Source organism: Bubalus kerabau, chromosome 18 (assembly GCF_029407905.1).
Source record: "Bubalus kerabau isolate K-KA32 ecotype Philippines breed swamp buffalo chromosome 18, PCC_UOA_SB_1v2, whole genome shotgun sequence".
NCBI classification, from domain to species: Eukaryota; Metazoa; Chordata; class Mammalia; order Artiodactyla; family Bovidae; genus Bubalus; species Bubalus kerabau.
In genome coordinates, this window is record NC_073641.1 from 73,019,779 (window position 1) to 73,080,726 (window position 60,948).

General features: G+C 59.5%; 1 protein-coding gene across 1 annotated transcript; it reads left to right on the plus strand.

Moving 5' to 3' along the window:
• Positions 1–21,101: 21,101 nt before the first annotated feature.
• Positions 21,102–60,709, plus strand: LPCAT1 (lysophosphatidylcholine acyltransferase 1). The gene is made up of 14 exons (XM_055554905.1): positions 21,102–21,236; positions 38,032–38,174; positions 41,778–41,992; positions 44,340–44,452; positions 45,685–45,745; positions 46,017–46,075; positions 46,736–46,770; positions 47,561–47,615; positions 49,807–49,889; positions 52,705–52,830; positions 53,347–53,500; positions 53,784–53,882; positions 57,434–57,572; positions 58,662–60,709. The coding sequence occupies exons 1-14, from the start codon at positions 21,102–21,104 to the stop codon at positions 58,844–58,846; spliced, it is 1,602 nt and encodes a 533-aa protein (XP_055410880.1). The 3' UTR covers positions 58,847–60,709.
• Positions 60,710–60,948: the final 239 nt, after the last annotated feature.

The window sequence follows — 60,948 nt, forward strand, 5'->3', positions numbered from 1 at the left end:
GTGTGAATTCCTCACGGTCCTCAGTCACCGGCCCTGACCTCGTCCTCACAGGTACATGACCCCCAGGTGACTCATTCCATCGAGAACACACGGGAAGGTGGCGACCTCACAGCCGTAGACACGGATGCGGTGGCTGCGTGCCCTTTGCCCCTCTAGTGGTCCTGGTTCAACACAGACCCTGCAGGGGCCTCCCTGCTCCCCCTCCTACACCCAAAAGCCCACCCTGTCCTGGGTGCCCCAGGAGCAGAATCACAGACAGGCAACTCCGGGAGGAATGACAAGAAGGATCACTCTGGGAGCAGGTGAAACCTCGTGGGAAACCGGAGCTGCCTCTGTGGACGGAGTCGGGGGGCATCGTATCTTGACATGTCCTCCTGCACGGAACATCTGAGAGCTGTTTTCAGGAGTGAACCTCGGATTCCATGGCTCAGAGCACGGAGGAACACTCTGAGCGCCCGATTCAGAGCTGGAGCTGGTTCTGCCAAGATCAGCCCAGGCGGGGTTGGGGCAAAGGGGGTACTGTGAGCTTACAGTGATTCTCCGAACTCTGCGCCCCCCCAGTGCTCCCATCACATGGACACACCCAGCCCTCCCACCCCACCCCGCTGCACACGCCCCGTCCACTCCGGCCGGTGCCCTGGTGAGCGGAGAAAGGATGCTCTCGGCCCCAGAACACTGCCCCTTCGTCCCATCCCGAGGTGTGAAACCAAAACTACAGAAGCTGTTCAGGAGGAAACGGGAGACCACAGCGTGCTTCCCATGAGCAGTGGGGAGGGCCTGGCTGTCGGCAGCACTGGTCTGTTTTATGAAAAATAGGAAACTCTACGGAGTCGTTACTGCGCGGTTTATAATCCTTGTTTTGACAGAAAGGATAGCTTCCAAACTAACGTCGTATTTAACTGAAAGCCTCCCACGCTGGACCATCCCGGAGAAAGTCACAGCCACGTGGATGCCACACGGCCCCGCTGGGCCACCCCGGAGAGAGTCACAGCCACATGGATGTCACACGGGGCAATCAGAAAGGAGTGGCCGGTAGGAAAATCAGCCGCTGTGGGGCCCCGAGCCCATGGGGTGTTCTCACCAGCCCCTGGGGCGTTGTCTTCTGGGGAGCCTTGAAAACACGGTGAAAATCCGCACAGGTGTCAGGGTGGGGGGCCCAGCCCAGTCACCCCACAGAGGAGGACTCCGAGGGGTGGGTCCCCAGCCTGGGGCAGGGGCACGCAGGGACCCCGCCTGGCCTGCGCCCACGTCCCGAGGCTGGGTCTGCAGAGCTGCTGCTTGGCTCGTGGACCGCACATCCATCACCCGCCTCCACAGGCTCCTGTCCTCCCCCCGAGCCCAGGTGGCCACGTTCAGGACACACCCACCTGCCTCCTGAACGCCCACCTGAAAACACCTGAAAACCACGCAGAGCCGTCCTGCACCCGCCCACCCCTCAGAGAGGCGGGAAGGGGTGAAAGTAACTTCCCTGAAACCTGGGATGGAAAGAGAAGAGGGAAGGGGAGGGGAGAGGCTGGCAGACAGCCTCAGCACCGCCCCAGCCCTGGCTGACCGACCGCAGATAGCTCTGCAGACGCGCCCACCGGGCATCGCTCTGAGGACAGGGAGCCAGCAGAGCAAAGGAAGCGCGCCCTCTCTTCTTGCTGCCCCGCCGAGCGGACAAGGGGGCCCAGCAGCCTCCACTGAGAGGAGCGCTGGTCCCTCCTGGGAGCCAAGCTGCCTTGACTGGACACCCGGACAGCCCAGAAAGGCCGGATGGTGGCCGACAAGACCCTCATGTTCCATGGCCAGACATAGCAGGACCCCCTCCGGGAGCCAGCCACACCCAACCCGCTCAGCCCATGTGTCCGCCGCAGGTGCCCTCCCGGCTCTGGACCCCTCCAGACACGCCCACCTAGTCCCATGGGGAACGACAGAGCTTCCTCCGCAGCCTTTGTGGTGGGCTGTGCCTGGGACCCATCACCATCACGGCGGCCAGTCTCACCTGCCCGGGGGCAGGGGTGGGGGTGGGGACGGGGGCGGGGGCGGGTTCCTCCCCTCCCTCCTGGCGCGGTGAGGAGCAGGAGGCCCGAACTCACTCAGCAGGTGGCTGAGGTCCACGCGCCCCTGGACATGCTCTCCTCTCAGGGTCAGCGGATCCCCACTTCCCTCCAGGCACCATCCAAACGGCTCAGGTTTCGAAGACAAAAGAGGACTGAGAACGGAATGCAGCAGTCACACAAAACCCGCAGGGCTGGGGGTCTGCCCAGGCTTCGCCCCGGTCCCGAGTCTGGGGGCCTCTCACAGCCGGCACACAAGTACTGGTCTGACTCAGTGCCGCCTCCCCAAAAACTCCGCACTGACGGAGCACCTCAGGAAGGAAAGGAAAGGTGGTCATGAATTCCTAGGTGCTGGAGACAGTCATGGGGCAGGGTCTCCTCCTCGGGTTCAGCCACTGAACCAGAAGAGGGTGCCCCCCCACTCCACCCCCGGGCTGACCTAATTACAGAGCTTTCTCTCAGGTCCATCTGCGAATCCGTCCCGCAGCCCAGGCCAGCCGGGACCCTCTCTGTGCAAAGACCGTTGCGAGGGCAACAGAGGCTTTTTGTTGAGCCGCGGTTTCCAGGGCTGAGCCAGGCTCCCGCACTGAGGGTCTTGCTCCGCAGACCGTGGCCGCCTGGCGGGCGTCCAGCGGGGGACAGAGGGATCTGTGTGCCGCGCTGGGTCAGCGTCACAGCCCAGCCTTGGCGGGAAGGCGGGGCGCCCGTTCCCAGAGCCCTGGCTTGTGTGAATGAGGCTCCTTTTCCCAAAGTCGCCAAAACGCCAGCCCACCCTGAAAGGTCACTGCTGGCCAGCCAGGGTCACCGCAGTTCCATCTAAAACCAAAATACTGCAGAACCAGGAGCTGGCTTTCTTCCTTTCCTTCAACAAAGCCGCATGGAATAACCGAGACCAAACCCTCCCCACTGGAATCACATTTGGCTGAGAACCGTCTGTGCCAAGCGTCAGCCTGAAATAATCCATCTGCTGACGCTACAAGCCCGTGGAGGCCGGGGACCACAGAGGTGCTGACGCCACCGGAAGCACAGCTCGGGGCAATGAGATGCGCGTTCTCTTCAGCTTTAGTCTGGAAGGGGAAGGGCCTGGCCACGGAGCTGCATGCAGATGCCGCGGGCCGTCAGACAGCCTGCCGTCAGCATCTTACCTTCCGACAGAAAATGAAATCTAAGGGCGGAGATTAAAACTACAAGACACCATAGTTTCAGTATCAAAAGAGTAGAGCTCCGTGCCTGAAGTTCACATTCCCAGTTCCATACGGACCACGGGTGTTCTCAGCACCGGTCCTGGGCCAGCCCGCCTGCTCCCCTGTGCCCGGGGCCCAGCCTCATGCTGCCCACCCCCACCTCCCATCCACCTCTGTCCCCACTCTCGGCGCACCCCCCCTCCACCCCGGGGTCATTTATGTCCCTTCAACTTTCCAAACGGTGTCTCAGCACCTCCTGTGTCTACTGGTCAGGACCCACTCCGTGTCTTACAAGGACCCTGAGTCCCACCCAAAGACCTGTTAGAACTCTTGGCACCCTGCCCCTCTTCATCAGTCCCAACTCTGTGACTGTTTCGGTGCTTCTAGAAAAGAGGAGCAGCCCCGCTCAGCTGTGGCTCCCAGGCTCTGCCCCGCGGGCCCGGCACCAGCGCTCCGGGTTCCCTGCCTGACGGCTCAGGGCTCCTTGCCAGCGTCTTCCCTCACCACCGCCCTCCTCCACGGACTCTCACATCTCACAGTTCCCAAACCAGACGCTTCTCTGCCAAGGGCGCCTCTGTGTGTTCCTGGATCGCAGGGCAGTGCATCTCCACCGACTGGGTGTCTACATGCTCGCTCCCGAGGGGCCTTCCTCCCGCTGAGCTCCACGGCCCGGCCAGCCAGTCAGTCCCCAGCACCGCCCATCAGCCCCTCTCACACCACGTCCTGGGGTGCGTCTCCCGCGTGTCCATGAGCTCCAGCATCTCCTCATCCCTCCTGCCCTGTGGGTTCCCCCTCCAGGCAGGGCCTGTGCTGGGCTCCCCCAGCTCACTTTTCTTTCCCAGAGCCACGTAGACAGTCTGTAGGCTATCAAAGAGCGCGGACATTTTCCCATGATGCTCACTGTAACTTTTTTTTTTTTTTTTGCCGAGTTGTGGCTTTTATTTTCAGCCAGTTTACAGTGAAACTTTTAATGTGCTGTCTTTTTTAATAGTTTGCTTCTATTCATTCATTTGGCTGTGCCAGGTCTCAGCTGTGGCGTGTGGCGTCTCGTTCCCCAGCGGGGCCTGAACTCAGGCCCCCTGTGCTGAGAGCAAGAGCCTTAACCGCTGGGCCCGCAGGGAAGTGCCCACCGCGTACAACGCTGTCTCAGTGTGCTGGGGTCACTTTGGCTGCTGCTTCTGGTGGACTTACTCAGAAATCCTCACCTACTCAAAAGTCACGCAGGCAATCCCCAGCTTTTCAACTTCAAGGTCAGTAGTGAAGTAGTGTTAGACGCTCAGTCTTGCCTGACTCTTTGCAGCAGCCTGTGGACTGCAGCCCAGCAGGCTCCTCTGTCCATGGGATTTTCCAGGCGAGGACACCAGAGTGGGTGCCATTCCTTCTCTGGTGGATCTTCGCAACCCAGGGATCGAACCTGGGTCTCCTGCGCTGCAGGCAGATTCTTTACTGACTGAGCCACCAGGGTCACACTTGCCACAATTGGTCACTAATTCGCTTGTGGGTTTTTTTCAATTTCGGTAAAATAACCATAAACTAAAGTTCAGCATTTTAACCATTGTGAAGTGGACCGTTCCGGGGCGTTTGTGTGTTCTCAGCGCGGGACTACCATCACAGGCTCTCTCTTCACCCCGCTCACGCGTCCTCTAATCCATTTCTTCAACGCACCTGGCCGAGCGTCTCCCGAAGGCCTGGCAGACGCCGGAACAGCCAGTGAAGGACACACACGCCTCCCTGTCCTCAGGGGCCCGCCCCCGAGGGCCCCCCTCAGCGATGAGATGCGGACCGCACCCGAGGGCGGAGATTTGTCCCCCCACAGCTGTGAGGTGGGCCGCGGGGCCACCCCCCGCACGTGGGGAGTCCTGTCAGCCGCCGTCATCTCGAGGAGCCTCCCCCGGAGGAAAGCCGCTCAGAGCCGCTGGTGACAAAATCCGCTGCCGGCCATCGGCAGCATCCAGTGCACGTTCCTGATTTCCTGGAGCAGAGACGAGAAGTGGGTGAGCTGGTGAGGAGGCCCTGGGCAGGCAGGGATGGCCACCGTGCCAGCGCTGAAAGACGCACCCCGAGGGGGCAGGTGGGCAGTGACGGTCCGCTGGCCGGCGCTGAAGGACTCACCTCGAGGGGCAGACGGCTGGTCGGTTGGAGAGTGGCTTCCAGGGTGTGGACGGCACCCTGGCAGGAGGGCCAGCTGCCAGGACAGCCCGGCCCTGGGGTCCCAGGGTGGAGACCATGGGGCTGGGGGCAGACGCCCCGGGCAGCCTCTCCCCCTGCAGCAGGCACATCCCACGGCACAGCCTCAGGGACATGTCGAGCGGGCAGAGGCTGACTCAGCCTCTGGTGAGGCCGCCCGGCTCAGGACGCGCGCTGGGCAGAAGTGCGGGGTCAGGGGACGACTCAGGACTAGCTCAGGCAGCCAAGGAAGAGCCCATGCCGGCCAGCCCCCTCGCCCACATCCAGCCCGATTTCCACGTCACTCCGGCCGCCCCCAGGCACCGCTGTTTTTAACGCATCTTCTACGCAGCAACGAGACCCGTTTGATGTTGGAGACAAAGCTAGGGAGAAGATGTCCCCGCAGCAGTGGAGGCCTCGCACAGCCCGTCCCACCAGGAGAGGCTGTCCAGGGTCCCAGGGGCCCCTTCACATGCCCGCTCTCAGGCCTGGGGAGAGGTGGCCGCCCCGTGTCTCATGGGGCCTGGCATTCATACAACTGTAGGCACTTTCTTAGAGATTCCCAGCTTGTGGTAGTGCTGAAAAGACATGCCTGCCAACACAGGAGACACAAGAGACGCAGGTTCCATACCTGAGTAGGGGAGATCCCCTGGAGAAGGGAATGGCAACCCACTCCAGTATTCTTGCCTGGAGAATCCCATGGACGGAGGGGCCTGAGTCCTTTGGACTGCAAGGAGATCCAACCAGTCCATCCTAAAGGAAATCAGTCCTGAGTGTTCATTGGAAGGACTGATGCTGAAGCTGAAGCTCCAATCCTTTGGCCACCTGATGGGAAGAGCGGACTCATTGGAAAAGACCCTGATGCTGGGAAAGATTGCAGGCGGGAGAAGAAGGGAACGACAGAGGATGAGATGTTTAGATGGCATCACCGACTCAATGGACATGAGTTTGAATAAACTCCAGGAGATTGTGAAGGACAGGGAGGCCTGGCGTGCTGCAGTCCGTGGGGTCGCAAAGAGTCAGAGACAACTGAGTGACTGAACAACAACGCGCTTTCTTTAAGGGAAAAAGTATAAAATTACAACAATAGATTAGGGATGACACTGAACATTTGTTGGAAATGAGCAAAGGAAAAAAGCAAACATCACGAACGTTTTAAAGCCTCAGGACAAGGTCTGAATGAAGGAGGAGCCACCCAGCCCAGGCCACAGAGGCCCCAAGCCCGGGCCACAGGGGCCCCAAGCCCGGCCAGGGAAGCTCCCTTCTGCTTCGCATGTCCTGGGGAAGGGCTTCCCTCTGACCTCAGCTGTGCGACCTTCTCACCTGGCCTCACATTCCAGCTCGGCCAGGTCCTGGGTGCCCGCGGGCAGCAGAGAGTGCTTGCTTGGATCTTCCTCTTTCGGGGGGCATCACAGAGGCCCACGTGGGTCTGGGGTCTGGGAGTGAGGAGGTCCTGCAGCAACTGGAGCCTCACCCGGGGAGGGGCCCACCCCCCAGCTCCCCCATACTGCAGAGGACGCTCTGGAAGAGGAGGGGAGAGGGGCCCTGAGGCTTGAGGGTGATTGTGCCGGGCATCCTGGGCGAGGACGCTGTCCCTGGCCGATGGACACGAGCTCCTCCCGGGGAGGCTGTGCCAGCGGGGTTGGCACAGGCCAGAGGCCGCAGCCTCGGGGCCAGTGCCACGGCTTCCGGGCTGAAGGCGGAGGAAGAAGGCTTGCTTCTCCGACTGGGGCACGTTCTCAGCACGTGGACAGTTAACACACGGCTGTTGGTGCAGGACGGCAGCGGCCTCACGGCGGGGAAGACCTCTGACCCTCTGCAGCCCCCTCACATGCTCCAAGGCCCACTCCCCTCTGCTCACCGAGGACCCCAGCCCCTATGGGGCCATCAGGTCCTTCCTCTCGATCTCCTCAAGCTCAGTCCCAAGGGACGGATCGACCCCGACCCCTGGGTCCAGTGCCAGCAGCCTGCTTGGGGGTGACCCTGTGTCCCCAACATCTGCCCCCTCCATCTTCCTCTCCGGGGCTGTGTCTCCTCTGTGAACGCCGTCATCTGCCCTGTATCATTCCATCCGTGTCCTGCAGCCAGACCAGACCTGCGAGCATCCCTTTCAGGCCTGGCAGAGAGGAAGCTCGCTGGCTCTGAGGATCTGAAAGGAACCAGAGGCAACCTGAGCGTCCCTGACGGTAAGGAAGTGGTCATGTGCTGATGCAGAGGGTGAGATTCTGGCGGAAGCGTGCGGATCCGAGACTCTGGGGGCTGTTGCACAGCCGATTGAATCAGAACCTGCAACGCTGATGAAATGGCAACATGTCCACAGACTTCATTTCCGATGGAATCTCTTGTCGCTAGAAACTTTCGTTACTGCTGAGCTAATAGAGTTTTTTTAAGGATTAAGAAACAGATTTAGGTTGGAGCCTAAGAAACGTGTCATATAGAGCACGGCGGGGCTGACAAGCAAAGAAGAGGGACTGGCAAGGGTGTCACAAGGGTGGACACACAGGACGGCCCCTCTCACAGGGCCTCTACGTTTGGACTTTGGAGACACCACAGGACACTCTGTCTAATGTCCCCTGCAGCCCCAAGGATCCCGTCACAGGCCCGTCAGCTGACGACAGGCTCCCTTCAGGAAGCCCTCAGGCCCGGGACTGGTGGCCACTCTCCAAGCCCTGAGCCTGAAGACGTAATTGCTTAGACAACAGGCCCAGCAAGCCCCTGCTCTACATCCTTGGAATTCAGACTCACTGGGCCCCCTCTGGGGGCATGGGGAGACCCACTGCATTTCCCAGCATGGGAACCCCGTTTTCGCGCTTCACACCCATGAGGCTCGGTGGTGACTGCAGAAACGCCTGGGGGAGCAGACCGGCGCTGCACGGGGCTCCCACGCTTCCGAGGCTGGGCTCGTCGCCACGGCCCCACCGGGATCCTGCAGGGGTTCTTCATGGACGCCGCCGTCATGGACGCCGCCGTCTCTTCACAGCAGAGAACGTTAACGCCTGTGACTAAAAACGACGGGACTCGTGTCAACTTGTTCCCACGGTGGTTATAAGAGTGTTTCCGGGATAACCTTTAGTTCTGAACCTGGTGGGGCGTGGGGAGGGGTGACTTGCTGAGACCGATGCCAGAGGACGGCCTTGCCCACACTGGGAGGTCCCCCCTGGCCGAGCAGGCGGGCATGGCCGGCTGGCGAGGAAGCTTTCTGTGCAGCCTGAGGACGGCGGCAGCAGAAGGAACGGGCGCTCGGCACGTTCCAGATGGAGGCCACTCTCAAGTCGCAAGATGACATGGAGTACGTGCGGCTTCAACGCCGGCTCAACGCACTTCTCGGCACATCAGCTGCTCGCCTGGGCACACGCTCCAAGTCCTGGCTCAGAAGTCCTTCCGCAAACACGGGAGTCACTTTCCACCTCTTGTCTCAGGAGCCACACCCCCTTAATGAGTCTTGACGATCAAGAGGCTCATAGAAGCCCTCTGCTCCAGGTCAAGTTCCCAGCTTAGCAATTTAAGCGCTGAGAATGGGAACCCAGATCCTGTTGTGACTGAGAGCCTGATGTCAAGGAGCCAGCTCGGGAGGTGCTCTGAGACCAAGCGCTTCCACTCAGCAGGACACCCTGTTTGCTGAAGCAAGAGCCTCTTACACAAAGTGAACCCAGGGCCACCGTGGGTGCCAGGGCCCTGGAGCGGGGAGTGAAGAGGGCGGAGTGTGCAGGTACGGGTGTGCACAGGCCCAGGTTGTGAGCAGCACGAGCGGGGTGCACAGCTGCTGCGCCCACTCCTCCAGGCTGAGCAGGGAATATGGCTCCACCCCTCCCCCACCTCCCCGTGCAAGAGGCCTTGCTGAGGACCCCACGCCCTGCACTCACGTGCCTGCGAGAGGAGTACAGGGAGGGCGGGGGCCGGCTTGCATGGACCCCACCTCCACCCCTCAGGCCTGAGTGGACGGCGTCCTCACCTCCCCATTCACTGCCCTCCTCCTGGGCCTCTTTCCAGACTTCCTCAAGAGTCCACTCCTCCTCGGAGAACTCCCTGACCCGCCAGCAGGAGTTGCTTCTCCCTTCCTCAAGTTTCTGGACCTTTCCAGCTCCTCTTTCCCACACGCACCTGCTGGCCACCTGTGACGATGCAGGTGTTACCCCTGGCTGGGGGCAGACCCACAGTCACACCCCAGGCTCCCCCTCCCAGCCAGAGCCTGGGACCTACTATATGCTAGTTAGATCAAGAGTATGGAGGTACATGTCACTGCACCTTCCAGAAGAAACTTTTCGGGTCTTCGAGTGAAACTGTTCCTCCCTTTTTCAGACAATAATATTATATAACCAAAATATCTCAGGAGCTGAGAGTGAAGGTGGCATCTTTGAGATATGTCTCCTGAAGACTGACAGCGTTCTAGATCTTTGAAGTGATAAAAAGGTTCAGGAGATGTCAGACCAGCCAGGGCAGGAGGCCCTCCTGAAGGAGAGAAGGGTGGTCTTTGGGGAATGAAGTGGTATGGGAAGGGGTGATGGGAACTAGGCCAAAAGGTCTTATAGGAACTGGGAAGAGAAACAACAAGGGGATTGGAGAGGAAGCAGGAGAAGGCACATTCAGAGGGGCTTAAGGGGCTTCTACATCAATGCACAAAGATCAATACCTAAATCTACGTCCATACAAAAAGATCAAAAACACATCTTGTGGGTTTTGCTTAGGCTTGTGTGTGTGTGTGTGTGTTTGGCCTGGGGTTTTTTAGTCCAAGCATCCCTAGTGGCCTCTATATTCATTAGGATTAAGTTTATGTGCAAGTAACAGAAAAATCCCAAACAATAACTTAAAGATAGAGACGCTTACTTCTTCTCACAACCATAACTGCCAGCAGTAGCCACAGAAGGTTGGGAGTATCCTTCATGTGGGCCAGGACTCAGGTTTCTTCTCCTGGATTGGTCTGCTAGCATGCCTTCCACTCCCAAAACTGTCTCATGTCCCAGTATGGAGGCTGTGGCTCCAGCCTTTGCTTTCAGCTTCCAGCCAGCAAGAAGGCGCCCTCTCATCACATTCACCCTTCAAGTTCCACACATCTTGTGCCTGCATCCCATCTGCTGCCAGAGCTTATACTGATCACAGCTAACTGGCAGGTGGGCTGGGGAATGCAGTCTACCCGGCTGGCCAAGCTTCCCTCTGAAATGTGTGTGTTCTATTGCTAAGGAGCTGAGGATAGGTGTGGCCTGGCCTCTGCCCCCTCCTCACAGTGAATCGCCTCCTTCTGGAACATACCCTTCTTCTGAAACGTGAGGTCTCTCTTCACAACTTCGACTGTAAAAATATTTCGACACAGTATTTCTCAATGCCAACTGGAAAGAATTACTGTAAGCAATTTTTCATAAAAGATCACTCCTTTGAGAACATGTTTTCATATTTTGCTTTTTTTGACATTTTGGGAAGCAAAATTACATGCAAACATTTGTTCTGCAATTGCAATGTGTGAAGAAGCTGTGCCTCTGAGTTTCAAAATCTAGTTTGCGCCGAGGCCCACAGAAGAGCGTGTCATCTCGGCTCACGTTCCAAACCGGGGAACACTTGCTCCGTGCCAAAAAATGGAACAGGTGATGCTGCTAAGGGAGAGGGTGTGGTGATGACCAAATTCCCAGGGCCCTGCGTCTCCGTGAAAGGGGTTTCAGATCCCCAGCTGCAGCCTCAGCGTTACCCCACGTGGGCTGAACATTAAATGACAGCTGGAAACTACACATGAGGTGTAGCATCCCGTCAAGTATCTAGATCCTGACTTGAGGTCCAGGGTCTTTATCTTTGAGGAAAACAATCTTGTCTGGAATCCACGTGTTGTAGAGACAGGACCTCTCTCTGGAAGGCCACCTGCAGAGACAGGTGACCCAGGACACGGACCACCATGACTCGTCCGCAGGAGGAAACAGCTTCAGCCTTCACTGGTCCCGGATCGGATCTCAGCCGCCGTCTCCTGTGCCGCAATTCTCCTGTCCATGAAATGGCTCTAACCTGGTCCAGGTGAGAGGGACGTGGAGGAGGGGCGGGCGGGAAAGAGAGGCCAGGAGAGACGAGGGAGACTGGGGAAGGTGCTGTCGGGGGTGGATGAGGCGGGGGGCCACCAGCCCAGGGAGAGTGGGCAGAGACACCAGGGGCGTCTGGGGACCCGAGCAGGAAGGCTGAGAAGGAGGGGGTCAGCAGAGAGATGCCCTTGAGTGTCCAGGCACTGAGGGACCGGGGCGGGCCGGGTGGACGGCAGGAGCATCTCTGGGAGGGCGGGCAGCCTGTGGCGGGCAGTGGGTTCAGGTGCTCCCGGGTATAGCGGCTCCAGCCCGTGGGGCCCACAGTCCAGAGAAGGCACCTCCACCATCCTGCCGCCTCCAGAGCTCCCAGGACCGCCCAGGTATCAGGGAGCAGCCGTGCTGCGGGCAGCAGACCAATACAGTGGGACCGAGATGCTGGTCAGACCAGCCCCTCCCGGGCAGCCCGGCTCCACCCGAGACAGAGGCTTTCTGGGCCCATCCTCATCTCTGCCAGGTCTGCGGGGTAGGAAGGGCCCGAAGGCCATCCACCCAGAACCTAGGAAACACCAAGGGAGCCGTATCGTTTTAAGGAGACATCAGTTAACATCAGTTCCTTAGAGCACAGAAGCAGTGTTTTCCTTATGTTTCCATATTGGATTGTGCTCTCTGAGACTGAGTTGAGTACAGAGAAAACACCTCTCTTCACCGAGCACTAGATGCTTGCAGATACGTGCAAGAATTCTCGGCTGGCTGATGTCTATGAGCATCATGTGTGGACAGGTGGCAATCCCCAGATAGGTAATATTTTCTTTTCTTTTCTTCCTTCAGGTTGCATCAGTGTCGAGTTGAATAAGGAAGCACAAAAGGGGCTCCTTCAGAGCCTCAGAAGCACACCCGCCCACACCGTCCCCTTCGCCCCCCTGCCCTGGGGAGGGGCCCTGGGGAGGCGCCCCCATGGCTCTCGGGGGTTTTGCCGCCCAGACACCTCCTCACTCAGAACACACCCAGGACAGGACGGCGGGTGGGTGCCCGGGGCAGCTCGGCCAGCGAGATGTGTGGTTTGGAGAAAGTAGAAACACAGCAGTGAGCTGGGTGCCCGGGCATTTCATGGTCGGATGCGTATGGAAAACCCTTCCAAAGGGATCACCGAGGGAAGCAAAGAAGGAGAGGGTGTTTGCGGGTGGGTGAAGCCACGGTGACCCCAGGCCCCAGAGCAGGAGGGGCCCCCAGGCCCACGGCAGAGCTCGTCCAGGGCTGGCGCGTCCCGTGACTCCCTGAGCCGCCTGCAAGGGTGCTGGTGCTGAAAGGTCGCTTTGGGACGTGGGCATCTTCGCTGAGCTGCTTCCACTGAGGTGACAATGCCCAACTCACACGGCATGGAGTCCCGAGCCCTGACCTCGACTGGTGATGGAGGGGATGGCCCGAGGGGTCACGTGGAGCCAACACAGGCTATGGTCCATCCTTAACATCTATTCATGCATTTTGCCAAAAATCGCCCGAGATTAGCTGGCTGCAGTGGGGTGGACTGTCCCTCCTCCCACCCCCTACCCCTGCAGAAAGACGTATCCAGCTCCTACACCCGGTACCATGGGAGAAGTGTGACCTTGTTTAGAAACAGTGTCTTTGCCAATGTAATTAAGACGTCAATTTAATTAGACCCCCCTGGGTTTAGAGAGAGCCATACATCAATGACTGGTGTCCTTCTAAGAGAAAGAGGGAGATTGGAGACCCACAGACACTACCTTGCAGCTATAAAAGAAACTGAATCCAAGTTAAAAAAAACACTCACAGAAAGAAAACTGGACACCCGGAGGGCTTCATGGGAAATTCCACCAAACTTTTAAAGAAGAGATGATGCCAGCTCCATATAAACGCTTCCAGAATTTCCAGAGAACTGAAAACCCTGTCGAAAGGCTAGCATCGCTCTGATCCCAAACCCAGACATGGATGTTACAGGAAAGGCGGCAACACCATTTGTGAATATGGATACAAACTTTAAAATGTCTGCAAACAGAAGCAAACAACGTAAGACAAGGACTTACGTCGGCCCATGCGAGGAACGACAGCGTCTCCACCGTCGTGACGTCCACCCAGAGCCACACGCATGGGCCCAACGGTAGGAGAGGACGGCGTGAGACTGTCTCCATTTGCAGAGAACACGGTCTTCTGTTAGGAAAGCACAGAACCTATGAAAAAGACAGTGGACCTTTCAGGTGGATCCAGTCAGCTCAGGACACGGAACCTGTCTGAGAAACATATTGCGTTCCCATATACTAGCGATGAACGATCAAAGCGGACGTCTTTCAACGAGCGTCTCCTGTGCAGCACAGGGAGGCACGCTCATCATCTTGCTCTGTTGCTGTTTGCTCGCTAAGTTGTGTCCTGCTCTTTGCGACTCCATGGACGGTAGCACACCAGGCTTCCCTGGAGCTTGCTCAGATTCATGGCCATTGAGTCAGTGACACTGTCCAACCATCTCATCCTCTGCTGCCCTCTTCTCCTTTTGCCTTCAGTCTTTCCCAGCATCAGGGTCTTTTCCAGTGAGTCAGCTCTTCACATCAGGTGGCCAAAGTATTAGAGCTTCAGCTTCAGCATCAGTCCTTTCAATGAATATTCAGTGTTGAATTCCTTTAGTACTGACTGGTTTGATCTCCTTGCAGTGCAAGGGACTCCCAAGAGTCTTCTCCAGCACCACAGTTCGCTGGCTGGAATCACCGGCGCCGATTCCTCAATTATTGGGAAAAAACAGAAACTAACACAATATTGTGCATCAGCTGCCGTTGCTGTTCAGTCGCTCAGTCACGATGGGCAGGACAGTCCCGGAATAGACGCGCACGTGTGCGGTGGATACTGACAAAGATACAGAGGCAGGTATGCGGAGGAAGGACGGCCTTTACAATAAATTGTATGGAATCACGGATGCCAGTGCAAAAAATGAAACATCTCTCATCACATAACAAACGAGCTCACAGGGACTTCCCCGGGGGCCCAGTGGTTAAGAACATGCCTTGCCATGCAGGGGACTTGGGTTTGATCCCTGGGCGGGGAAGTAAGATCCCTGTTAAGCACAGATACTTTTAGGTATGACATTAAAATGCGCGATTCACTTAAAAATGATGGATTAAAAAAAAATAACCACGAAGGACAGAACTCAAAATAAGAATAAATATGATCAAGCAGAGGCTTGTCCAGAAAAACGAGGTTGGTTTAAGGTTGGAATATCATCTCCTTTAGTTCAGCATATTCGGAGAAGGCAATGGCACCCCACTCCAGTACTCTTGCCTGGAAAATCCCATGGACGGAGGAGCCTGGAAGGCTGCAGTCCATGGGGTCGCTGAGGGTCAGACACGACTGAGTGACTTCACTTCCACTTTTCACTTTCATGCATTGGAGAAGGAAATGGCAACCCACTTCAGTGTTCTTGCCTGGAGAGTCCCAGGGACGGGGGAGCCTGGTGGGCTGCCGTCTATGGGGTCGCACAGAGTCGGACACGACTGAAGTGACTTAGCAGCAGCAGCAGCAGCAGCAGCAATTCAGCATATTAAGAGGACTGAGGAGAAAAGCTAGATGATAGATCTTTGACAAAATGACAAAAATCCCCAGCCAGCTCTGGCTGGGACTAGAAAGGAGCGTCCTGGACTTCGCTGAAGGTGGCCGTGAAGACCCGCGGCTGAAGTTGAGATGGGACGCGTTTCCCAGGACTGTCAAGAAGGCCTCACCTCTGCTCAGCATCGAGACCTGACGCCACGGTCAGTGAGGTGACAGAAAATCAGAACAGAAGGCACCGTGTTCCGAGGGGAATGTAAAACTACCGCGACCCCCAGGGAGTGTGACGGGGAACGGGGGAAGCCCTGCGAACACGCCCTCAGAAGCGGTCAGTGAAGCCACCAGGGCTGAAGCACAAAGTAAACACGCAAGGTCCAGCTGTGCTTCTCTGTACGAGCAGCAAGCTGGCAGAGACTGGAATTAAAAAGCAGCTGCAGTTGGGACTTCCCTGGTGGCCCAGGGGTTAGGGCCCGGCGCCATCTCTGCTGGGGCCAGCTTCATCCTTGGTCTGAGAACTAAGGTCTCACAAGCTGCAAGGGCAGTCAAGAAAAGAAAAGAAAGTCCCATTTACAAGGGCACCAAAACATAAAACACTTAGGGGCAGAATTAGAAAAACAGGCAAGACCTGTAAGTGATAGGAAGCAATGCTGCTAAAGCTGAAACTCCAGTACTTTGGCCACCTCATGCAAAGAGTTGACTCATTGCAAAAGACTCTGATGCTGGGAGGGATTGGGGGCCGGAGAGAAGGGGACGACAGAGGATGAGATGGCTGGATGGCATCACCAACTCCATGGATGTGAGTCTGAGTGAACTCCGGGAGTTGGTGATGGACAGGGAGGCCTGGCGTGCTGCAATTCATGGGGTTGCAAAGAGTCGGACACAACTGAGAGACTGAACTGAACTGACCTGAAAAGTGATAAGCAAAAGTTATAAAGCACTGCTGAGAAAAATTAAAGAAAACCTAAATCAATGACATATATACTACATTCAAAGACAGACAACAGTATTACTCAGATGTTGATTTTCCCAGATTAATCAGTACATTCAACAAAAATCTCATCAAAACCCCCAGCAGATGTTTTGAAACATTAGCAAATGGATTCTAACATTTATAACAGAAGTGAAAGGCTCTGGAAGAATGAAAACAACCCTGGCAAAGAGGAACGAGGTTGCAGGACCCATGTGATCTAATTTCAAGACTTACCACAAAGCTTCAGCGATCAAGGCAATGAGATGATAGCAGAGGCTGTCGGTGTACAGGTGGCTGGGACGGGGGGCCCGAAGTGACCCCAGACTCACGCCACCAAGTTCCCAAGGTGAGTCAAACGGACAGACATGGTCTCGTCCAGGAATGGTGCTGGACCCCCTGGGAGAAATGAACGTAAGCGTCTGCCTCCATCCTCTCCACAGGGCCTCACAGGATAGCAAAGCATGATCCACCAAAGACACACGTAAACCAGGCTTCATCAAAATGCAAACCATCCTTTTTGAGGAACGTTGTTGATACTTAGCAACCACAGCAACACTCAGGGACTCACTGCTTCTTGTGAGGCTGCGGTTTTCCTGGGAGGTTTGTGTCCTGCACAGGCTGGGGTCCCTCACTCAGCTGCGACGGCGGGGGAGTGGGGGGCTGCAGCAACCCCCACAGGGCCCCTCCTCCCCTGACTAACCTCACTCAGCCTTCAAGATCAACAGGCAGTGCTGTTCCTTCATGTGAGTCAGGAACAGTTAGAAAAAGGAATAAGAAACAAGATTCCTTTATTTTACAACTGCAAAATTACAACATATCCAGAAATCAGTCTAAGAAAATGCAGAATCTTTATGTAGAAAAAATTTAAATGCTATCAAACAATTGAAAGAAGACCAATGTAAATGGAAGCATAATCATATTGGTGAAAGATAATGCTTAAAATTGCAAAGTGTCTGTATCTTCTGTATTAGTCACATTTTAACACAGATACTTTGACGTCTTGTGGAGAAGGAAATGGCAACCTACTCCAGTATTCTTGCCTGGAAAATCCCCTGGGCAGAGAAGCCTGGCGGGCTACAGTCCATAGGGTTTCAAAAGAGTTGAACATGACTGAGCAACTCAGCACACTTTGATGTCTTGGGGCCCGGCTGACCCCGAGGGACCACCCTTAGGGCTGCTTTCGTGGGGCTCATCCTTCCAATGCAGACGGGCCAAGCCAGAGCCCACACCGAGCCCTCCGCCACGGGGCTCAGACTCGCGGCCGCTGTCACAGGCAACAGTGCCGGGGACGAGTGCCAGGAGCCAGGGAGGTGACCCACGCCAGCCAACTCTGGGCCTCTTCACCCCACCCGGCCCGTGCCCGCCTGCGGGCACCACACGGGAGCGGCTGGCCCTCACTTTCTCCTTGCCCTCGGCCTCCTGAGCAGCCGGCGCTTCCCAGAGGCCCCGAGGCTTGTCACCACTCCTGTCTCTGGGGACCCATGGGACCCGCTTCTTCTTCCAAGCCTGTCTTCCTATATCTGTGTATCTTACCAAATACAAAACAAAGTCCAGGTCCCCTTACAACACGTTCTTTCCGAAGTAACATAAACACTTCATGCACTTCAAAACAAAACCGTCAGTGGGAGTCTTGGGTGACTGCATAAACAGATTCTATGCTGTTCAGTAGCTAAGTCCTGTCCCACTCTTGGCGACCCCATGGACTGCAGCACGCCAGGAGTCCCTGTCCTTCACCATCTCCTGGAGCTTGCTCAAACCCAAGTCCATTGAGTCAGTGATGCCATCCAACCATCTGTCACCCTCTTCTCCTCCTGCCCTCGATCTTTCCCAGCATAAGCGTTTTCCAATGAGTCAGCTCTTCCCATCAGGTGGCCAAGGTATTTGAGTCTTAGCTTCAGCATCAGTCCTTCCAATGATATTCAGACTGACTTCCTTTAGGATTAACTGGTTGGATCTCCTTGCAGTCGAAGGGACTCTCAAGAGTCTTCTCCAACACCACAGTTCAGAAACATCAATTCTTCAGCGCTCTGCCTTCTTTATAGTCCAACTCTCACATCCATACACGACCACTGGAAAAACCATAGCTTTGACTATAGGGACCTTATCTGCAAAGTGATGTCTCTGCTTTTTAACATACTGTCCAGGTTTGTCCTAGCTTTTCTTCCAAGGAGTAAGCACCTTTTAATTTTGTGGCTGCAGTCATGAAACCAATTCTATATTTGGATGGAAAAACTAAGCTCTATGAATCATTAAGACAGCTCTTCTTTTTTAGTTTGGCTTCACTGGGTCTCAGTCATAGCACGTGGGATCTTCACCACGTCACTGGGGATCTTTCGTCATGACCTGCAGGCTCAGTTGCTCTGCAGCACGTGGGATCTTAGTTTCCCAGCAGCAATCGAACCTGTGTACCCTGCATTGGAAGGCAGATTTGTAACCACTGGATAGTCAGGAAAGTCCCAAGACAGTTCTTGAAACACCAACTGGAATTCTTCCTCCTGGTGACTACGGCACAATATTCCACAGGAATAGAGATTAGGACAGTGTGGAACCAGCACAGGAGAAACAGACCAATGCGCTAACATAGAGCATCCAGAAATAGCTTTATATAAGCACTTCTGTTTGTGCCCAAAGCAGGACAGCAGTAGGAGAGACTGATCGATGGTGTTGAGAGCGTCAGTGTACCACGCGGAGAGGGAAAATCTGTAGCTGGGTTAGAAACAACCCCGAAGGGCAGAACTAAAAGCAAACACTGGAGCACAATGAAGGGCTTCTCTCCCTCTTCCTTAAATAACTCCAGACTCCAAACCATACGCAAACCCCACCACCCCCACCAACCAGGAGCAGGCGAGGCCCCGCACGCTCAGTGACCGGGAGCCGGAGGTGCAGCGCCTCCTTCTCCAGCGCGAGCAGGCGCCAGCAGGCAGTGGCAGGTCTGAGCTGCGTCCCCGGAGCACAGCCAGTGCCCCTGGGTCCGAGGGTCCTGGAGGTCCCAGGCGACGGGCTTCAGTGGTTCAAGGACACACCAGGAGGTTTCACCAAAATCAAGAAGTGAGGGCCCAAAGGTAGCTGAAGCCTTTCTTCGTCCACTGAAAGGAGCTGCTGTAACTGCCCACCAAGAGCAGCTTCTCCCGACCAAGCTTCTGCAACCTTCCATCTCGCCATGAAAATCGGAGGTCGCCTGGGAACGACCAGTGTGAACCAGTGAGCTTCCCGGCCCCTGCCCCTGCCCCACCCAGTTCCCAGCTCCCTCACGGGGGACCCTCGCCCCCAGAGGCTCCCCCCGACCCCGTCCCCTGATCTGGGACCCTTCAGGGTTTCCACCTCCCCTGTAGGGCACTGGCTTTCTGCCTCCTGCCCCCAGATCCTCCCCAGGGAGCCTAAGCCCCTGGATCCTAGCCCCCTCCCCAGGCCTCCACCTCCCTCCTGCTCCTCCAGCCAAGCTTCCCCACTGCCCACGGCAAGCGGGTCTCCACCATGTCGACAACCACAGAGTGGCCATCCCAGCTCTATCCTGGCCAGTCCTCCCAAGGGAATGACCCCAGATTCACACCTCACTCCCCAGCCCAGCTCTCCCGGAGGGCGGCCCTCCACCCTCCCCAGTCACTGGGGGCCAAGCAGGCTTCGGCCTGTGGTCAACAGGGATGCGCCTCCGCCCCCTTCCCCTCCGCCTGCCCAGACCATTGCACGGTCCCACCAGCCCTCCACGCCATCAGAACAACCGGCAACTTAATGTCCAAAAGGTCAGCAGAGGGCCAGTGGCCTCAGAGAGTTTCCCGCAGCACACAAGGTCCGGCGTGGCGCCCGGGGTGTTGGTGTGGTCAGTCACTGCTCTGCTGGCCTCTTACAGACGTGACTCCCGAGATTCTGTGGAGTGGTCACTCCCCCAGGCGAAGCATGAGGCTTCGGAGAAGCCTGGACCCAGCCTGCACTTTGCCTTCTGTACTAACAACTCCTGTAGGACGCCAGAGACTTCAGGGGGGACCCACTCCCCCCAACGTCTCTCCATGGAAACACAGAAGGGCCTTCAGTACAGCGAGTCTTCACCAGGTCACCTGGTGACAGCATCCACTGGGTCATCAGACGGCCGACCACTCCCTGACTCACCGCCTAGGCCCGGGGGGGCCCGGAGCCCGGGCCTTTGCAGAAGGCCAGCCAGGCAGGGCTGTGGTTTCAGGCGTACACGTGCCAGCTGATCCTTGCTCAGTGGACACCCACGGCCTGGCCCTCTCCATCTCCTGCTGTCTGGGCCGCAAGGACAGACCCACAGAAATGTAGCTGTTCGTGACGCTAAGGGTTCAAGGCGGCTTTGAAATGGGTAGATTTTGAACAGGGTGCACTTCCATTTGCCCTCGTTAGCACTGCGCCCACCACGAACCAGAGACCCCAGTGTCCCCCGCTCCGCCCACAGGGTCACGCCAAGAGCTAGAGTCATTATCCCCTTCTCGAACCACTGGGTCCCAGTCAGCAAACGCCTGGACCCTGTGATCGGGGTGGACCCCAGGCGTCTGGGATGAGGCCTGCCCTTGCGGTCGCTGGTCCCCCGCCCAGAGCTGGGCGGGCAGGACCAAGCGGCGCGGCGGGGCGCATCTGAGGAGGACCAGGGTCTTCGGCGGGCATGCAGTGGACCCTTACACACGCGGCCTGGCCAGGCGCGGCCCAGCCACGTTCCTCGGGGTCTGAGCGGACAGCCCGGAGGCTCGGCGCCCCCAGCCCGGGGAGCCAGTGCCAGACGCGCCGGCCGCCCCCACGTGGCTGCACGGCGCCTCCTCTCCCGGCCGCGCCTCGGGTGGGCGCCCTGAGCAGCGGAAGCGGACAACGTGGCGGGGACCCAGGGGGAGCGTCCCTGTGGTCCCGCCGCCGCGACGGGCTCTCGGCCAGGGCCTCGGCGCCGCTAGGGAGCCGCCCCCAGCGGCTCGCTGAGCAGACCCGGAGCCGGGCGCCGGGCGCCGCGCGCGGCGCGGGGGCGGCCTCTCGGCGCCCGCGGGGCGGGGCCAGCGCACGCCCCTCCCCAGCCCGCCCGCCGCGCCCCCCCCGGCCCCGCCCCGCCGGCCCACGTCACGCAGCCGCCCCTCCCGCGCCTGCGCGGCCGCGCGCCCGGCCCGCTCCAGCCGCCGCGCATCCTCGCCCCGCGCCCCGCGCCCCGCGCCCCGCTCCGCACCCGGCCCGGCGCCCCGCGCCCCTCGCGGCGGGCGGCGCGGCCATGAGGCTCCGGGGACGCGATCCTCGCGCCGCCCCCTCCTCCAGCGCTGGGGTCGGCGACGCGCGGCGGCAGGCGCCCCCGGGGCGGAACCCTTTCGTGCACGAGCTGCGTTTGGGCGCCCTGCAGAAGGCCCAGGTGGGTGTCCGCCGGGAGCCCAGGCCGCCCCGGGCCCGGGGCCGCGCCGAGGCTCGGGGATGCGCGGCCGGAGGGGGCCGGGAGGGGGACCTTGGGCGCGGCCCAGCTGAGCGCTCCCCGGGGCCTGCGACCGCCACCCTTCCCTGCGACCCGCAGCGCTCATCCCCCGCCGTCCGCGCCCCATCCCCGGTTCCCGCCGCCAGCTCCCAGAACCTGGCTCCGCATCCTCTTTCCGCAGGTCCCCACACCCGGCTCGTCCCCCTTTCCCCGATCCCTGGACCACCCCCCCCCCCCACCCCCGCCTATCCATTTTCCCTAGCCCCTGCATCCCGGCCTCGGAGCCACTCCCCGGTGGATGGGCGCCGCGCGGTCCCTGGTCCGGGCGCCCATTCCCGCCGTGTGCAGGCCCCGCGCCGAACCGCAGCGGCCCCCTCTGGATGTGCGTTTGTCACTTGATGCGCTTCGTGTGTGGGGACCTCGCTGGTCCCCAGAATCAGTGCAGCAGCGGTGGGGGCGGGCTCTGGGGTCCTGGGGTAACGGCAGAGGGCTTTTGGGGGGTTTCCGGCCCGCCCCGTTTCAAGTTGTTCTGGGGGATCCTGGTGCTTATCTAGGGCCTGAATCGGTTACACACAAGCAGGTCCCGCCTGGTGAACAGTCCAGGCGCCTGCTTTCGGGCATGCTCTGTCTGTGGGATGCTCTAGCCCTGACTGGGAGGCGCTCGGGGGCGCCCCTCTCCATCTGTCCTGCCTTCCGCTGTCCCTGACCTGGCGGGCTGCTTCTCTGCCCTGGTGGGACCCCTGAGTGGACCGCGCCGACTCTGCTTGTGAGCTTGTGAGCCTCTGTAGGACTGCCCACAGGCCGGCCTGTCTGTGACTCCAGAACTACCTGTAGGAGGAGCAGAGAGTTCCTGGTTCTCCCAGGTGGTCTAGCCCATGGGGAGCACACCTCCGTCTGTGACAGAGCTTTTTGTAGGGAGATCGAGGTTTTTAACGTGTAGAGTGATTCATCTGAAGTAATGTTAAAGCGAAAAGTTCTTGAAGTCAGTCTACGGTTGTCATTTCCCTGGACGCCTGCCTTTTTCTCTAAGTGCCAACTCAGCGGGCCTGGGCCCCGGAGGCCCACCCTGGCCCTTCTCGCCGCACGTGGCTGAGGTCAGGGAAGAGCAGGCGGGCCGTGTTCTCACCACCGGGCAGGGCAGGGATCCTTTGCACGTCCCTGGTCGCCAGGCAGGGTTGGGGCCGAGTCCATGTTTCTGTCTAGAGGCCTTTGGCACCAGGCCTGACGCGGGGTGTGCAGTCGTGGACTGTCCCCGTGCCAGTCCGCAGGAACGTTTTGCTTTTTGCCAGCAGCATCCTGCACAGCTTCTCCCCTTCGTGTGCTTAGTTTGCAGAGCCGACTGGCCTGTCCACTCAAGGGCAGCCTTCCTCTCAAAATCAGCACATAAACGGATCCCTCAATGTCCGAGACGATCCGGGGCCACTCGGAAGCTCGCCTCCCTTCATCCTGAGTTGGGATTGACCAGTCCGGTGCCTGTGTTTACCTGTTGGCCTTTGCTGGGGGGGAGGGGCTAGCGCCTGTCTGGGGATTAACGACCCCTGGGCCCATCTGTCATTTAACGGCAGATTTAGTGAGGAGCTTAAGCATCTCTTGGGACAGAAACCAGCAAGTTGAGATCCAAGAGCTGCGACTCGTGGGCCGTCGGGCCTGCGCGTGGAGATGGTGCTGCTTCGCAGTTGGGCAGCGGTCTCCTGTTCCCCCTGGGTTTGGGAACTTCCCGCTGGAAGCCCCAGGTCGAGTGCACCCCGCAGCTCTGGTGCTTCCCCATTTCTGAGCCCCTGCACTGGTGTCACAGAGAGTCTACTTCCTGGACGGCAGCCTGGTTTCCCGAACACCCTGGAACTGGGCCCCAGGGGTCACCAGGAGGGTAAGTCCAGGGACAGGCCTGTCCAGGGGGCCTGCGTGCAGCCTGATCACCCAGAAGCAGGTGGTCTTGGTCTGGTGACAGAGCAACAGCAGGTACCTGGGGGCTCGTCTGGATGCAGCCTTAGTTAGGGGGGCTCTCAGGGAGGGGGCAGGGATGCTCCCCGGCCGCTCACGAGGAGAAGTCTGATTCACATCTGTGGTTGCCCTGCTGCCCTGCCCCCACAGGCACACAGACCAGGCCCCACCCTCTCCCCCACGTCTGGGTGCTCCTTGCACCCACCCTGGGCAGCCCTTCATCCAGCCCCTCCTGGGACCCCCAGGCCCTGCCTGGTGGAGCAGGGAGGATGGGTGAATGGAGGTGGCCTGGCCCGAAGCCCATGTTCTCGGGGGGCTGGCAATACCACAGCTGGGAGCGGATGCTGGGGGCCTCCGAGAGCGCGAGTGTCCCAGGGCAGGACCAGGCTCAGCCCGAGGCCCCTGTCACCTTCTGACGGCCAGGAGCACAGCCCTGGGACCCAGGCAGGTGAACAGCCAGGCCGTGTTCCCGCATCCAGGCGGGGGGCCGAGGCCCAGGCCCCGTGCTGTCCCTGGACTCCAGGCCACGTGGGCTGGCTCTGGGTGGATGTCTGACCTACCCGCTTTCTCCTCCGACCCGCCGGGAGCCTCCTGTGACCCGAGCGTCATCTTCTGGAAGGGTCCGCAAGTGAAACTGAGCTGTGGTTAATGATGGGGACTGAGAAGGGGGTTCAGGGTGGTGGGCCTCCTCTGCTCTTTCTGTTTTTAAATATTTATTTGGCTGTGCTGGGTCTTGGTTGCAGCCCGTGGGATCATGTTCCCCCCCAGGGATGGAACCCGGGCCCCCTGCGTGGGGAGTGTGGAATCTTAGCCTCTAGACCACCAGGGAAGTCCCGGGGCTTTTCCCTAATCACGCTCTTCTGTCCTGGTAACACGCACGTGGACACGGTTTTCTCTTACCCCCGCTCTCATCTCTAAGCATGGAGCTAAGCACAGTCAGCCTCACTCCTCATTGATAAAGCAGGATTTTGTCCCCCAGAGCGGACCCTGCCCGCCCGTCCCCGCAGGCAGGCCCGTCCGAGGCGGTGCCCAGGGGTCTTGGCAGGGCCCCCACAAGCCCCTGTCACCCGGCTGGACCCTGCCCCCCGCCCCGGGGCTGTCACCACAGGGACAGGACGGGGCCCCCCGCCCCGGGGCCGTCAGCACACGGACAGGACGGGGCCCCCCCCCCGGGGTCGTCAGCACACGGACAGAACAGGGCCCCCCCCGGGGTCGTCAGCACACGGACAGGACGGGGCCCCCCCCCCGGGGTCGTCAGCACACGGACAGGACGGGGCCCCCCCCCCCGGGGTCGTCACCACACAGACGGGACAACGGCCCCTGTCCCCAGCGGCCAGGCCCGAGCGGAGTCCTCGTGGGTTCGCTGTGGCCTCAGGGCGGGGCTTTCTGTGTCCCATAAATCCCTGACTCGGTGTGAGTTACTCTGAAAGGAGCCCAGAGGCAGTGTGTGTCTGGAAACCCCTTGTTGAGACGTGGTGTGGCTGTGCTCCCCTGAAGCCCGCCTCGCCGCCCAAACGTTCATGCAGGTTCACAGTGTTTTGCTCATTCACACACGACTCTAAGTTTTAACCACCTTCCAGCCTGTGAGCCAGTGTGTGTGTGTGTGTGTGTGTGTGTCTGTGTTTGTGTGTCTGTGTGTCTGTAACCGTGGCTGAGCGCCCCCCTCACTGCGATCTCGGCCTCCCACCTCTGGGCCTCCCTCCTTGGGCACCGTGTCCTTTGCGGTGCTCTGCAGGGGTCCTGGGCAGGGGGGCATGTCCGGTGGTCTGGGGCCTTAACAGTCCCCGTTTCGTCTCAGAGCCGGAGGAGTGACTTTTTTTTTCTTTTTTTTAATATGTTTGTTTATTTTAATTGGAGGCTGATTACTTTACAATACTGTAGCGGTCTTGCCATACATCAACATGAACCCGCCACAGGTGTACACATGACTTCTTTTCTGTAAAAAGTTAGTTGCCACTCTAGAGTTGTTTAAACACATTTTTCTGGACCTTCCCATCCCTGGGGGTGGGGCACACAGCTGGGCTTCGCCGTGGGGGGCTGCACTTGGGGTCCCGAGGTCTGGAGCGGGAGGACGGGCCACCCAGCGGGCCCCAACCCCAGCCACCCTCGGAGCCCACGCTGGCAGAGCAGCCTTGGTGCCAGGACCACAGGGTGCTGCCAGGCTGGGCCAGCCTTAGGTGGGGGCCTCTCCTCTGGGGCTCCGTTTGCCCCCCTGGCCAGCCCCGGAGGACGGCAGTCCCTTGTCCAGAGCAGGTGGCATGAGCCCTCTCCGTAGCAGTGGGTGTTTCTCCCCAGCGGGGAGTCCCTGTCACCGCTGTACCTGCGCCTCTCAGCCTGACCCCGCCCCGGGCCCACCGGGCCCTCCAGCTGGACGCCTGTCCCCCTCCCACCAGCTCCCTTCATGTTGCTGGTCGGGAGGCCTGTGGTCACCCAGCGTGGAGCGGCTGTGTGGGACACGGGAACCCCCCCAGTTTCCCCACTGTCCCCAGAGGATTGACCGCCTGGCCAGGGGACAGACTGCCCGAACACCTCTCTCCTCCCGCGCCCGTGACCAGGGCCGCAGTGTGCCCCGTGGGCGCGGCGCTGCCTGCAGCCAAGGGGGCAGAGTGGGGACGTTAGGTGGGGGGTCCTGTCTGCTACTGGGGAATTCCCCGCCTGGGGGTCCCGCCGCTGCGATCAGAGCCAGGATGTGGTTGGGGGAAACTCCTTGCATTTAGAGGGTGGGGACAGGATGTGGGCCTGAACCCAGAAATTTGGTTCAGGGCCTCTCCAGCCTGTGGGGGTGGGGTTGAGCTGGGAGGTTCAGTGGAGGGGGCTCCCGGTACCTGAGGGTGGGTTGGTGTAGGAGGTGCCCAGCTGGGAGCCCCGGCCCCCACCCCTGCCCTTCTGCTCTGGGCAGGTATTTGCTAAACAGGTGAAACCTGCAGGAAATGCTGCAGGTCTTGAACTTCGAGATTCTTTTACTCAAACCCTGCAGTAAAGGGCCCTGTGGAGCAGGCATGTCCCGCACCCCCCAGCGTGGCCTGGCTCTGGGCGGCTCTGAGGTGGGGGTGGGGGCTGGTCCAAGCTTGTCAGACCCCTCCTCTGCAGGCGGCCCTGCTGCTGGGCTCTCTCCGCACCACCCTCCCCACCCCCCATTCCCATGGCGCCTGCTGTTGCTGGCCACCCGCCAGGGCACCCGCTTCAGACCGTGAACGTGTGGAAGGCGTGTCCTTAGAGCCCCAAGGGCAGGGCTCCCGGGACACTGCCAGGGCCTTGCAGGTTGGTAACTATGGCCTCTGGCACTCAGACCCTGAGGTGCCTCAGCTGCCCCCAGTCCCCTGCTCCTGTCCCCCCAGGGAGACGATCCCTGAGGCGGTGGGGCACCCGGAGCCCGAGCTTCTGACCTGTCTGTAAGAAGTGTGGCCTCCTGCGTCCATTTCTGCAGGTGAGGTGCTCAGGACCGTGGACTTGCTATTCCAGGATGTCCCAGCCCCACCGGCCAGCTGCCTATGGAAGCAGCTCAGTGGCTGCTGCATCTCTGAGCCCCGTCTCTGGGGGACCGTCGGGCCCAGGAAGCCATCTTCCTGGGCACAGGCAATGCTGGGCTCGGGGGACCGGGCAGCCGCAGGAGGGCTCCAGCCTGGGGTTGGCTTCCCTGCAAATGTCACGCCCAAAGGGGACAGGGGCTGAGGTCACAGTCACCAGGACCCCGGGACATGGGTCCTGAGAACCCAAAGGAGCTGAGATTTTGTACAAAACTTGAGTGAGTTGGGAGAGCAAGAAGGCCTGAGAGGTTGCAGGCAGAGCCTGGAGGCCAGCCTGGTGGCCGCCCTGCCCACCCACTGGCCCACCTGCTCCTCCAGGCCCAGCCCCACGTGGTGAGCTCTCCCCTTGCTCCTCACATGCTTCCTTCCGTCTTTGCTTAAATCCTACCCACTATAATTCTAGAGGCCTTTCTCAGCTGCCCTGGAGATGTGGAGTCCACGTGGCAGGCTGCTGGCTCGCAGTGCCTGAGGGTTCGCCCCCACACAGGCTCCTGTGTCCCAAGGGCTCTGCCGGCCCCGCCGTGCCTCCAGCGCTGCCGTCTCTGCTGCAGTCCCCCGGAGGGCCCCAGTGGTCCCACCACGCTGACCACAGGCCCTGGTGTTGCTTTCCTGACTCCTTCCCCTGTGGACCATGGGCCCCGCTGCCCCCGGCTGCCTACAGGGTCCAGGAACTCAGGACCTGTACGCGCTGGCCCTCTGAAACCATCATTGTGGGGGCCGTGGGCCAGAAGGGCAGGATCGGCAAATGTGAAGGTGTGACCCTCCCGCCCCCTGCCCCAGACCGGTGGCCTTGCAGAGTCTCAGATTAGGGGTCTGATCCCCCAGGTGTGAGGACCAGGGCTGCCCCTCCACGACCCCGCCGTCAGCTGCCATGTGCCAGGAGTGGTGCTTGTGGTCATCCGGGAAAGTCGCTCTGTGGTTTTCTCTCCTGTGGGACAGGTTTGTAAACTTGGTGAATTACTGAAACACACCCGTTCTATGGAAGCCTGCAGCCTCGGCGATCCGCGCTAAGATTTGAGTTGAAAGCTCTTGAATAGAGTGACTGGGATGGTGGGGAAGTTGAGCCTGCCTGACGGTTTGAAAGAAAAAATAGCTCTTTTAGAAAAGCTATATTTAATTTTAGATTTGAGTGGGAGCACTCAGAAGAAACAGCTTCTGTACGCAGTCAGCATGGGCTCTGAGAGGAGAGTTTTCCCAAGTGGAGGCACAGGTTATCCCCGTAGACACACAACGGGGAGGAAAGTCCAAGGTCAGAAGACACTCACACGTTAGTAAGAAAAAGACAGTGAACCCGGTGTGAATTTGGGCACAGGATTTCCCTCAATGCCAGACCCCAGAGGAAGCCCAGATCCCAGCAAGCATAAGGTGCCCCCTTGTCAGGGGGTGGGACCAGGATCTCTGGAGCCCAGCGGCCCTCCCAGCGGCCCTCACTCACTACTGACCCTGGGCCTCTGGCCACACGCAGCGTGTTGTCCGACAGCAGAGAGGAGCCTTACTTTGCAGTCAGGCGTGTGTGATGAGGTGCAGCCCACAGCCTGGGTTCTGACGGCCAGCTCTTCCTGTTTCACTCTGCTTTCACGTTTGAACTACTTGAGCTACTTGTGAGAAGGACAGCTTGTTTGCTATTTGAAGACAGTGTACGGTTTGGACCGGAAGGCGTTTTACCTTTAATAAAGGTGTTTTTGCAGATGGGGCAAGCGGAGGGGAGGTGTCTCCAGGTCGGTTGGCTGGGTTTGCACCTCACTGCTGGGTCCCCACTGGTGCTCCTCCTTTGCTGCTGTGAATTCAGGGGCCTGGGGCTGGGCAGTGCCAGCTGGGGGGGGCCCATGGGACGGTCACTCACCGTGCCCCTCTCAGGAGAAAACAGGTTAGGTAGACGTGTCGCTTTTTTCTCACTGCTGCACATGAGTGTTTCCCCAGGGCTTTGCCCACCTCCTGCCCCGCAAGGCTGGGGTGCGGCCCCCGCTGCCAGGACATCAGTGTTGCCTTGGCACTTTTAGTGTCTTCTGTCCACTCTGGATCAGGAGTCTCAAAGACAGCTGGCTTTATCGTTTTTGATTTGATTTTTAATACAAAGTGAAAGTGTTAGTCTCTTAGTTGTGTCTGACTCTTTCCAACCCCATGGACTGTAGCCCACCAGGCTCCACTGTCCATGGAATTCTCCAGGCGAGAAGACTGGAGTGAGTAGCCATTCTCTTCTCCAGGGGATCTTCTCAACCCAGGGATTGAACCCGGCTCTCCTGCATGCAGGCAGATTGTTTACCGTCTGAGCCACCAGGGAAGCTCTTTTTATTATAAGTGACAGCAAAAAAAAGAGGTGGATTTCCAGATAAGGCTCATGTGTTTGTCCTGCGTGCCTCAGAGATCTTTCTGCAGAATTCGTGAGTCTTGTATCTAATCTGCTCCTCGCGGGACAGCCTGGAGGTGCCCACGACCAGCTCCTGGGGAAGTGCACGGCCAGCCCCGGAATCCACAGCTCCCTCGCCTTCAGCGCTGACCCCTGACCCCTGGTCAGGTCTGGGTGACCTCTGCCCAGACCACAGCCCATCCGTGTGGCAGGTGGAAGGTGACTCCTCCGGTGTTTGGAGAAGGGCAGGGGCCAGGGGTCTGGCCCCTTACACTCTGGGGGTCTGGCACGGCCCTTCCCTGGAGCTGATGGGTGTTGGGGTTGGGAGCCCCTGTGGCGCTTTGGGGAAGGCATCCCCTGGGGAGGTACCAAGATGGGGGAGGGGACCTGGGGCCTGAGGCTGACCGCAGCCTTGTGTGCAGGGTGGGGAGGGGGCCTGGGCTGCACCTTGGGGTGGGGGCATGCCGATTCTGAATTTGGGGGCAGAGCTGGGAGGAGTAGGAAAGAAAGGTATTAAATATGATGCCCAGGTGTGTGTCTGAGGAGCCGGCGGGGAGTTGGGGGGTGCCTAGGATGCTGGTTTGGGGCGGGTTTCCAGTGACCCCATTGATGCCGCTGGAGCCCAGGGCAGCTGGGACGGCAGTGTAGGGGTGTGGAGCCCATCAGGCCCACCCTGTCCTGGACATGCCAGTGCTTGCTGGAGGGGGCGGGTCCTGTTCTGGGCTCAGCCGGCGGCCCCTCCTCCCCAGGGAGGCCCCTCCTTCCCCCTGCCGCTCCTCAGACCCTGGCTTGTCTCTGACTAGCCTCCCCAGCTGGCCTCAGTTTCCCTGCCCGTCGGAGCCCACACACTGTGGGTGCTTAACCATGAGGGTGGCCCACACTCTGCCTGCCTGGAAAACCCACCTCTGAGCCCCGCTGCCCCTGCGGTCTGCAGCCTGGGTGGGGGCCAAGCCTGCTTGCCTGCGTCGCGCACGTGGTGCCCTCACCGTGTGGGAGCGGGGGACTGACTGGGGTCTCCCGGCGCCTGTGCCCTGGGGTCCTGGCCTCCTCCCGGACTGGGGAGACCACGGATCAGGACGGCTTCTGTCCCCCGCGCCTTGGAGCCAAGCACCCGGCGGCGGGCGCAGCCCCGGGATAGTTACAATGATGCGCGGCCCGGGTCCTGTGCCGCCTGTGCGGGCAGCCCCCATCCAGCTAGCTCCACCTGCCCGCCCAGGCCCCGGCCACCCCCATTCACCCACCTCCACCTGCCCGCCCAGGCCCCCGGCCACCCCCATTCATCCACCTCCACCTGCCCGCCCAGGGCCCCCCCGGCCAGGAGGGGTTGGTGCCCTCTCTGCTTGTCCACTGAGGTCTGCTGTCCTTGTGAACACCAGTCCAGGTGTGAAGCCATCCAGCTGGCTTGCAGAGGTCGGTCCTGTTTGTCTCTTACCCGTTCCCCCAAGTGTCACATCAGGGGGTGTCCCCGAGGCCCATGCAGCTGGTGGCTCCTCCCCAGGCTGGTCCCTGGCAGCCACCATGCAGGTGGCGTTTGGTGCACCTGGCCAGGTGCCACCCCGAGATCTCACCTGCTGCACAAAGGCCCCAAAGTCCTCAAGGTTCCTGGAGCCCCAGGAACACGTGGACCCTGGCGGCGGCTGTGGCCCCAGCTCAGCGCTTGGCGTCCACAGCCAGGCCGCATGAGTCAGGGCCGGCATGTCTGTGGTCCACACCCGCCTGTTGGCTCGCGGACCTGACCCACCGCCCGAGGATGGTTTGTGGTGACCACGGGCAGATCGAGTGCCCGGCACGTCTGCTTCTGTTTCTGTCACGTGCCGCTCAGAACCACTGAGTGCAGAGGGCCGGGGACGTGAGCCGAGTGCCAGTGTCCACGGCCAGCGGGCCCACGTGTGGTCTCGCTGATGTTTTCCTCTCATCCTGGGAGGAGTGAGTGCATTTCCCTCCAGCCTCTTGGAGGTGCGTTTCCCTTGGGATGGCGGGATTTCCCTGCACGGCCATGGCGCTGGGTGGGAAGAGGCCTTTGGGAGAGTCTGCTGTGCCCACGGTCAGCACACGGACCACCGTCTGGGGCGGCGCTGGCCCCCCGTGCGTCCGGCCCACGCGTGTCCTGTCTGGGGTCCCCAGGGTGGGGGGCAGGCGCTGGAGGACACAGGCCGCAGGGCGCCCTGGGGCCCGTCCTCCCCGGGACAGGGCGCGGGCCTCTGCAGAGCTCTTGGCTCTTCAATAGCACGCAGGTGCCTCCACGCTGGTTGTGAAACACAAGGCACTTGGGCCGGTTGCACCTGGGTGATGCCAGTGACTCCGGTGGCCTGGGTGGGGCGGGGAGTGCTTGCCGGGCAGGTCTGAGCCTGGCGTCGGACGCGGGTGCTGCACGTGGAGCACTCCAGACCTGTGGGCTCCACACGCTCGCTGTGAGCTGGAGAGCATTTTCTGTCCAGAACGAGCATTGCCATTTTCATGGTTCTTACCACGAGACGTTTTAAACACAGCCAGTGTTTTTGCTTGGGCGAGCGGATGGAAGCACCGCAGGGGAGTGGCTTCAACAGCAGGAGTTCATCCGTCCGCTCTCGAGGCGGAAGCAGAGACTGTCGCCTGGGCGCAGCGCTCAGCTGTCTTCCCGGGTCCTCATGCGGCTGCCCCTCCGTGCGCGGCCCCTCCGTGCGCGTCCCCTCCGTGCGCATCTGCGTCCTGCTTGCCAGTCAGGTGAGGTTAGGGCCGCCCCCGTGACCTTGTTTGACTTAATCTCTTCTTTAAAGACCGAGCTCCAAAGACTGTCACATTGTAAGGTACTGGGACTCACAGCTCAGCCCCTAACACCCCCCACCTCCACAGCCCCCCCGATGGCCTTTCTGGACCCACTGACCGCCCCCCCTCCGCGTCCCCTTCCAGCAGTGATCTTGAAGCAGTGCCCAGATGTCATCATTGAGCCCGTAAAGATCCCGTGTGTATCTGCATCTCAAGGACAAGGACATCTAGTGGCCACCATGCAGGCTGTGTCGCCCTTGAAGGCACAGTCCGCTCCTTGGCACTGGGGGCGGGCGCTGGGCTCGGCCATCAAGTGCCGGGTTCTGGGTCTTGGCTGCGTCTGCACCCGCCAGCACCCGCACGCACACTCTGACCAGAGGGTTTGATTTTTATCTCGCACCGAGTTTGGGGTGTCTGTGTTTGCTGGTGTGTCCTGTCTTCCGTGTCTTCTGGAAGCTGGTGGCCTGACCTAGAACTGGAGGGCTTCCGTTTCTGTCAGGCTATGGGCTGGTCTGGAGGGAGGGCTCTGGATGCCCATGCCAGCCCCTCGCGGGCACGTCTGCAGACACGCCCCTTGGCTGGTGCCACAATCAGAAATGAGTCTTCTAGAGTCGTGCAGAGGCCGTTGGTGCGGCTGGGGTGCATGTGTGTGGACGTGGGCGTGTGCCTGTGTGGTCCCCCACACGTGGACTGTCCCTGCGGCTGCACATGCGTGGAGCCCTGGGTCCTTTTGGTGGGAAGTGGGCGCCGGGCTTGGACAGATCACTACCGGGACCCGCTGTGCCGGGGACTCATGGTGAAGTGTGCTGGCTGAGAGCGGGCAGCGCACCTACCGCTCTGCGTTAAACAACTGACTGACAAAATGGGCATGCTGGGAACACGCACACCCAAGTCTGTTCTTGTTGAGCCCATTTTGTTCTGTTTACACCAAAACCATTTTGTATCAGGGTGTAGCCGCTTAAGTGTTGCTCGGGTGAACAGTGAAGGGACTCAGCCATACGTGTGCATGTATCCATTCTCCCCCAAACCCCGCTCCCATCCAAGCTGGTACGTAACACTGAGCAGAGTTCCATGTGCTGTACAGGCGGTCTCTGTTGGTTATCCGTTTTGAATACGGCAGCGTGTACGTGACACCGGGATGGTTTCTCGTGAGCGACCTCTGACAGTTGCGCTGAGTAGCTCATCCCAGAACCGAGTGTCACCCTCACGTGGCCTCCAAGAAGGGTGACCACACCGTCGACCTGGCACGTTTGAGGATAGTGGGCTCCTGATGATGGCGGCGGGGGCGAGACTGTGGGCTGTGTCTCAGGAGGGAGGTGGGTCCCAGCTTCTCAGGAAGCCAGGCCCTTCTGCACCCCGTGAGCTCCAGAGGTGCCCGCCTCCTCCGGGCAGCCTTCACAGCCCAGCGTGCTTCCTGCCTGCCCGACCCTCCGAGGAGCCCTGGCAGGTCTACAGCTCAGGCCTCATTCCCTCTGCACCTGCCTGTCCTTGTCTGTGGGTCAGGGCTGCGTGATCACTCACACGTGTCCTCCCCCTGCTGGCTGCAGAGCTCAGACACCAGGCCCGTGTCTCTGGGGCACACAGCATGGGCACAGGGTGCATCCCCCGGGGGGCAGACATGGTCACGCGTCACGTCCATGGAGTGACCGGTGAGCCCTGGTGTGCTCAGGATGCTGTCCGCTCATTAACCTGCACCTTCAGCAGTGGCACTTGTCCCGGCTTTGGGGCTCCCCCTCCAGGCCTGCTCATCACTCCCTGTTGGTCCAGATGGACTGAGGTGCTGCCTCCGAGCCCTTGCAGCCCCAGTCCTCCAAGGCCTGGGGCGGGGCATTGGCCACTGGTGTTCTTCCTGAGCTGCGTCGTTCCTCTCTGTCACCTGGAGGGGCAGCCGTCCTGGGCATGTCACTGCGCACCCGTGAGCGCTCTGAGCGTGATGGCCCCGCGGCTCCTGTCCACCCCGCTATCTGCTTGCGCTCTGACACAGGCAGCAGCTTGAGTGCCGGGGTCCAGCCCCGGTGGATCCAGGGAGATTCGAAGGGGAGACGGCTTCGACGATCAGGATACGATAGCTTTAATTAAATATTAATTAGAGATATAAAGAGTAATAGAATAAGGATAGCTCAGTAGGAAAATTCAGTGGAGAAAAGAGGCTGAACAACTTGGTTTACGTGGAAAGCTAATAAAATTCCAAAATAAGGAATTTACGTCACCTAGCCGCAGGCATCCTCCCGTTCTCCCGAAGGAGAGGAGACACTAAGGCCTCCCCGGTCAGATCTTAGAAGCCCAGGCATAATTAGTAGGCTTGACGAGCCTCCACGTTCCAGATGGGGGTTCAGCCAGAAGGTGAGAGAAAAACGACATGGGGAGATCAGTCTTTCGAGGAACTGATCCCAATTCTTTATTTTCCAGGGTCTTTTTTATACACTGAGATGTTATACAAAAGTCACGCAGGGTCAGCAGTCCTGACTTTTATTAAAGTCAGGTGCTTCATACAGATGTATACAGAGGTCTTAGGGGTGTTACATCATCTTCTGGCCAGGGGGGCCTGCTGACAATTTATGACCCTCTCCTTGTGACAGCGATCAGTCAACACTTATTTCTCTGTTTTGTTCTTAAAACAGACGCCACCTTCCGAAGGTACCAGATAAAGTTACATTCTTATAGGGTGAGGGTGTAGTGGGTTTTAATTAAGGAAAGAATTTGCTTAGCCTAAGGTCTAATGTGATTAATATCAAGGGTTAATACTTATTTCTCTTGTATGTTAGTTATATTCATTAATGTGTATAAGGGGCAAGGGATATGGAGATGTAGCAGTAAACATTGGCTCAACAAATGAAAAACCCTCCACCAATACAATTTCTAATCAGCCTACTATACTATACTAATAGTTTTCTAACTTGTCTAAAGGACCTGTTTTTAGAAGGTTTAAAGCATCTCGTGCCTCTCACGGTTGGGAGGCTGTGAGCAATCACATGTGGCCGGACAAGCCTGTCAGGCAGGCTAGAGAACCTTCAGAGGAGTTTGTAGGTTGCAACACTCCTATCACACCCAGGAATTATTATTAACTGGAGCTCTAAGTTAACTCCTTCTCCGAAAGAGGTGGTGGGGGACAGCCCCCCATAAAGTCAGAGGTGTAGGTGAGAGCACAAAGCAGTAAAGTAGGCAGGCTCTGGTTTTGGGGGTAGATGCTCGAGAATTTCCAGGGGGACTCCTGAAGCTTGATCCAGCCTTTGCGTATGTCGAGCCTCCTTCCTCATGACCTTTGCCATGGGCGGAGCTCTTCACGCAGGCTCCCGGCACCTGAGGGTCCATTTGTGGGGACACAGGGGACTCTCCAGGGACCCAACCGTCTGCACCCTGGAGGGGCTTGCAGCCACAGGTCATAGGTGGAGCAGGCTCGCAGCGCAGTCCCTGGCGGGCCCTGGACGGTCTCCTAGACAGGCAGCCTGAGAGGTGGGGCCAGTGGCCCAGGAGGCGGGGTGTCTGCCCTCTATTTCTTTGCAACAAAGTTACAAGATAATAGTAAGGGTTCAAAAAGATATAACATTTAACCTAGATTTTAACAGAAAGGAAAGGCTATGTTTTAAAACTGCTGCCGTTGCTGCTGCTAAGTCGCTTCAGTCGCGTCCAACTCTGTGCAACCCCATAGACGGCAGCCCACCAGGCTCCCCCGTCCCTGGAACTAGTGGAGTTGAATTTAAGTACTTATAGAAAGCGCCGTTCTCCGTGTGAATTGGGGGAGATAAGGTACTTCTGAAAATAATGTTCCAGGCTCTTCCCTCAAGGAGTTAGAACAGCAGAGTAAACGCGAGTGGAAGAGAGAGGCGCCTGTGAGATCCAGAGTTCATGCGGCTGAACGGTCACAGCAGAGACGAGGGACAGACTGCACAGGCGGTTCTGTGAGCAGATTGCTAGAGGAGGGGCGAGTGTGTCCTCTCAGCCTGAAACGCCTTAGAAACACAATTCACGCGAACCGCACCCCGGGCAGCAGGGCAGGGTTCATGTAACTCCAGGCCAGCGGCTTCACGCGATGACCCTGAAGGTGAATAATGGGAAGTCCAGTGGGAAGAGCACCTGCCAAGGATCCCCAGAAACTACCTCCCAGGCGAAAACGCAGACATAACTCCGGAAGGTGGGAAAGCCAGGTAAACAATTTGAAAGCATGGGAACAGCCATCAGAAAGCTCCGTAGGAATTCTCCCAACAAGGTGGGCTGCTTTCTGGTGTGGTGTCCTCGCTGCAGGACTCCCCTGAGGACAGCAGGGTGGAGGCGGTGGCCAGGCTGGCCTTCCAAAGGCATGTCTACAGATAGACTCAGCAAGGCCTTCAGAGAGGTGCTTCCTACTGCTGGAGCCGAGGCTGTGATAGAAAAGCGTGAGTCATGAGGACTGGGTGACAGACGAGCACATCATCTCCCCGAAGGACACAGGGATGAGGTGTGGCAACGTACACCCCTTCATGTTGACCCCAGAACAGGACCCTTAGAAATCCGGGATGGGGGGCACCTTTCCACCAGCATGGTCCTGGAGCGGGACACACACCCCCGCTTCACAGGAAGCACGCCACGACGCAGCCGGAGTCGCCGCCCCTGTCCCACCCTGCGCTAAAACTGGAGGGTCGTCCTGGGGACCCCGGCCCCTGAGGGCAGGGGAGGAGAGACAGTTCAAAGTCGTGTGGTTACCGAGCACGAGTTACCATGCCTTCTTCTGTTGTTATGAAATAGCGGGGAGGTAAGGAGGTAAAGTGAAAAGGCCATTAATCTTGCAGACATCTCCTGGAAGGGCCAGCCTTGGGGAGGGCCATGTTAATTCCTTCCTTCCTGTAACCTTCCACAGGTGGGCAGGGTTCCGTGAGTCAGGCCCTTATGTATGGACAGAATCCTTTTAGTGAACAAAAGCAACAGGAAGCAAAGGTTAAAGTAATAAAACAATTCCAACGGGGAGTCAGGATTGGCTCCCAAAACAGCAGTGTGTGGAGACAGCCCACACCGGCCACGGGCAACATAGGCCACTGTGGCTGCATGGCATGTGTGATTGAGATGTGCTGTGTCTGGATCCCTGGACATGACAGGGGAGAGAGTAAAGCAGCTAATGCACACTTTGTCCTGAGTGCCTGCTCAGATGATGGAATTTCAGGGGTGTTGGCTTAAATTAACTGCTTGTTGAATTGATTTCATCACCTTTGTGTTTTTAAATGTGGCTGTAAGAAAATGTAAAATGAGTCACGTGGCTTGCGTTGTATTCCTGTGCTGGCCTTGATGGAGACCTCAGGGATCAGGGATCAGTCAGGCTGCTGGTCTGCAAGTGGCAGAGACCAGCAGGGGCGGGGGCTGGGGGCCAGCAGTGAGCTGCTCAGACCTGGCTCTCTTCCTGTCTCTTCTGTCTCCTGTGCACCAAACCTATGTATCTCATGTGCGTATTCTTGCAAATCATCAAAAACTGCACGTATTGGTCATGAGGCTCTGTGAGTCTTGAGTCTTTTCATCACTCCGCCCCCTCCCCATTTTCTAATCAGCACCCCCCCCAATTTCAAGTTCATCACAAAACTCACTGATCCTGAGCATCCCCCTCCCCCCACCATGTGGAACCAGAGCGTCTTTTGTGCTGGACCTCCCGCACAGCTGCCCATCCACTCGGCCTCCGCTGACCCTGTGGGTCCACCCTAACCAGCCCCCACAGACTTGTGGCTGTCCCCCTCTCCTGCAGGGCCTCCTCTCCCCACAAGCCTGAGACAGCCTTCCCTGCGTTCTCTGGACCAGACCTGTGGCTTTGGACACCCCATTGCTGACTTTCTGGGGCTGGGAAGTCCTCGGATCCCCCTCTCCTTGCGGTCCAAGCCCAGTCCTGGCGGCTCTGTGCCTCCCGTGGCAGGAAAAGTGTGCCCATGTGGGGGCGCTGAGAGCAGTGGGCTCCGGTGGGCTGTGTGCTGGGAGTGGGCGGGCTGTCTGCTGGGGTGGGCAGGGCTGTGCTGGGAGTGGGCAGGGCCGTCTGCTGGGAGTGGGCGGGGCCGTCTGCTGGGAGTGGGCAGGGCGCCGTCCACCAGGAGAGAGCCCCCATCTCCAGGTCTTTCCCTCGGAGGCTGCAGGAGGCACCAGGAAGGGGTTGGGCAGCTGGGGCAGGGTGGGCCTGGCGTGAGGAGCCTGGGGGACAGCCCCCTGAGTGACCGTGCCCTGTCCGCAGGTGGCCGTCATGACGCTGACACTCTTCCCTGTCCGATTACTGGTCGTCCTCCTCATGATGCTGCTCGCCTGGCCCCTGGTGCTCGTGTCTTCGCTGGGACCCGCTGGGCAGGAACCGGAGCAGCCGCTGGCTTTGTGGCGGAGGTGAGTCCGTGTCTGCGGAGGCTCCGGGGTAGTGGGGGGGGTGTCCCAGGGCCGTTTCTCCGTGGCTCAGTTCTCTTCCCTGTCCCAGGCACAAGCCACCTTCCCCCTCTGCACCCCTGCTGCCCCTGCGGCTGTCCTACTCGGCGGCTCCTTCCAGGGCTCCGCGAGCCGCTTGACTGCTGTGCTGGGTCCTGAGCACAGGCTCCCGAGTGTTTCCCTGCCCCCAGCCCTCGAGGCCGCGTGTCGGCCTGCTGCCCTGGGCCTACTCTCTGCTTTTACGCCATGGATGGTGATAAACCATGGCTTTGCATAGATGGACGTGTAAATGCAGCTTAACTAAATCTCCCAGAGGGATCCAGCAAAACCAGATGAAGTCACAGTCTTTTCTTGTGTTAAGTACCTAACGCTGTTCCTTAACTCTTTGCTGGGCTTCCCTGGTGGTTCCCCGCCTGCAGTGCCCAAGCCACAGGTTTGATACCTGGGTCGGGAAGATCCCCTGGAGGAGGAAATGACAACCCACTCCAGTCTTCTTGCCTGGAGAATCCCATGGACAGAGGAGCCTGGCGGGCTACAGTCCACGGGGTCACAAAGAGTCAGCCTGAGTGCACACACGCAAAAGCTATTCTTTAACTCTTTGCTGTTAGTGAAGGGAAACGTTGAGCCAGTGGAAGGACTTTCCTGGGCATTTTCAGTGTCTTAAAAGACACTGTTCCTGTCCTAAAACCAGGGCACTCATAATCTGCTTTGTCTACATCTCTGATCCATCCTGAGGGCCCTGGGATGGTTTATTCAAAACAGAAATGTTATTAGTTTAGTTCGGTTTTATCATTAACTAATAATAAAAACGTTACTAGTTTAGACGAGCCCACAGCCCAAACGTGCTGCCACCTGTTCTGTGAAGGAGGTTTTATTGGGATGCAGCTCTGCCCATTCATTTGTGCACCAGCCTGGGCCGCTGCTGGGCATTGAGGGTTCCTGTGGCTGAGGCCAAGGGCCCACATGGCCTCAGCTGCCTGCCGCCCCGCCTCCAAGGTCTACAGAGCAGCTCAAAGCACCCCCTCTCTCCTGCTGTCTGATGGCGCCCTCAGAGGCTGCAAAACTGGCGTCCCTCCTGGGCCGTGGTTCTCCGCTGCCCGCGCGCCATGGTCAGAGTGGCGGTTACCACATGCAGGCAGAGAGAGCTGGCTACTAGGCCAGGGTTTCCTGAGCCGTGGGTGAGCACCACGCCCGGGGGGCCCCTCACCCCCTCACGGTGTTTCTCGTCCACAGACCGTCCCCAATCTCTAGTGAACCGTGGTCATTGTTCCTCCCTCGGAACCGGGGCAGGTGTGGCCGGCTCCACGGATGTGTCCCAGCACAGCTGGGTCACGGAGCCTGCCTGGTGTCACGGAGTCTCTCCAGAATGAATGAGCGGGTCCGTGAGTGAGCGAGCGGGAGGGGACAAGAGCGAACCAGAGGGTCGAGGGAGCTGGGCTTTCTACTCTCTTTGGAAATCATACTTTACCTCGAGAGGTTTTTTAACTAAAATATGAGGGAGTAGGGAGTGAAAGTCACTCAGTTGTGTCTGACTCTTTGCAACCCCATGGACTATGCAGTCCATGGAACTCTCCAGGCCAGGATACTGGAGTGGGTAGCCTTTCCCTTCTCCAGGGGATCTTCCCAACCCAGGGATGGAACCCAGGTGAATTTGGTACCAAATATATAATCAAGGAAAATAAATCCAGGCCAAAAAGGAATCAGAATTTCAGTTTCTCTGGATTAAGAACCCACAGAAAGCAGAGATTTTGTAGTTTTTACCCAGGAGGAGTGATTTGATAAAAGTGTCTTTATTCCCTGTTCCCTCCCTCTGCTCGGGCTGGGCTCCTTTCCTTCCTGTTCTCACCCATGAAGGAGGAAAGCTCGCACGGCCTCCGAGTCTGTCTTTTCACACAGGTGACCTGGGGCTCCTTGGATTTCCCTGTTCTGACTCCCTATGGCTTTTCTTGTCTGCAGTGATGCACTTGATCTCATCGGGTGATAAGTGGACCACAGCAAAGTTTAGTTTCAGCAGCCCACTTCAAAGAAGCATCGCGTGTGGTGTGTGCGTGTGTGAGTGTGGGAGAGAGAGAGGGAGAGACAGGCACACGATGTGTCCCACGTGCAGACACATGGGGTAGTTTCACGGGAGGTCTGGGCGTTCATGTCCACAGAGACTGAGTGTCGTTCTGAGTATATGTGCGCGTGTACACGAGTGTGTACACGGATGTGTACAGATGAGTGTTTGTGTGTGTGCGTGCATGCGTTTGTGTACTGGCATGTACCCCAGCAGCACGCACACCCACCTTGTGTGGCTGTGCCGTGGCCTCCATCGCCCAGGGAAGGAGTCGGCCTGTCGGGGTCAGAACCCAACCCTGAGGGGCGCCAGGCGGCCGGCGGGTCTGGGCCCCCGGCTGGGCGAGGGTGGCAGTCAGGATCACCATGGGCTTACCTCACACGTGGCTTCTTGAAGTCACCTGCATGTCCACCTGCTGTGTGAAGTCCAACCTTTACTTCCTATATTATCTTTTTCCGTTTTATGGAATTTCCAATTTTATGTTGCCTTTTATGAATAGAATGATGAGCCCTGAGTGTAGCCTCAAAATTCTCTGTCCCTGAGGTCCCGCGCCGCAGCCTGGGGGTCGCTGTCCCCAGGACCCGGGGCCCTGATCCCACCCGGTGTGCGTCCCTCCTCTGTGCTGTCTCAGGCGTGGTCTGCACTTCCTGTTTGCTTTTTCATTTTGTTTTTCATCCAAGATTTTCTGGAATGTCGGATTCTTATCTCGGAAAGAAGATACGCGGAAGGAACTCACTCTCCTTTCGTGTCTGGAAGTGTCTTTATTCTGCTCTGTGCATTGGTGGGTAGTTGGGTTAGGTGTAGAATTGACTCAGTGCTTTCGTGACATGCCGCTGACTACCTGCAGCTAGATGCTAGAAGCCCACTTGTTCCTCTCTGGAAACGTTTGAAGTCTTTGTTGTTGGAAATTTGAAAACTTTTGAAAGGAGATTGCATGAGTATTTTTTTTTTCTTAACAAAATACATTCTGGTCAGCACCTTGACATGGTGCTGGGACCTGTGCCTTCCTTCAGTCTGAGAAGCTGTTTTCTTCTTCGTGTCTCATGGTTCCGTCCTGGCTTTTTCCGGCATGTTCTGGGCGGTTCCCTCTCCATTTTCCAGCCTTTCTGGGGCGCTGGCATTTCTGTGGGAGACAACTGATTTTCACACATGCTTTCTTTTTCTTGTTCTCTGGACGATCTCAGAGCACCTGGCTCCGTAATGTACTGACGTGGGTGGGTTCTTCCACATCTCTTCTGATGCCTGCCCTGGGGTCTCAGACCTTCCTCCTCTGCCCACACGCCTGAGTCTAAGATGTCTACAGTGTGGCGAAGGGAGGATGGTGGGGAGAGGACGGGTCCCTGCCCTTGTAGATCTGTCTCCCAGCCTTGCTCCCTGGAAAAGCTCTGCGTCTCCAGTGTCACGGGTGCCCTTGCCCGTGAACAGGGGTGCTGGCACCGTCTGGGGTCGGTGTCGCCCCGACGGCTGTGGGCCGCAAGGCGCTGTCCCCGACGGCCGCGTGTCTGTTGCAGGGTCGTGGACATGCTGCTCAGGGCCGTCATGCGCACCATGTGGCTCGCTGGAGGCTTCCACCACGTGGCCGTGAAGGGGCGGCGGGCACCGCCCACCGAGGCCGCCATCCTCACCCTGGCTCCACACTCTTCCTACTTCGACGCCATCCCCGTCACCATGACGATGTCCTCCGTCGTGATGAAGGCAGAGAGCAGAGACATCCCCATATGGGGAAGTGAGTGACCCCCCATCCTGCTGGGGAGTGGGCCCTATCCCGCTGGGAGAGTGACCCCCATCCTGCTGGAGAGAGTGACCCCCATCCTGCTGGAGAGAGTGACCCTCCATCCTGCTGGGAGAGTAGGCCCCATCCCGCTGGGGGAGTGACCCCCATCCTGCTAGAGAGAGTGACCCCCATCCTGCTGGGAGAGTGACCCCCATCCTGCTGGAGAGAGTGACCCTCCATCCTGCTGGGACAGTAGGCCCCATCCCGCTGGGGGAGAGACCCCCATCCCACTGGGGGAGTGACCCCCATCCCGCTGGAGTGACCCCCATCCCACTGGGAGAGTGACCCCCATCCCTCTGGAGAGAGTGACCCTCCATCCCGCTGGGGGAGTGGGCCCCAGCCTGCTGGGAGAGTGACCCCCATCCCGCTGGGGGAGTGACCCCCATCCCGCTGGGAGAGTGACCCCCATCCCTCTGGGAGAGTGACCCCCATCCCGCTGGGGGAGTGACCCCCATCCCGCTGGGAGAGTGACCCCCCCCCCCCAGTCCCCTCATCCCTGTGGCAGGGATCAGCCCCCCGTCCTGCAGGGAGTCAGTGAGCCCCACCCCCTCAATCCTGCTGGAGGACTGCCCCCCATCGTGGTGGGAGTCCTGAGCCGCCCCCCATCCTGGGGGCACTGACACCCACCCTGCTGGCTGGTCCAGGTCGCGTGACGGCAGAGACACCTGCACGGGCCCCACCCCCGCGAACTAGGCCCTGGGCCTTGACCTCTGTGTTATGATTTCTTCTGATGTTCCTGTGATTTTCATTTTTTATTAGCACACAAGTACCCTCAACTGTGAGGTGTTACAGCGCTCCCTTAGCTCACAGAAGCGCTGGAAGCTGGGGCTAGCTCAGCATCTGTCCCGGAGGGTAGTTGCTGGGCTCTACCGGTTGGTGAGCTCACCTGCCTCAATCTTCCGGGTGGTTCCACCAAACCTCCCTGTCTCCTCATGGTCCTTTTTAGCAGCGTCAGGAATAATCCATGAGGAAGGAGGAAATCATTTCAATTGCCTGAAAAAGCCAACAGGACAAAGTGTCACTGAGAGCTGCTTCGATTTTCTGAGCACTGTGGACCCAACTAGGGAGAATTGTATTCTTTTTAAAAATGTTCTCTTTTCACTTTTGTAAGACCTCCAGGAAATAAAGGTCATGAAATATTATTGTTTACAAGTCGCAAAATGCTCAGAAAAGCAGCTCACAGCCCATCTTGGGCCCAGTGAGAAGTGGCCCTAGGGCAGAGCAGGTGGACACCCACTGCTGTGGCCTCACCAGCCTGGAGGGTAACCGAGTGCCACGGCCTCCGCTTGCCATCAGGTCAGAGTTTTCTCTCCTAAGAAGTATCTTCCCACCTTTAAATCCTTATTCAAGGAGCAGCCTGTTGGTTGTGGCTGTCAGCTGTGGTCGTGGGAGTCCTGAGTGTCCCCCTGCCTCACACACACACACACTTGCTGGGGGCTAAGAACGGAGTCTGTATTTCTTTTGTTTTTAACCACGCAGCTTGCAGGGCTGTAGTTCCCTGACCAGGGATTGAGCCCATGCCCTCAGCAGTGAAAGCACAGAATTCTCACCACTGGACCCCAGGGAATTCCTAAGAAGGGGGTCTCTGTTTCCTGAGTGGTGACCAACCATCGCAGATCCTGGGGTTTAAAACAACCGAAATGCATATCCTCTCACTGTTCTGGGGGCCAGAGTGAAAGATCCAGGTGTCAGCAGGTTGGTCTTGAAGGAGAACCCGTCGCAGGCGCCCCTCCGACGTCCAGTGTTCCTGCCCTCCTGGCACACCCCGGCCATGGCCGTGTCCCCTCGCCCCTGTCTCTGTCGTCACCTGGCCATCAGTCCTTCTTACGAGGACACGAGTCCCTGAACAGGGCCCACCCCGTGCAGCATGACCTCATCTTGACTTGGCCATATCTGCAGGTCCTGTTTCCCAGAGAGGTCACCCACAGGCCCAGGGAGGTCACCCGCATTTCCGGGGAGGTCACCCATGGGCCCGGGGAGGTCACCTGCGTTTCCAGGGAGGTCAGCCGTGGGCCCGGGGAGGTCAGCCGCAGGCCTGGGGAGGTCAGCCGGTCACCCTGGGCTCTCTGGCTCTTCCCTCAGTGACACAGGTGGCCGGCGGGTCAGCCCTGTCTCTCTCTCCTGACTTGTCGTGTGTGGCCCTCCAGGTGGGGGGCTCCCAGCCATCCTCTAAGACTTCAGTGCTGTCCCTTATCCCTTGTGGTCGGCACAGCCTGCGGGGAACCTCTGGGGGGCTCACCGCACCACGGGCAGTGCCCATTGGCCCCACCCACCACGAGCACCCTGCCCTCTCTTTCAGCTCTGATAAAGTACATCCAGCCGGTATTCGTGTCCCGGACAGACCAGGATTCCCGCAGGAAGACCGTGGAGGAAATCAAGAGGCGGGCACAGTCTGGAGGGAAGTGGCCACAGGTGGGCGGTCTTGTTTGTGTCCTGCTCGGATTTATTTCGAAAGGCATGAACGTAGGGGTCAAAGGGGAAATAGAGACCTGAGGGCCAGAACTTGGCTTCCCTGGAGACATTGTGTTTCATATTATTTTTGATAAATGCAAATCCAAAAATGCGCTTGTATATCAGGTATTTTTGGTTCTGGCATTTTAAAATAAGAAATTGGGGGAAATAATTTTCACATGCATCTGAAGTTCCCAAGTCATCTTTTAAGTTCTGCGTCAGAACTAGCGGGCTGGCCTGGCTCCGGGGTCAGCGGTGTCCGAATGCTGCACGGGGCTGCATCCCCTTGCTTCTCAAAGCTCGAGCCTGCCTGGTACGCTTCGGTTCCCTCGGGGCCCCGGGAAGGCTGGCCTGGACTGCGGGGCAGAATCCTCACCAGTGGTAGCGTGGGTGAGGTCTGACCCCTGCTTTTTACATGCGTAGTTTTTCTTTTCTGTTGAGCCGACCTTGAGAAGCTGGAACCCCACAGGACTCTCTGGGTTTTGGCTGCTCAGAAAACAGTGACGACCTTGCTGGTGGGCCCCTCCGCCCGTGGATGGGCAGCCCCTGGGGGGCTGTGCTTCCAGGGTCCCGGCTGCCACCCCCACAAGAATGGCATGACCCCCCTCCTCCATTCAGCTCACCTGCCCGACCCAGGGTTGGACCCAGCCCCCTGGAGCTGGTCTTTCCTCCAGGGCCCAGGGTTGAAAGCAGCCTTATGGGCTGTATTTTCCAGCACGTGGGGGAAGTTAGCTTCCATCCCCCTGCCGGAAGTCAGTACAAGTCAGAGAGATGGGAGATCCCGGTGACAGGGCGTTAACTTCGCTGCTGGTTCCGAGGGTGTCTGCGTTGTGGGCCTGGCCCCGGTCCACGAGGCCCCGTCCTCAGCCTCACGCTCCCCGCCCGCGCGCCCCTGTCCTGCGTGTGCCCGTGGGCTGGTCCGTGTCTGGCCCACGCGGCGGCTCCGGTGGGCACTGCATGTCCCGTTGTCAGGAGTGCGTGCTGTTTGTATTTCTGTTGCTTCCAGAGTTTAGTAAAACCAGCAGTTAGAGGGGGGATTCATGAACGCTTCTGTCTGCCTCTTACCTTTCTCCACTGGATGTGTTTGAAGTGCCTGAACCACATCGGGCCCAGAAGAATCAGGTTGGGAAGTTGGCCCCTGAACCTGCACTTTGATGCTGATTTTTTTTTTTTTTTTTCCCTCTCATTTCAAGATAATGATTTTTCCAGAAGGCACATGTACCAATAGGACCTGCTTAATCACCTTCAAGCCTGGTAGGTAGTGTCTTAGTTATCTCTCTTTCTCTGCGAGAAGGTGGGGGAGCCCCTCACCCCCAGCAGAGTGCCTCGGTCTGGAGTGTTCTCCAGTCTGTCTCCTGCGACCCTGGGGTTTGGTTTGAGTGTCCGTGGCTGGCACAGGGTGTCCACGGCTGGCACCCGGTGGCCTCTGACCGGGAAGCCCACTCTGTTCCGAGACCCAGCCGGGCCGTGCGGGCGGGGGACGTGCCACTGCGGAAACGAAAGGTGTCCCTCCTCCCCTCCACAGGTGCCTTCATCCCGGGGGTTCCCGTCCAGCCTGTGGTTTTGCGGTACCCAAACAAACTGGTGAGTGAGTTCTCCTGGGCATGCAGGTCCAGCAAGTGTTCAGAGCGTCCCCCCGTACTCGCTCCTGCAGAGCATCCCCCCATACTCGCTCCTGAAGCCCTGCTCTCGTGGGTCGCAGAGTCCTGGCCCGTCCTCGAGCCGGGCCCACTGGTGTGAGACCCCCGTCTCCTCAGCAGCTCTGCTGCCCAGCTCACACTCGGGACCTTTTAAAACTGAGACTAAGCCACACCGAGCTTCCTCGGGAGCCTTGTCATGATGGGGCGTGGCGGGGGGCGGGGGGCTGGTACAGAGACGGTGGGATCCCCCTGACGTCTGTGGGCCCCAGAGGCTTTAAGCGCCCCTGCTTCCGAGCCAGGTCTGTGGGCCCCAGGTCGTACGCTGGCCCTGTGCCTGCCGGTGTGGATAGAGCCGGGCCTGAACGCCTGCAGGGCCGGGAGCCACGTGGCCTGGTGCAGCCGTCCTTACGGCTCTGAAGAGGCGCGCTCCTTGGCCAGTTTCTGAGAACGAGGATGCGTCACCAGCCTGTAGAGCTCTAGATTTCTCCCTCTTCAGTTTGTTCCGTCGGCTCGTTTGAAGCAGGGCGCTGGGCGGCCCTGGGAGGAGGGGGATTGTGGGGACGAGGGGCTCTGTGGGGACTCACGGCTGCTCTCCTGCCCCCAGGACACCATCACGTGGACGTGGCAAGGCCCAGGAGCGTAAGTCAGAGCCCGCCCTGTCCTCCCCTCCAGGGGCCCCCTAGCTGCTTACTTTAGGGGTTGCCACGCTGGCCAGTTCAGTTCAGTCCAAGGAGTCCAGCTGCATGAGACAGCCTTCCCTGCACCCGGGATCCCGGGACTGAAGTTGATGGTCCTCCCCCAGCAGGAGGGGAACGAATTCCTCTTCCCGCCCGCGTCTTGTCCGCTCAGCGATCAAGTGCACACCTTGACCCCGGAAAGGAAGGGGGCACGTGGGGCCCCCACCCATGCAGCTGCAGGGGCACACGGGGGCCCAGGCACCAGTGTGTGTGCTGGTGTTTGGGGGGGAGGGGTGGTCCTCCCAGGGCCCCTGGCATGCCCGCGTGGCAGGGGTGACATCGCCAAGGCTGGAGTGGGAGGTGAGGAGCCAGGGGGAAGCTGGGAGAGGGTCTGGGAAAGGGGTCCTTCAGGGTCCTGGCCAGCTAGGCTTAGAGCGGGCCATGAAGAGGTGGCTGGTGGGAGGGGTGCCATGACCTCAGGCCTGGGGGGCCTGGAGGGGCCTGATGCTGCGGAGACAAGCCGTCCTGAGCCGGAGGACAAGCAGGGCTGTGGCCTCGGGCCACGGCAGGCAGGCCTGGGCGTCTCTGATGAGCTCAGCCAGTCCTCAGGGCTGGGCCCAGGAAGGCTGAGCGCCTCCCGGGGACCAGCCTGCTCAGGGGTGCCCTCTGCAGGGGAGCGGGGCGCGGAGACCCGGCTTCAGAGCTGCAGGGAATTGAGACTTAACCATGCTGTAAATCTGTTCATGTTTAAGGTTGAAAATCCTGTGGCTCACGCTCTGCCAGTTTCACAGTCGAGTGGAAATTGAGGTTTGTCTAGATGCGGCGTTGCACGTCTCGCGGGGTCTATGCTGGCGTGATGTTTCACGATGTCGTGCTGTGTGTCGATGCCATGCTGCCTTATGCCCCGTTAGGGCCTCCATAGACAGCGTGTTACCAGGTTGACACCTATACAGATGCGATGTTATATCGGATCTCGGTGGACGTGATATTATACAACATCCTGCTGGTGTCTCTACAAGGTTACGGGTTATCTGTCTTGCTTTGAACGCTCCGTTTCTCATGGCTTCTTAGAGGGCTTCCCAGTGGTTCCGTCACTTTGTGTCTCTCGTATGACCTTTTATCCGTTCAGATGGGATTTTAAATATCAACAGGAAGCTAAGCCCATTGTTCCCTTATTATGGTTGGTTTAGCTTAAGAGCGTATAGAGTTCGCACACAAGCGATTACTGCTTCTCTTGGCTTATATTTTCTCCTGATGCTAACGCAGCTGGCATCGTACTACCAAGCTTACCACACTCTTGTCCTCAGTTGAATACCCGCTCAGACAGGCGGACTGCCGGCCAGTCTCCAGCCCATCTCCAAAGTCCCAGTACCCATCCTCTCTGCTCAAACATGCCACATTCATGCAGCCTGTAAATTTAATCGAGTAGATGAGGAATAGTCTATTTTCTTAAAAGTGGGATTCACTTGCTACTCCTACATCTGAAAAGTGAAAGGCTAGTCTTATGCAACGTAAAGCTTTTCATTTGCTGCTGCCGCTCAGTTGCTTCAGTCGTGCCGGACTCTGCGCGACCCCAGAGACCTTCAAGTAAGCACTGCAGAGTAAGGCTGAATTTACACGTGGTCCCGGCCTTCAGCCAGGCTTTTCACTAGAAATAAGCCACTGAGTAAAGGACTGAGCTGAAAGGGCCGTGGCCCGAGTCCAGGGGCGGCCGGCCCACAGCCCAGCACGTTGCTGTGGCTCGTCTGCTGGTAGCCGGGAGGCGGCAGCGGGGCGAGACTCCAGGGAGGACGCTCTGTTTCAGACTGGCTCCTAATTTTAAGAGTTGAAACTGTGTGGCTTTGTGATGTTGCTCTGAACTCCTTCCTGTGTCACCCCTACAAGGCGCCAGTGCTGAGGAGGAGCTGTTGCTCTTGCAGAGTTTTTAGAAAGGTAGCAGTGAGTGAGAGACCAGACTCATCTGATGAGAGTTGACAGGGTGGCGGGCATTCCTGTATTCTTGAATATCCATGTTAAAAGGGTGCAGTGATGTTTTTTTTTTCCTTTTCTACGATGGAGCCTGGCCTGAGGTGTGGGTCTTACGTGCATAAAGCACCGTGTGAGCTTCAGTCACACAGACACCCGAGTTCCTGGGGCGATTTACCCTACTGTCCAAATGCAGTAGCTGTCCAAAAGCTGCTGAGACCCTCTGACGGGAAACACAAAACTGAGACCATGAGAAACGGGAGCACACGTATGATTCTTCTGCATCTAAAAACTGAGCCCCTGGGTGAAGTTACCGCTCCATGCCCTGGGTCCGGTGTCGAGGGAGTGGTGCTCCTGGTGAGGCAAGGGGCTTTGGGAGTGTGCACACGTGTGTGGGTGTGTGCGTCTGTGTGTGCACACGTGTGTGGGTGTGTGCGTCTGTGTGCACACGCGTGGGTGTGTGTGTCTGTGTGTGCACACGTGTGTGGGTGTGTGCGTCTGTGTGCACACGTGTGTGGGTGTGTCTGTGCACACGTGTGGGTGTGGGTGTGCATCTGCACACATGGGGTGTGTGTGTGTGCACACGTGTGTGGGTGTGTGCGTCTGTGCGTGCACACGTGTGGGGTGTGTGTGCACACATGTGTGGGTGTGTGCATCTGTGTGCACACGTGTGGGTGTGTGTGCACACATGTGTGGGTGTGTGCATCTGTGTGCACACGTGTGGGTGTGCGTCTGTGTGTGTGCACACGTGTGTGGGTGTGTGCGTCTGTGTGTGCACACGTGTGGGTGTTGCGTGGGTGTGTGCACACGTGTGTGGGTGTGTGCGTCTGTGTGTGCACACGTGTGGGTGTGTGCGTCTGTGTGTGCACACGTGTGCCCCTGCTTGAGCAGGAGTGACAACCCCAAAGACAGTTCCTGTGGAAGGTGCCCTGACCACCCTTGATCTGCCAGGGCGGAGGTCGCTCTGTGGTGACGGCGGCGGGGCAGGGGGAGTCCACGCTCCTGCAGGTGACCGGCTTCTCTGTGTCCTCAGTTCCTCCCCGTGTACACACCCTCGGAGGAGGAGAAGAAGGACCCCGCCCTGTACGCCAGCAACGTGCGCCGAGTGATGGCAGAGTGAGTGAGCCCTGCGCCCGCCCCCGCCCCCAGCGCAGCCGGGTGGGGGCTCCCTGGACGCCCCAGTGCCCTTGGCCTCACCAGGCACTCATTACTCGGTGTCCTTGTAGGCCGGTGTCCTGGCCTCGCTGTAGACCAGCCGGCAGCGGGGGGAGCTGGGTTTGAACCAGCCTGGCCGAGCGTCAGCCAGACTGTGCTTGGCCGCACGCTTTGTCTCCCATCCTGCTGGAGGACGTCTCTGCTTGTTCAGCCTTTGGAGGACGGGTCACTGCCCCCAATTCTCCACGTTGCAGCCTTCCCTGTGACCCAGCAGTGCCCGCGGGGCTGTGTCCATGCGTGCCCGTGCAGACGGGCAGCGGGACCGTGGGCAAGAGAGTGCTGGAGGGCCTGGGCCGGCACGCCCTGGCTGCCCTCCCCGAGAGTGCTACTGAGGTTCTTCCTCTGCTGAGCGTGGGTTTTGTGCACTTAATCCAGTGTCGCTTATGTGATGGCGTGCCTGCAGCCAGGAGCATCCCCCCCCTCAGTTTCCCTGCGGTTCCCGGCTGGTTTCAGGCCCCGGCAGCCTCATCCCAGACCCCAGGTGTTCGGTCTGCCCACATGCCTCAGCGCCTTGGCGCTGGGAGCAGAGTCCCGGGGGGAACACGCCCCACCCCACCCCAGCACAGACTCTGGGACAGAGCCGCCGGGCGGCAGGAGGCCCTCGACTCTCACCTTTTGGGGAGTCAGGGCGGTGAGGGACCCTGACCAACCCCTGGACAGATACACTGTCCGCAGAGTTGAAGGCCTGACAGTTTGCGTGTGATTTTTTTGTTGTTGTTTAGTTTCTATTCGAGTAAATTAACTACTAAAAGTCTTGCACGTGAGCCCTGAGGAAGCTCATGCTGTGGCACGGTTTGTGTCAGCCCAGTGGGAAGGGACAGATTCCCATGGGGTCTCCTCTTGCCTCATGGGTGCAGGAGGATTCCAGAACCATGAGGGTCCCACCCAGGGTCCCACAGGCCTTGCAGGCAGCCCGGGGACACTCTGGACCTCCTGCTGCGGCTCTGGCTCCCGTCCCCGCACAGCCACGCTGCGTGCTCTTAAGGGCAATTGAGCAGCCGCGGAACGGAGCCTTCAGGGTCGTTGCCATGGCAACCAGGAACCACAGCCTTGCCCTCGTACCTGCCAGGGACTAGGTCCAGGGCCCTCAGAGACCAAAGTCCAGGAGGCCGAAGCGCCTCGTGTGCAAGGGTCTCGTGTGCTGCCCTCCGTGTCCTCAGATGTGGAGCCTTGGATCCGGAGGGCCAACTGTCCCGCCGAGACGAGTGAAAGCCCACTCGGTTACGGAGACGGGGTTGGCAGGGTCGTTTTCGATACCTGGTAAATTTCCTACCATGAATGCACTTTCCATAAATGTCAGGAGAAGGGTGTTTTCCATGAAATCGGAGACAGCCTGTGGGATGACTGGTTTTGCCTCCCTCTGACCTCAGGGCAGTGCCAGCCTGGAGAGCAGGGTGCCCTGCACCTCGAGGGCGGTCTCCTGTCCCTAAAGGCGCCTGATGCCGGCTCCATCCCTCGTGGGCAGAACTGCAGACGTACCAGGCTGGCCCACAGCTGGGCAGCCCCAGGCCCCCAGTCACTGAAGTCTGCGGTCAGCTGTTCAGCCTCTGTGTTTAGTGCCGAGCGTGGTACTTACTATCATTGCCATTGTTTTGTATTTTGGCTGCACTGCTTGGCACACGGGCTGGTTCCCTGACTAGCAATCGACCCCAGGCCTCCACAGTGAAAGCGCCAAGTCCTAACCTCTAGGCTACCTGGGAGCTCCCTGAAATATGCTCTTTACACATCAGCGGTTTACACACCTCAGCATCCAGAGCACTCAGCTCCCAGTGGCTCCTGTTAAAGGCTCCTACGTGGAGGTGGTGGGTGTTTGTGGGCTCCACGGGCACCCTCATCCCATCCTGCGGGCTTGGGGGAGCCCAGGGGGAGGTCAGGGGCTCCCTCCTCCCTCCAGGCCCTGCTCAGGGCCCCCCAGACGTGGCTTCTGGGGGGAACTGACAGGAGGGGCCTCAGTCCGGCAGGGCCAGGGGCAGGCCTGCGGCTTCTCCCTGCACCATGTGCAGGTGGGAACAGCCCAGGGAAGCCGAGCCTGCCCCTCTCCGTTGGGTGGGAGGACTCACGGGGCGCTGCCTGTCCTGCCTGCTAGGCCGGGGGCGGGGGGCCCCCCAGAGTGGCTGGTCCCCTCACGCGTGCACGGCTCTCGTCCAGCTTCCACACCCTCTGCCGCTGTGGGGCTTTGCCCCACGAGTCCTTCCCCGAGGCTGCGTGCCAGCAGGAGACCCCAAGCCGTGCGGACATGCCCGGGGCTCTGCCGGTGAAGCCCCCTGTTTCTCCAGCACCCCCGTGCCCCATGTCTCACCCAGGGGTCGCTCCTGTTCTTGGGGAGCTGGTTCTCTCCACGACTCCCCTCCACCCTGAACGCCACCTGTATCCTTATCAACTTCTACTTTTAACGTGTAACTAAGCTTCACTGAGGCTGCAGAACGTGGACACCTACGCAGAAGCGCCACTTACAGGGCAGTCTCGTGTTAAAAACGCACGCGTTTGGGGGACAGACCGCTTCAGGGCGCTGTGCCCACGGGTCCCGGAGCAGGAAGTAGGGCGTGCGACTCAGCAGGCGTCACCGTCGCATGGGCCGCCGTCGGAGCTGAGCCTGGAGCGAGAGGGCCCGGGACTCGGGGCCTTCGCGTGTGACGCCGCTGTCTGGCCGCTGCATTCCTGGGACAGTCACCCTGCTACCCTGGGGGCGGCTGACCCGGCCCGTCCTCTCCCGCAGGGCCCTGGGCGTCGCTGTGACGGACTACACGTTCGAGGACTGCCAGCTGGCCCTGGCGGAAGGCCAGCTCCGTCTCCCCGCTGACACCTGTCTTCTGGAGTTTGCCAGGCTGCTCAGGGGCCTGGGGTGAGTCCCCTGGCCCTTTGCTCGCAGGCGCTGAGTTGGGACAGCCGTCTCGTGGGCACTTGGGGCACAGGTTTCGTGTGGGCGCCGCCCGGGCAGTGATGACAGCCCGGAGGTCGCAGGCGGAGGACAGCTGAGACAATTAACGGCGCTCTTTCTGAGGTTTCGGGGTTTTTTCTTTTTCAAACGCCAGCGTCATTCCACACGCAAGTGTCTTAAACCCTGAATGGCTGGCCTGACTGTCTCTTTATGGACGGCCTCCCCACCCCCCAGCCCCACCCCGCATCCTGGGAGGGCCTGTCCCCGGGTGGGCCCGCACGCCGCGGGGTCCCAGCGCTTGCGGGGGACACAGTCGGCCCTCGGGCTTCCAGAAGAGCCCCTCTTCCGAGGACTGACTGATGCTCCGTCTAGGAATCACCTTCCTGGTTTGCGGGGTCTTAAGACGTAACAGTGAAGCTTCCATTTTCAGCATTCCGTGGCTTTATTGAAAACAATCTTCCCCTCATATTTTTTCTTTAGACTAAAACCAGAAAAACTTGAACAGGATCTGGACAGGCACGCAGAAAGCGCCAGAATGACGCAGGGCAGGAGGGTGACGCTCCCCGAGTTCGCGGCGCAGCTGGGGGTCCCGGAGTCTGAGTCGCTGGAGGACCTGTTCTCCCTGTTTGATGAGGTAGGGGGTGGGGTGGGGTGGGGTGGGGACAGCTGTTTTTCCCTGGGGGCAATTTTGGAAGCAAAGGAGAGACCAGCCTTTGCTGCCCATCTCCCTAGCCACCTGTCTTTTGGCGTGTCTTCTCCTGAGCTTCTCAAATGCAAATAGAAATCTGGCTTTTAAGTCAGTGTTTGCCAACAAGCACACCTGTAGTTGGGAAACTGAAGCTGGTCGCTCGAAGACCCCTGATGCCACCTGTGCCCTCGGAGGTGGCGGGGCCCTCGCTGAAGGCGTCTCTCCCCAGGGCGGCGGCGGGGAGGTGGACCTGCGCGAGTACGTGGTCGCCCTGTCTGTCGTCTGCCGGCCGGCCCGGACCCTGGACACCATCCAGCTGGCGTTCAAGGCAAGTGCGGCACTTCTGCGACTTTAACATGTGGGGTCAGGAAGACACGGGCTCGTCTGACCTGTGATACACTTTATAGTTCCTTAGGATGTTGGGGAACTTAGTCGTGTGTCAGCTCTTTTCACACGAGCTTGTACCAGCCATTGCTTGCAGAAAGGCCCAGAAGTGCCTCTGCCCGGCTCCTCCTAGATGAGAGTCCCCACTCCCCAGCAGTGCCGAGCAGGGCCGCTGGGCTGTCTCTCCCCACATGGCCTCCCCGTCGGCTGCTGACTGGAAGGAAGCAGGGCTTTGGACTGAAGAGCCACCTGCCCCAGTGTGACTCCGAGCCAGGCTGCTCACGAGGGGGGCAGTGAGTCTGGGAGGCGTGGAGAGGGTCATGCTGGAGTCCTGCCCCACCCAGATCTACCCAGCAGTCCCGAAGGCTGGTCTCGCGGGGTCAGTCCCCCAGGATGGAGCGAGGAGGGCCTTGCCCGGCAGGGTCAGTCCCCCAGGACGGAGCGAGGCGGGCCTTGCCCAGCGAGGTCAGCCCCCAGGACAGAGCGAGGCCTTGCAGCTGAGAGACAGGCTCCATCTCTCAGGTGCAGCTCACACGAGCAAGACTCCCGGGCACCTGCCGTGTGCAGGTCAGGGGGCCCCTGTCCCTTGGGTCCTCAGGGGTGGAGAACGCCACCTCCACCTTCCAGCCCCAGCAGACCTCCCCACGGCTGGGAGGGTCCCCCATGGCACAGGGCGGCTTCTGCCAGTCACAGCAGAGGCGTTAACGGGCGGCATCAGGGCTTGGTGGACCCAGGCCGGAAAGCCTGCCCGCGTCCTCCGGCCTCGGCAGGCACCTCTCGGGGCTCATCGCCCCTGTGCCAGCCTCGCCCCAGCAGGCGGCCCAGCAGCAGCTGCACGGACATCACTGGGTAGAATCTGCCGTCACGATGGTGGCTGGTGGGGGGCGGGCGACCTGCTTCAGTGCGGCTGCCGAGCACGACCATGAACGCCAGGGCGCCCACCCAGGTCCAGGCGCACCGGCCGGCGGGGGCAGGGCCGCCTGTGCGGCTGCCCCGAGGCTCACGGCGCTCCTCCATGACGGCCTCCCCTGCAGGGACCGCCCCTCCTGGGCCCCCCGGACAGTGGGCAGCCCCGTGTCCGGTGTCCCCACAGGCGCCCGCGTGTGCTGCTCATGTGGACTGGCCGCCCCACCTGACGCTGACGACTCACAGGCTCTCCCTCCATCCCTACCCGCAGACCAGGGTTGTGGCGCGCTTCAGCGGGTGCGGGCAGGCGGCCCCGAGATGCGGTGTGGGGGTTCTGCACGGTGCCCTGCCCGGGGGGTCTGCTAGGTGCCCTGCCTGGGGGTCCGCGAGGTGCCCTGCCCGGGGGTCCACGAGGTGCCCTGCCCGGGGGATCTGCGTAGTGCCCTGCTGGGGGGTCTGCAAGGTGCCCTGCCCGGGGGTCCGCGAGGTGCCCTGCCCAGGGGATCTGCACCGTGTCCTGCCCGGGGAGTCTGCGAGGTGCCCTGCCCGGGGTGCAGACGTGCCTGTGCCTTCCTCGTGTGCTGGTCACAGTCCTTCCGGGCCGATGGTTGAGATGCAGCATTACCGTGGAGTTCAGGCTCCCAGAGACCCGCGCTGACCTGGGGCTTCCCCAGAGCGGTACTCGCGGGCAGCGTAACGTACTTCTGGGTCCCTCATTTCCGCCTTCTCTACTGCTGTCAGTTCAGTTCAGTCCAGTCGCTCAGTCGTGTCCAACTCTTTGCGACCCCATGGACTGCAGCACGCCAGGCCTCCCTGTCCATCACCAACTCCCGGAGTTCACTCAAACTCATGTCCATGGCGTCGGTGATGCCATCCAACCGTCTCATTCTCTGTCGTCCCCTTCTCCTCCTGCCCTCAATCTTTCCCAGCATCAGAATCTCTTCAAATGAGTCAGCTCTCTGCATCAGGTGGCCAAAGTATTGGAGTTTCAGCTTCAAAATCAGTCCTTCCAATGAACACCCAGGACTGATTTCCTTTAGGATGGACTGGTTGGATCTCCTTGCAGTCCAAGAGACTCTCAAGAGTCTTCCCCAACACCACAGTCCGAAAGCATCAGTTCTTCGGCACCCAGCTTTCTTTAGGGTCATCATCACGTGACCTGCAGATACGGTCGTGGTGCACCATCAGCTCAGGAAGGTGAAGGGGGAACCCGGTGGCTCCTGGCCTTTCTCAGACAGACGGCAGGGTCATCTCTGGATGTAGAGACAGGTCCCCTTGCTTTTGGCATCACAGATTCAGGCCTCAGGCCCGCTCATCTCCCCAAAGCGTCTCAGTGCTGGTGGGTGGGAGGCGCCCACGGGCTGGGCTGGACTGTGGGGCTCTGGAGGCTACGAGAGAGGTTTGTCTGCAGATAACCTGGTTTGACAAACGTAAAGAGGAAGCGAGATACGAGGGGACTCGGGAGCTGTCCACCCCACAGCCCCAGGCCGGGGACGGGGAGCGGGCTGAGCCCCGGAGGCAGTGGATGCAGCCCCCCAACACGGAAACCAGGTGGAGGCCGCTGGAAGCGCCTGGTGGCAGGTCTCCCACCTCCGGAAGGTTGTGTGTGCGGGTGGCCGGCTCATCTTGCTGACATAATTCAGTGAGACCCCCAGGGCGCTGGGTGGGGCCCGAGCTCTGCCCGACCCAGGGAGCATGTGTCCTGCCCTGGGGAGCCCGCCTCCAGGCAGGAGGACAGAGTGGATACTCCAGAGGTCATGGGGTCAGGGAGCAGCTGGGCCTGGGGGCCCCCAGGTCACAGAATGGGGAGCGGAGCCCGCAGGAGGCACGGGGGTGGGCAGCCCCCAGCTCTGCCACAGCCTCGGGGGGCCAGGGGGCCTCCTCCAGAACCGGGTGAGAGGGGCAGCGTTGGGAAGGTCAGCCGCACAGGGACGGGGCTGCAGGTGGGTCTCAGCCCAGTGGTAACCAAGGCTGTGGGTGCACCGGCCCGTGTGGCCTCACTGTGGTTGCAAGACTCCAGCAGCGATGACCGTCAGGGACCCCTGAGAGGACAGGCCCGTCACTCACAGGTCCTGGAGGGCCCACGGTGCCCCCGCACAGCAAGGTCACTGGCAGAGAGTGGATTGGGCTCTGCCTTTGGGGGGGTGAGGGTGGGGCCTGGGGCTTCGGGGTTCACTCTTCAGTGGTGAATTCAAAGCAGAAGGGGGGAAGTTAGAGAAGGAGGGGAGAGGGGGGTCACTGCGGTGGTCCGCTGTGTGGGTCACCAGGACTCCTTGGAAGGGGACCTCGGGGGCTGGGGGCCGGCCTTGCTCCTCACCCTGCGGTTTGCCAGTAACCACAGGTCACGGCTGTGGTGTGTTCACCCAGGGGGACATCTGAAGTGGGCACCTTGCAGGCAATGGCTGGACGCCAGGCCATTGCGATGCAGTGTCCATAGCACCGTGTCTGGTGGATTTAAGACATAAGAGCAGGGAGCTCAAGGCCCGAGGGCTGGGTCGTGGAGCTGGGCTCCTGCCCAGCCTGAGAGTGGAACAGCCCCGGGCCGTGTGACAAGGGAGGCCGCTGGGTGACGCCTGCCCCGCCCCGCAGATGTTCGGGTCACAGGACGGCAGCGTCGAGGAGCACGCCCTGTCCAGCATCCTCAAGACGGCCTTGGGGGTGGCGGAGCTGACAGTGACCGACCTCTTCCGGGCCATAGACCAAGAGCGGAAGGGCAGGATCGCATTTGGTGAGTGGCCGGGAGCCAGGGAGGACACCCCCGCGCCACGTGGGGTGCCCCGCTCGCTGCGCCACCTGGGACCTGGCAGGGCTGGGGCGGGGCTCCCGGTCTCCTCTGTGCGGGTGCTTCACTGCATGGTCTGTCTGGCAGTGAAGCAGACGCCCTCCCCAGGGGCTGCCTTTGGGCAGAGATCAGGGCCCCTGGGGCCAGGAGGGGTTCCGCCCTGACTCCTAGGGCACCTCCTCTCCGGGGGGCTTGGCCCTGGCACTTGTCCCCCACACGGTGGTACGGCTGCGCGCCTCGGGCGGGAATCCACCCTGAGGAGGGCAGCAGGAGCCCCGAGGGCAGCCGGCTCATCGGAGGATGAGCCCTAATCTCCCTGAGATGAGCGCTGAGTTTGCTCAGGAAAGGTCATCTTGTTTGGCTGTGTTTTAAAATCACATCCAAATGTCAGGAGGAGCCACCACGCCTCGCTTTGGGTGTGCACGCCTGCGGTAAAGGGGCCGCGGGGAGCCAGGGCTACCGCTGCTCGGAGTCCCCAGACTGCAGACCCTGTGGAGGCTGTTCTGCCGCCCGAGGGAGCACGGGCGCTTCTCTGCAGCTGCCTGGAGCCTGCGGTGCCCTAACCCTAACCCGACCTGGGGCTCAGAGCATCGCCGAGCCCCCAGGGCACCCCCAGCAAAGCCCCAGGGCGTCCCCCACCCCGAAGCCGGGTCTCAGAGTCACCGGGAGACACAGCACAGGCCCCGCGAGGGCTCGGGGGGACCCTGCCCTGGGTGTCCCCAGGGCACAGCCGAGTCCATCTCAGGACGCTGAGCACCCAGGACACACCGCGGACTTGACTCTTCAGTTCCCCGAAGGGCGTGGCCGAGGCTGCGTGGTGGCCGCCCAGGTCTCCGCAGTGACTAGGGCGCCACAGAGAAAACGAGCGCAGGGCCTCTTGGGCGTGCACGTAGATCTTCCTGGCCGTGCACGTCGATCCTGGGCGTGCACATAGATCCCAAGACGCCCCTGGGTGTGAGGGGGGCGCCCGGAGAGACGCCAGACTGGAGACCTTTGCCCCCCACCCTCCTAACCAAGGTGCCCGTGTCTCTCCAGCCGACTTCAAGAGGTTCGCGGAAGCAAACCCCGACTTCGCGGAGGAATACCTGTACCCCGAGCAGAGGCGCCCCCGGAGCTGCGCCCGGACCCCCCCGGCTCCCACCCCCAACGGCTTCTGCGCGGACTTCAGCCCCGAAAACTCGGCCATTGGGACGGAGCCTGTTCGCAAGAAGCTGGACTAGGGCGGGAGGGTCTGGAGAGACCGGGCCTGTGCTCAGCCGCCAGCCGGCCTCACACTCCCACGCGAGCTGCCTGTGCCCTGCCCTCGGGCCAGGTCCTGGGCGGAAAGCCACAGCAGCTCGCGGGGCAGCTCAGGCCCCGCTTCCAGGCGGCGCTCGGGGGCCCCTCAGTTGCTTTGTCCTCACCTCGAGCCCCGGCTCTGCCCCCATCCTCTCCCTCGGGCCCTCCGGTCTGGTCCAGGCAGTGCGGGCCTGCAGCCTCCACGGGCACTTGAAGGCGTGACTCCCCCCCGCGTGTCGATTCCAGCACAGTCTCCGCCGCCCTCCGCGGAGTCCGCGGGCAGGGCCGCCGTCGGATTTTTAAACGTTTCTATATTTGCAGGAGCTCATGAGTCTTTTGTAAACTTCATTTAGATACTTCAGAAAACATTCAGCCTTTTTTTTACCAGAAGAGAATCGTTTTTCTACTTCGTTTTCCTTTGAGGGTCGGAGGATATTTATTTATAGGCCCTTTTTTGATAGATCCTGGGGCTCTTTGGGGCTTTGAGTTGACCTTCTCTCCAGCCCCTCCCATCCGGGCAGCCCCCCTGCCCCGCCCCTGTGTTGGGGAGCCACAGGCGCCCCGTCCGGAGGCGCCTTCCTGCCGCCTCAGCCCTCTTCAGCCCCGCTGCTCTTACACCAGCTTGCGGTTTCTGTTTCGGGGTGACCGGATCCACTTCAGCGAGTGCAGGCTGGGACCAGAGCCCAGAGCGTGGGGAGGGGAGTCCGGCCGCGGTGGAAACAGGCGGGGGCTCCTGTCTCCCCGGCTGGCACCCTGAGGGCACAGTCAGTCCCCAGGAGGGTCCGCCAGCCTCTGACTCCCCCCAGCACCCTCCTTTGCCCCAGGTTTCCCGGGGTATCAGGAGCCAGGGGAGCCTCAGGGAAGGAAGGTGTGGGGAGCAGGTGGTGGGGTTCAGGGAGACCTGGGGGCTGGGGTCCCTCTCTATGCCCGGAGGTGGGGGGCAGCAGCTCCGGGCTCAGGGAGGGGCTCCAGGGGCCTCCTTCACGCTCTCGAAATCACCTTGATTCATTTCCTCAGGACGTGATTAGAAACGTGTCCTCAAAGCACAATGACAACCACAGTGTGTGTTTCGGGAGCAAAGCTTCTGGGTTTGTTTCGGATTTTTTTTTTTTTTTTTTTTTTTTTAATTTCTAAGGCGATTGGATTTTGTCTTAGGGCCACGGAAAGTGGCCACCAGAGCTGGAACTGCAGAACAAATATTTACTGACTTCCTGAGGCTCAGAGACCTGCATGTCGACAGACAGAAGGACAGGCGTCAGGAAAGGAAACCCCCTTCACTTCCGTTCATTCCAGAGCCCCTCCCGCCTCGTGTGGGGCAGGGGGCACCTGACATCATTCCAGGGCGCTGGCCCATAGGACACAGAACTTCTAGCACAGACTTGGCAGCAAACAGGACTGAGGTCATGACCATAGAGTGCATGAAGGTTCATCTTTACAAGACAAAGCCCCGCGCCCGGCCATGAAGGAGGTGAACGAGCCGAGATGTTCTGAGCAGGGGCCTCGGCCCGCGTCTGTGGATGAAGGGGTTTTGAATGAAACGCTGCTGTGCGTTTTCAGGAAAAAACCTCTGATAAACAGACCCTGAATGGATGTTTGTTCCTCCTGATTCTCTTTTCTCTTTCGTAGTGACTTAGGGCCGTGGGTTCAGAGCTGTGAATGTACAGAGCTCAGGGGTGAATCCCCCTTGGGTGGGACCAGGAGCTGCGAGGGGCCCACCGCCTGCAGGGGCCCCACAGGGTGCTGGGGGTGGGGGAGGGAACGGGCAGCTCCAAAACAGCCGGATGTTTTCAATAGAACGAATAAAACATAGCGTCTTAAATGCTTGAGATTGTGTTTTGTTATGTGTGTTTTTTATCAGAAAGGCAACAGCAGGCGTGACTCAGGCTGCCACAGGAGCACCGTCTGCATGGTTTCTTGCTGCTTTTCTAGGAGGCTGGGAAAGCACAGTCATTGAAATTCCGTAGGAAACACTTTCTGGATAACAGGAGGGTCTGGATATTTCATGCTCACGTAGACAGCAGCTGACGTTTCCCAGAACTCAACC

What these genes read in the sequence shown, in the direction of transcription:
- LPCAT1 (XM_055554905.1), top strand. Translation starts at nt 21,102, where the DNA reads ATGAGGCTCCGGGGACGCGATCCTCGCGCCGCCCCCTCCTCCAGCGCT. An exon ending in CCGCTGGCTTTGTGGCGGAG is followed by an intron (nt 38,175 to 41,777) that starts GTGAGTCCGTGT and finishes TGTCTGTTGCAG; the next exon opens with GGTCGTGGACATGCTGCTCA. An exon ending in AGACATCCCCATATGGGGAA is followed by an intron (nt 41,993 to 44,339) that starts GTGAGTGACCCC and finishes CCTCTCTTTCAG; the next exon opens with CTCTGATAAAGTACATCCAG.